This window comes from Diadema antillarum, unplaced genomic scaffold (genome assembly GCF_040938485.1).
Source record: "Diadema antillarum isolate AM-2024a unplaced genomic scaffold, OU_Dant_1.0 seq00001122_RagTag, whole genome shotgun sequence".
Lineage (NCBI taxonomy): Eukaryota > Metazoa > Echinodermata > Echinoidea > Diadematoida > Diadematidae > Diadema > Diadema antillarum.
The window spans coordinates 211,766-283,854 of record NW_027271936.1 but is presented as its reverse complement, the minus strand read 5'-3'; the positions used below and the strand labels follow the sequence as shown (position 1 = coordinate 283,854).

Here is a 72,089-nt window from a genome sequence, read left to right as displayed (position 1 = left end):
TCATAGGTTAGTTAAAAAGAAAACTTTACGCATGAGTGAGCACATTCGTTTTTGTTCTCCAAGGCACAAAATTAAAAATTGCAAAAATTGACATGTTCTCTTTCAAGTTATTGCAAATGCCCTTCACGATAACATTGACAACAAAAGACCACTTTAACACAATGAGAGACATGAATGAAATAAGAAAAATAAGTTTCTGTTCCCATTATCCCTTTATTACCTCTAAGAAAAACAAAATGGAAAACTAAAGGGGAAAAATAAGAAATTTCTGTCAAGTCGAACTTCAAATGACATAAGGACAAAAAAGCATAAAGATGGATAAATGAGCAGATTTCTTTATTTCTTTCTTTTAAAGGGATAGTACAGTATTGGTGGAAATGAGAATTGGGCTTTTAACTTTTTGCGAGATACCAAGAAAACACTTGCAATATAGTACAGAGCATGCCAATTTAAGAGGAATTCAAAGTTTATTTGATGAAAATCGGGTTTGGAATGACTGAAACATCCAAAAACAAAATAAAACAAAGCGATCGTAAGAAAATATGGGTCCCACACTTTACTAGAATCACTCTGTTTTGGATATCTCGGCCATTTCAAAACCAATTTTCATCAAATAAACGTTGAATTCCTCATGAAATTACATGCTCTTTCATATTTCATAAGAGGTTTCTCATTATCTCACCAAAAAATGTTAGAAACCTGTAGATCTCAATCAAAACTATACGATCCCTTTAAACTAGTGATTTAAACTCCATGTGACAATTTCAAGAACCAAACATTATTTACAATTTCCTTATTTGAAAAAAGAAGTTCAAATTTGTACCATTTTTGTTAATTATTACTTCTTCTCTTATTTCATTTCAATTTAGATTTGACATAACATGCTTTATTTTCCTCCATTATTTGTAGCTTTCATTGGTTTTTTAGGCTTTAAAGATATCAGAGAGATCAAAGGTTTGTTTTTTGCAACTTAATTCATGTTTCTTTTTGTGTGAAATGTGTTGTTTGTTCTTATTGTTCTATGGAAGAGCGCATAAGCATGAACGACAACTTGTTCAGTTTTGCAATTTTTACTTTTGTGCCCTGGAAGAGAAAAACAATGGTGTTCACTCATGCGTTAAATTTCCCCTTTTTGTTGATCTACCAGGTTGATAGCCAATTAAATTACCTTCAATATGGTATATAATACATTAACTTTTAGCCAAATATTCTATGAGAAATCCAAACTTGAAAAAGCGTTTACTTTCTTCTTTTTTTTGTTGAGTGTATATGACCCTGCACCACAAAACAAACAAAAAGTCGCCAGATATGGATTTTTAGTTAAGGGCAGATTCTGAAAAAACAGACTCTAAGCTTTCAAATGATGCATAATTCAATGCAAATGGATTCTCCCAACGTATATAATTACTGGAAAGAAAGCACACACTCTGGAAAGTATGTGAACTGAGAAAAGAGGCTCTGAATACAGTGCCTATTCAAGTGCTTAATCTTTACTATACGCCGTAGTCTATCACCACATACTGACCATGTATGTCACCTTTCAGGGCAGTAGCATCATCCTTTCAAACGTTTGAAAAGGATTTTCAAGAAATGAAAGGGGCCTCTAAGAAAAACCTGATCACAATACTCTACAAAAAAGGGGTTGTAGAAGAATTGCTGAAAACACACTTTCCCATTCAATTTATGATCCCAATCTCAAGAAAGAAGAATAGCTCTTTCAGAAAATATGGAAAACCCCAAATTGACTCTGTTCACCCGTTTTACCTTTCTTGAGTCCTCACGTAAAATCATAGGGTGCGACTTTTTGTTTGCTTTGTGATACACAGTCACACACACACACTCATATATATATATATATATATATATATATATATATATATATATATATTCACTCAACAAAAAAAAGTAAGTTCCCCCTAGCATTTTTGGATGTATCTCAAAAAGTATTTTATCGATTTTCATAATTCAAACGGGAATGGATAGGAAATTTTGTTACTCATTACATGAATGGCATATCATTGCCACCAGATATCATTATTGGTGTGAAAAAAATGCATTTTATGTCAAAATGTATGGAAAAAAGTTTCACTTTCGTGATTTGCATTGACTTTTACACATTTTATTAAGCAATCACTCACGATTCTGAACTTTTAAGCATGGTTGATTGCATATTTCTCTACCTCTTACTGTGATCAACCCAAACTAGAATTAAAAACCACCTGACTTCGACCGACATTTTCATATTGAAAAGGCCAATTGTTTAGAAATTATAATTATGCATAACATCTTATTAATAGGGAAGCACATTGTACCTGAAGACATTCCTGAGAATTACATAACAATTTAAAAAGGTCATTTGCTAACTTGCATAGGAAACGTCCACAATATGCTTCATATTACCTTAAAGGGATCGCATAGTTTTGGTTGAGACCTAATTTCAGGTTTCTAACATTTTTGGGTGAGATAATGAGAAACCTCTTATGAAATATGAAGGAGCATGTAATTCTAGGAGGAATTCAACATTTATTTGATGAAAATTGGTTTTGAAATGGCCGAGATATCCAAAAAAGAGGGATTCTAATAAAGTGTGGGACCCACACTTTATTACGATCGCTTTGTTTTACTTTGTTTTTGGATGTATCAGTCATTCCAGACCCGATTTTCATCATATAAACTTTGAATTCCTCTTAAAATGGTATGCTCTGTACTATATCATAAGTGTTTTCTTGGTATCTCGCAAAAAGTTAAAAGCCCAATTCTCATCTCCACCAATACTGTACCATCCCTTTAAGTGCAACTTTTTCCCACACATTTTGGCATAAAATGCATTTTTTCACACCAATAAGGATATCTGGTGGCAATAATATGCTATTCATGTTATGAGTAATAACATTTCCCATCCATTCCCGTTTGAATTATGAAAATCGGTAAAATACTTTTTGAGATATATCCAAAAAAGCTGGGGGGGGGGGGGCTTACTTTTTTGTTGAGTGTATAACGGCATGCAGATGTATAGTGTATATCACCGTTTGGTGGCGCTACTATTATTGACATCCTCAGTACAAGGAAAGCTGAGTTAGGCTTCCTGCATAAGAATGCACCCAGTTTATATAGGAAGATGGTACTCAGCAGACGAATCAAATTTTGATAGTTGTAACTATTGTGCTCGAGTAGGTTGCCTGCCATTCGAGACATATACTGTTGAAACTAATAGAGGAAAATAATGCGTTGTCCACGCAATATAAAATGGAAGCAGTGCTCACAAAGTAGAATTGACGCAGACAATTACTTTTGGAGACACTGAAATGAAAAAGTATCGCGTTAGTGCAGAGATCACAATCAAGGAAACAAATATAAACACATTTTCTTTTCTTTTTTGATGTTAGACTTTATATAAATCAAAAGATTATGTGTGTCATATCAAATGAAATTCAGTCGTCTGTAAACATGGCAGGTAAAGACAAAACGCGGCTTTATGCGCGAGTGAAGACATCCTTTCTCAGTTCCAACACGCAAAAGTAAAGGTTACACAATTGCGCAAAAATACAAGTAAAAAAAGAAAGCCAAGCAAATCAAAATCCAATGGTATTCCAAAGAAAAGTTAATACAGTGCACTATTCAAGTTTTCAAGTATACTTAGAAATAAAAGTATTTCTTCTTTTCGTTATCTGCCCTTAGTCATTTCTTCGCAACTAATTTTACTTTCTTTAAAGTTGATGTTTTGTTTGGCCACCATAACTAAATCATAATAACCAAATCTTCTTTTAAATTGTGTGAGAGAGAAAGATCTCTCTCTCTCTCTCTCTCTCTCTCTCTCTCTCTATATATATATATATATATATAGTGGGAAAATATAAAATAATAGAAAAGAAATAATTATAATAATAATAAAATAATAAAAATAATAATAATAATAATAATAATAATAATAATAATAATTGATTGTCCAATTTTCTCTCTCTCTCTCTCTCTCTCTCTCTATATATATATATATATATATGGAGAGAGAGAGAGAGAGAGCAAGTACTCAATCATTATTAAAGCTTAATAAGCTCTCTTTCAAAGATAGAGCCATTGTGTATTTATTTTGCTCTTTTTTTTCCCTCATCGTTGTGTGACCGATCTAGAAAGCAGCAATGGCAGATTGTCCAATTTTCCCATTTTTCCTTAATATGCACATTAACAGAAAATGTAGAAACAAATGCGTTTTATCGCGTATGACATATTGCGAAATTATAATATTGAGAGAAAGGAATTTGCCATGATTTGATACATAATTTATTGATTTTTATTACTGTCATGTATGAAAAATCTGGAAATGAAGAAGTATTTACTTTTTTTCTTGCTTAGTTTATGAAATTGAAATACTACATATTTCAATAATATAGTTATATATAAGCATATATGAAATTACATATCTCTTGGAGTGAGCTTTATCCAGAATGCAGGTAATGGCATGGTACTGCACTTGTTCCGTGTTCTAGTGAACCGTTCACCAGTGATCAAAACTAGTGCAAATGAAAACAACAAAACAACAACAAATGTATTCATCTCAATTTGGCATGTGCATGTGCGTTTTCTTTCTTCCAATACTTCTGTTATTCTTTCCTTTCTTTCTCGTTTTTTCTGTCACTGGATCAATCTCACACGTTCTCTGATTTCCTTCCTTTTCTTTTCTCTATCGTTTCCTTTTTATGATTTAAACCAAATTATACAGTACGTACCTGCTTTTAATATGGACTTTCAGTTGCATTCACTCCCCTACCTTTTATCTGTTCACGATGTAAAGTCTGCAGGTGGATGATTGCAACAATATCAAGATTTAAATGCAAATCTAAATACATGTATTTCGAGATCTCAACTTTCAGCTGAACCTCAAGGTATCGCGTGTCTATACGTATATAGGCCTATGAATACAATGTACACAGACATACAAATAGAAGTGTGACTGGGTAGAACAAGAAACACAATTATGATGATGATGTAACTCACGTAGGCAGATTTGTTTATGGATGTTTTTTTCCCCCATCCGTCTATTGTCAAGCTTTAGATCTGCTTTTGACGACGCCGATCAGACAAAAAGTGAGCAAAACAACCGTTTCCATTGCTCAATCCAGGAGGCTGCGTTGCCTTAACGCTCGCGTTGCAGATCTAAAGCTCGCTATCAATACCAAGACGCTTCAGTTTGGTAGAAATAGATGACGAACCCAAAACAACATCCCATTGTAGTCCTCTTGTATCTTATGCTGAAATACAAACTATGTTCCCTATAGCATGAACAGAACATGGGACATTGTACTCACTTAGAATTTCGAAGCTATAAGTTCATTCCACAGTATTGCATTTACTCCTTCCTTTTACTGAACGGACAACTATTTCCGAGGTCATACTGTACACAGACAAGTTTAATTTCTGAGGCCATTTTTCTCGTCAAGCGTTTGCTTATGATGATGGTGTCTTGCATTTCTGTTATATACGAGTTGATTAATTTGTTTGTTTGTTTGTTTTTGAAAGAAAGTGACATGTGATTCTAAGTTTGAATGTGGTGATGAGATACCATCTGCTTGTCCTCATTTTATATTATCATGAAAATGTTGTACATGCAATTTTGAGTAATCACTGGCGGGCTACAGATTCAAACGATATTGTCACTCAATACGAGTCACTCCGCTAATGTTCAACTGACTTAGTGTTGCATTTCGGAAAGAAAAAGTATTTGCACAAATACAATAGAATCAATCAATCAATCAATCTTGAAAATATCATCATGAAGCATAATATGTGTATATTCTAATAAACACCAAATAATAGTTTGTTTTGAAAAAAAAAGCAAACAAACAAATCCAGACTTCTCTTCTCTTTTGTCTTCATTGATTCAACGAGCACTTAATGAGCAATGGGTGACAGTGCACTCCGTAAAAACGAACATGGTTATCACAAAGTAAAAATTCAGGCCATACCATTATTTACTAAAGCTTGGTTTTTATTTCATCTGCAAATGGTAAATAATGCCTTTAATGAATCGACGTATTATTTCAGTGTCTTCATCTGGATATGGTGGTACTCCCTAGAGTCGTAAGACGGGTGGATGTCGATCCCATCGTTGACGCGGGCGGCAATTCTCGTAGCATACGGTAAACTCGTCGGTTGCACACGAAGAAAGCGAAGACAAACAAGCCCTGCGATGCGTTAAGGATGATGTAGATGTATCTGCAAGCTTGGCTCCTGGTCAAGTCAGCGATGAAGCCCCAGATCCACGTCAGCCCAATGAGAGACAGCACCTGTTGCAAGGCGTTGCATACAGAACGACCTGATCAAAAGATGCTACATGTAATTGATAATCACCGAGGCAATCGTATGAGAAGTGAAAATATCGGGGTTAGAAACCGAGTTTATTTGGGAGAGTTTTATGATCCCTTCCTGAACCCAAGAATAGGTCTGTTTACTTTTCTATAACTATAATTTCGTATGTTCATTTCATCTCGTCTTGTAATATCTTAATCAATGATAAAAATTTCTTATATTTTTTTTATATGGTATCTTTCTTTAACTTTTTAATCTGTGCACGGACATGCTAAGAAATATGAAGCCCTGGATGAAGCTTGTACCGTGCTGAAATAAGATGAATGAATTAATACGTAATGAAAACAACTGTTTAGCAATAGAAAAAGTGCTCACTTTATTAGAATTAATGAAATGTTTGACCATATTTTACTTTTTTTTCTAATCATCGCTACTACTGAAACACTCATTCGGTGTTTATTTACGTCCATGTAGCACAATTTGTCAATCAGTTGCAACCGCGTCCACTTTGTTGATTTATTGGTCAAACTTGTGGTTCTCGTTTTGTATGCAATGTAATAATGGACTCCCCTGTTTAGCAAACTAACTTCTTATCCTGTTATAGCTTTTCAACTAAAGATCACGTGACAGCCCATTACTCAGGGTCAAGTTATAAAGACCTAATATTTTGAAGAAGAAAAAAAATACAAGTAGAGGTGGATGACAATTTATATAAGGCGTAGCGAAACTTAATACCTTAACATATATTATGAACTCCTCCCAGGTCCGTTGTGTCGAAGTTTTATGGCTTTCCACTCGTTTTGCATCGCGCTTACTTCTTCTAACACCTATAACTGTCCTGATGAATACGGTGAGGTTGAAGAGCAGGAGTATGATGACCGGTGTCGCGAATGCCGCAAGGTTTGCGTACATTGGGCTGAGCCAACAAGAGACGACACTTCCGTATCTTAGCGGGACGTTGGGTGCGAAGTGAAGACCCAGACACACGATGGTAACAACGAGTGGGCAGCCCCAGCCGCACAGCATGTACTTCTGGAAGGTCCTCGCGGGATTACCTCGGGTAACCATTGTCTTCGTCCCAAACGTGCGCCCGAGGTCGTAGGCGATGACGCTCATCCACACAAACATGGCCAACCAGAGGTAATGGGAGAGGGCGGCCACAAAGGAACACGCTGCTGGTTTGCCGGTCTGGTAGCCCCCAGTGAGGATCGTCAGCTGAGATCCGAATAGTGCCGCCACGAAGTTCATTATCGTCTTGCCCGGAAGCGTCCGGAGCTGAGACAAGAAGCAGTACGTAAGGAAGGTTAGGAGTAGGGCAAAAAGGGACAGGGAAGTGAGAACAATGTTCAGATACGATTGTATCTTAGCATGATTGGTACCTTGGCACACCAACGCTCGATTATTGGACAGCAGAGTAAACTCTTCTTCTCTGTACACAAGTCCCCGTGACACAAGGACTGCACCGTTCGAAGCGTTGATGATTACATACTCATCAGATCTCAATTCAAGACTCTCTGCATTCTCGCAGGCAGAAACATTGCAAAAGGAATACTTCCTCTCTGGTGAAACTGAAACTGCTGAGTACGACAGTTCCGTGAAGGCCCCTTCCACTGAATAAAGTTTGTAAGCTTCAGATACTTTCACTTGAGCGATGATTTCCTGAGAGGCGTTCAACTTCATGAACACAACATCTGGGCTGATGACGGAAAATTTGTTATTTTCGCAATCGACGGTGGTGTCAGAGCAGTAAAATCTAGCGGATACTGTCTGTAGGTTTTTGCTATAGCTATAAAGAAAATCTCTCATGCCTTCCAGTCTCTGCTGAAGTATGGTAGTGGATACATTTAGACCATTCATGGTTGTTGATGCATGAAGTTCATATTCATATGTATCCGTGTGAAAGGAAGGCACATCTTCACTGTCAAGCTTAAACAAGTCCGCTGCCTTGACACGTAAGTAGGCGATCAGATTCGTGGACAAAGTTGTGCCGTTGCGAGTAAATACAACACTCAAACTTATGCTAGAAACTACATCTCGAGTTAGACATGTTGATGCAGTTTGGAGTGTCCCTAAGTTCTCGAATGTTGGCTCTTTTGATTTGGACAGCGCCAGTGCTTTCTCCCTCCATTCTCGAAACTGGAAGGGGATCATAAGAGGGGGGTCACTCACGATTGCATCAATAGTAGGATACGGACATGGGTCGGTGGCCTGCAAGCCGATGACACCGTGACACATTCCACAGTAGACATTTCTATACACCACTCCCTCGATGCTCACCACGGAAACGTAAGATCGGCAACGATCGGCAATCTCCGGCTCACTTCGCGTGAAACTCTCCGGACAGGTTTCGCGCTCAGGCTGGACGTAGAAACACATTCGGGTATCCGTTTCATTAGGAGACTTGAACATAAAAGACAAGCAGCTGGTGAGTGTTAATGGAGTTTCCCTAAAGTACTCCAAGCATTTCAATCCATAAGGCAGCATATTATCTTCTTGCACACCGTTACACACTGCGCAATAGACGTTCTTGAAATGCCGTCCGCTGATGACGTCTTTCACTGGCAGGATCTCGAGTATACTTTCATCCGACGGTGGAGCAGTGAAATCGATCATCACCTGCCTAACACACATGTCTTCAATGAACATATCTGCAACACTAATTACCGGTGATGTCCTCGGGCAAGAGCTGACCATGTAATATCCATATTTCACTTCGTCCTGCACACCAGCGTTCCATTCGTATATGTGAGGATGGACATGATAAAGAGAACAACTTTCATTATATTTGCATTCAAAATGTGATGTATATGAGATATATGATATAAACATAAACAAATATGTCACCGCCTAATTCAAAACCCACAAAAAGAAGGCCAGGATGCCTTCAACTTTTCTATATAGTTTAAGAGAGGAAGATCTAAGCTTTAAAATGATATATCATAGCATGCTGAAATTAAACTACCGTATGCCATTGAAAACATGATTGAAATAGTTGAGTCAGCAGGCGCAGGAAAGAGAAAAGAAAATTTAAAGATTATTGTGATATAGTCGCTCACGGGTGTGCAGAATTATCAGTGAAAACAATCTTTTTTATTCTATTTTCTAGCGAAGGCAGCAAAAGTCAAAAAGAAATATATATAAATATATATATATATATATATATAAATTATATATATATATATATATATAAATTATATATATATATATATATATATATATATATATACATATAAACATATATTTTAACTCACATCTCACTTTCGATTTTGATTTTAGCCTCCAAATTTTGACAAGAGGTAGACAAAAGATTAATCTTCCAGGCAAGACAACCGTCATTTAAGTCAATTGATAGATAAATGAAATAATTGAGTCGACCAACCCGCTTTGTGCCATGTAGGCCTACATGTCTTTTGTTTTCATATTATATAAGACATTCATGATTTATACAAGAACTGGCGCCAACTTTTAAATTTACATAAAGGCATACTATACGTATGCATGTGTGTACAATCTCAATAAATTGCAACAAAGAATTTCTATAAATTATTTGACTTTTTGATGAAAACTTTTCATTCTCTAATATTTCTTCCAAACAAAGCTGTCAGTGGCTCACCCATGGATCTATTTCCGTAGTACCGACAGGAGTACAATCCAGCGATGTCCGAGGACAGTCTGTATTGCTGTCCCCGCAGTCCAGCTCAACACCATAGCAACAGTCGCCATAGTAACTACATTGATCGTCGCATGCGCAGGTATCAGCAATGGCTCCGTCACGGCATTTGTTACATATTAATACTTCGACCGGACCCCGATTGTTATTACCAGGTAGAACATCATCTGGTTGATATACACAGATATAGAAAACACGCAGATAATAATACTGTTCATGCATACAGAATGTCAATAACGGGAAAAAAAAATCATTTCTTTTTAAATGAAAAAAAAAAACACTTATTACAGGGAAAACTGGAGCAAAGGAATAAGGATCGCAGGACTATTCACTTCATATGCAATTGTGCAGTTGCTCTGTGCAATTAATGGGACAAAAAAATGTAATGAAACACCACGGTACTACAATGAACAGATTGAAATTGTCCCCATTTATAGTGGTATAAAAAATAAATTCTAAATGCTATGAATACTAAGTTAAATGGCAGTTGCACCATCTTTTCACATGTAATTAAGAGTTACAAGTGAAGAGTGTGCATAGAGGGTTGTTAATGAAATCGGCCTTTAAACATGTGTACCTGTAATCACACAACTCTGCAATTATATTCTAGTAGAAAACTCTCGACTGCGTCAATCACCATTTCCCATGCACTCATTTTATGTTTAAAAACTTACGAGTTATGTAAAAGAGGAATTTCTCCGTCAGAATATACCATTAAAGATTAAATTGGTTGACCAATTTCACTTATTTTGATTCCTTTGATTTTGTGATGCACGGCAACCTTAAATCATGACAGTAATGATTTGATTTTCTCTATTTTTGTTTGTTTGTCAATTCCAAATTATTTTGAAATAATCATAACACAAAATTCATGAAGTTTAATGTGTCAATTTTATAGCTGTGATAAAAACCCCGAAATAAGTACTTTCGTTGTGACTGACTATCACATTAGTAGCTAACTACTTTACTCGTATTAATGGGTCAAAGAACTTAAATGATTTGAGTCAAATTCTAAACACAATTAACATTAAGGGTTCGTGAAGTGGTTTAAACGAAGAGGAGTTTTAAAGGAATTTGCGGAAATTCAAGGAGGAAAAGTTACTAAACAAGCCATTTTGATTACAGATACAGTAATAAGACAAATTTCGCGTTTTACTGAAGGAAATGTTAAGGAAAATACTCACCGAACATTATTGGATCGATGAGTGAAGCTGTTATGATGGTAGAAGGGAAACGGAATAGTTACATCGGTCATTATGGTGGGCAAACCTTGTCAATATTACAGTACACATATCAAATTTATTGGCACGGATGACATAAAGAAGAATGAGACCACAACGAGAAAGAATTAGAGCGGAAAGGACAAAGTTAACAAAGGGCCTCGTGCTTCATCATAAAACACGATAAATATGAAATCTGTTTTCCACTTCTACTTTTTAAGAGGGCGTGGAAAGAGTTCAAGTCATCACTCTTTCAAAAACACTAGACGTCATTTTGTATTAAAAATTTAACAATGTATTACAGAATATTTGCCATGTTGTGCTTTTTACTGAATCTAGGAATCTTTTGTGACGTGCATATTTCAGAAGACGGACGCGAAAGCAACTGAAACATGATTGCAATTGTAAATGCGAAAAAATCGCATTTGTAAAAAAAAAAATAATAATAATATGACAAGATATAACAAGCGCCAAAATGTGTCTCGCCCATTACCGTAGAAGAAATCAATGTTTTTCTAAATCCCGGAAGTTCATTGACCCCGCCCATGAGCTTTGAGCACGTGATGACCTTCAACTCCCCAAGGGACCTTCGCCAGCCAAGTTTGGTCACAAACGGACATAGGGATCAAAAGTTATGAGCCATAATCGAAACGTGCCATAAAAACTTATCATTGGGCCCTAAAAGTTCGTTGACTCCAGTCTGTGACCTTTGACCTTGTGACGAACTTCATCTCGCCAGGGGACATCTACCATCCAAGTTTGGTCACAAACGGACATAGGATCAAAAGTTACAAGCCATAATAAAAAATGCGCTGTAAAAACTTCACATTAGGGCCTCAAAGTTCGTTGACACCTGTCTGTGACCTTTGACCTTATGGTGACCTTGAACTCCCAAGAGACATCAACCATCCAAGTTTCTTCACAAACAGACATGTGTATCAAAAGATTTGAGCCATAATCAAAACGCACCGTTAAAACTCATCATTAGGCCCTAAAGGTTCGTTTACCCCTGTCTGTGACCTTTGACCTTGTGGTGACCTTCAACTCCCCAAGGGACATCTACCTTCCAAGTTTGGTCACGGACATTTGGGTCAAAAGTTTTGAGCCATAATCGAAACGCGCCGTACCTGCCTGTGACCTTTGACCTTGAGGTGACCTTCATGTTTGGTTAAATGTGTAACTTTTTATAACAACTCTTCCCTTCAAGTCTGATTGAAATTAAAGTGCTCAGTCCGAAGAAAGTTATTCAAGTTTTTGTAGCGTTACGGCCGAACGACGGACGGACAGGGGCTACGCCGCAGGCGATCCCTTACTTTCTATCGCAACCTTCGTGTAGACAAACGTGGAAAAAGCACTTTATCTGAACAATCCAATTCCAGTATTAAAGTAACTGTAACTGTACTGCAGTTCTTCGAGAAAAATATTACATGAACCGTATATGCATACACTGTAAAAATTAGGAGACAAATTAATTGCTATTGATATTTCGATTTCAAACAAAGATACTGTAGCATAATCAACACAAACGTACAAGGTATACTAATTTTGAAATATAAAAATATACATAATAATGATAATTATATACATATTCTTACTAATCCACAAAATAGGCCTGTGCATCATTTGTGTTATAAAATGGGCCCATGAATTCATTATTAAAATACAACCAGTTTCCCCATCATGCGTCTGGTACACCTACAACACTATACAAGTCTAGAGCCATGCATTCGGATTTTACCGGACGCATGGCCATGCGTTCGGATTTTACCGGATGCATGGTTCAGTGCGGATCACTGAATATCAATGCATGACAATTGACCAATCAGATTGCAGAGATTCCAAAGCCCATTTTATAAAATACATACAGGCTGCCTCTATGTCAAACTTACTCGTGTCACCGGAATATGGCTGCCTGGTGGATAGTGGGGTGCTAAAGGAGCTATTACTGAAAGATGCCCCGGACGATATTTCCGATAATATCAGTAAGATGTATAGGAACCAAATCCTCTGCTTGACTGCCATTCTATCCATGTTTGCCAGAAAAGGTCTGTTTGAAGAGATTTAAAGCACCATTTTAGTCCATGCTTACTTCAGCTTTAGATAACTATAAAGTTATGAACTCAGCATTCTGGTAGTGGAAGAAGTTTTATCACAATTGGTTGTAATGAGAAAGTCATGGTGTACACTTTAATTTTCAGGTGTTGATATTGATGACAACATAACAACACATTATAATGATTACGTCACCGTCTCACAATATTGTTCCCCAGTTGACCTCACAAAATCTTTCTTGGTCGTCTTGAAAATAGAAGAAATAGGCAAACATCACTCTCCCCTCTAATCTAATATTGTAGGGGTGCAATAGCCTCTAAATGCTTCCTTGTTGGCGATGTTTGTATTATTTATTAACCAACAACCCCCCTCCCCAATAATTTCCACGGAATGTATTTTGTTTGCAAACCCATGGAAGAGTTGAATACCTGAATGAACAAAAAACAGCCCATGTCCAAACCAACGCATTCATTATGCTATTGCAGATATGTCACAACTGATATTAATTCAAATTTTATATGATATAGGTAATGAAAGGTTGTGCGTTTCATTCGCTCGGTTTGTAAAGCCTATATATCCCATTAATTTTCTGGCATGGATTCTGTAGAAGTTGAATCACGTTTCGATCGACGCTATCTTAGTGAATAAGAGGCTAACAGAAAGTGATTAAGATAAAAGAGTGAAAATAGCTGTGTATATTTTAGTGGATTTCGCAACTCGTTGTACGCTGAATTAAAGCTTTCAACGAATGAGCGTACAACGTCTTACCAGCTCTGCTATTCAGTATGAATCGCACTTTTCCATTGCTATTAACCTTGATAGGGATTACATGTGTGTTTTCCTTTCTTCTATCCTGTAAAAAAAAAAATAAAGACAGAAAGAAAGAAAAAACATAATAATATATTTAACCAAAATTGAGTGCGTATCAACGAAAGCAATACCCCATCATCTAAATTTCATTTGCCATGTTTGTGGTATATACTCTTTAATATTTCAAAGCTATATTTTGTAAATACACGCAACGTTTGGAAAATTCCGTATAACCTCCTTTTGTGAATAAAGATACAAAATTAAATGATTTCACGTGGACTTACTGTTTCACTTCCGAGAAAGGTTTCACGTGCGATCCTGGACGCTTCGTCAGCTCGTCTGATTTGGTGGCGGGGAGGGCGTGGCGTCGTTGCTATAATCGGCGCAGACGCACTACCGACGTTTCTGTTCGGAGTCGAGGAATTAAAACAATAAGTCCAGATGAATAGATTTAATCTCTACCTTTATTGAACGTTACCTTGATAAATCAAAACCTGCACCAATTGAATCCTCTTATGCGGTTCGCTTTTGTGCAATTCTGTTCAATAACTTTACTTCATTCATTAGAGTCATTTTCATCGTAGTGTTTAAAACACTTTTTGATTTATGACATTAATTAACGGTCTCCGTTAGATCATATCAGATTTCATGCTCCCTAATTAAGAGACATAATTCATCCACTTTGCGACTCACTGTTGCAACAGGAGAAGTCGATGTACCGACGACGTCATCAGAATATTTCTTTGCAGTTGGTGTTCTGCTTGTACTTTGATAGCCCGTTCCAAGGGTATGTAGCTCATGATAGTTTTAACATTAATGTCATGATACATATTAGATTGTTTGTCGAATAGTGATAATTCAATCTAATCACAACGTGTCTCACCTATCATGATGGATTAGTTTTCGTTGTGTCGAGGACGTTAAAAGATTGAAGGCTAAAACTAGGTGCTATTACATAACCCCATTTCTCATCTTCACTTCAAGAGTGTGTCAAAGTTAACAGACAAGAGTGCGAATCAAAATGGATAAGATATGGGCTTCCATAAAACATCACAAGCTTCGGCACGCAGAACAATAACACCTGGCTTCAATTTCATGCATTATAATTCTGCGGGTCCTATAAAAGGTTATCGTGGAGGAATTATAAAAGGATATCGCTTTCCATCTCTAGGACTTGACTAGTACTCAACTTTGTTCAGTTCATATACTTCAATTCCATCAAACAAAATATGATACATTATACATAAGTATACTTTTTATCAATCTCTTCTTGATAAACGATAGAAGAGAAGTACGGGTCATGCAATATCATACGATGTATGCACATAATAGTTGTGTAAGTAGAAGACTATGCACACTTTGCAAGGGTGACAAAGAGTAAACTGTGACCGTGCATCACAAAACCAACAAAAAGTCAAACCCTTCGATTTGTACGTGAGGACAGATCAACAAAGGTGAAACGGGTCAACAAAGTCAATCTTGAGTTTTAATTATTTTCTGAAATGACTTTGTCTTCTATACATTATGCTCAAGTTCGCGATCATAAATGAATAAGAAAGTTCGTTTTCAGCATTTTTTTTCTACAACCCCTGTCTTTTATAGTGTGATCAATTTCTTGAAGATCCTTTGCATACTCTTCACTTTCAACTCTCATAAAGGACAATGCTACTACTTTGAAAGTTGACATTATTCATTGCTAAAATATGTAGACAGAGCATAATCTGATGATCCCTTTATTGTTGTTGCTGTGGTGGTAAGTCCTGCTTCTTTTTTTTTTTTGTCCCATTCATCGCGCAGCAAGCATGTCTCAGTAAAGATTAAGCACTTGAATAGACCCTGCACTTCAGAGGCTCTTTACTCAGTTCACACTTTTTCCGAGTGTGTACATTGTACTTTCTTTCAAGCATTTAGATAGGTTAGGAAAGTCCATTGAATTGAGTCGTCGATCATTTTAAAGCTTAGAGTCTGCTCTTCCAGAATCATGCCCTTAACCAGTTAACTAAAAATCCATATCTGGCGATTTTTGTTGGTTTTGTGATGCTTTGTTGCAAGTGGTCGTGCATCACAAAACCAACAAAAAGTCGCACACACTGATTTCGTGTCAGGACTCAAAATAACATTTGACGCGAGATATGGGTCAACGTATTCAATCTTGGGGTTTTACATTTTCTGAAAGAGCAGAACTTTTTCTACATTAATGGTAAAGTTTAGGATGATAATGCAAATGGAAAATTGTGTTTCAGCAGTTTTCCTAGAAAACCTTCTTTTTTTGTAGAATAGTGGGATTAGGTTTGTTGTAGAGTCCCCTTTTAATTTCTTCTAAACGCTTTATACACTTTTCACTTTCAACTCTACAAACTTTTGAAAGGATAATTCTACTGCTTTGGAAGTTGGAATCATTATGGATAGAATGTGTTAAAAGAGCATTTATCTTATAATTCTTTATTGTTTATGCTTCGGTGTTTCATATCTCGTTGTTTGTCCTTTTCATTGCACAGCTAGCACGTCTTGGTATAAGATAAAGCGTTTGAATAGACCCTATACTCTAGAGCCTCGAGATCTTTTCTCAGTAAACATTTTTACAGAGTATGTGTTTTCTTTTCAACAGTTAGATAGGTGACTAGAGGAGAGTCAATTACCTTATATTTTTGAGCAGTGGGTTTTTATACTTTAAGCTGTGTATGGATAAAACGCATCTTTGAGGAAGAAGAGTTTGTGGTAAACGCACCTGTATGACTCAGTGACTTGTTTTCAATGTCGAACTCATGGGCTGTATGAAGCTCCCGTTTTCCAACGAGCTCACATCCTTTTTTTTTAATGTTTCACCCGAAGGGTCCTGTAGTTTTGATAGATGTATACGTGAATAGTTAGAAGACAAACGAATGTAACGATTGAAATAGAATTTCAAGAAGCGAGAGAGAAACTCGGGTGTTTACAGAGATGCATTTGTCAGTCACCCTAGAGAATATAAACTTTACAAAAACTCACCTATAGTTGATATCAAAAAGCATGAAGACAGAACGCAACGTGCAACCAGTCTTGCCGAGACGATTTTTATGCAATGAATGCACATAATATATACAGACTGAAGCAGTAACTTACATATAGGTGGAAAATAAAGCACGAGGGCACTGTTTGAGAAATGCAGGTCAATTTGATATCGCCTTTCATCCTCCGCTCATATACTCCCCTCGTTATGAATTGTCTAGAGTCATATTCTGTTTGGGTTTATGTCGTCATTCCTTTAAAGGTCCTGTTAACCTTTAGGAGCAGCAATTTTAAAAATTTCAAGATATCACATTAAACTTTGATGCATATTGTGTAGGTCATGTGTATCACAAAATATCCTACCGTATAAAATGTTCAAACTAACTAAAGCCTTTATTTAAGGAGACATCACTATTTTTCTTAATAAACAATAACTGTATACGGTTTAATCCGGAAACAATTTTATGATTATTATTGCTCACATTTTGTGTATTTAACAATACTTAACATCAATTATATTGGTTCAAATTTTTACATTGGATGTTTCTAGCTCTAACTCACATTTTAAGACTATTTTGAAGCAGTAATCCTGGGTTTTTGTTTCATCTGCAAATGGTAAATTATGTCTTTAATAGATAACATAATGGAAAGTCCCAAATAAGAGTATTTTCTTACGATCTTGCTCTAATTTATGTCCATGATTTCCATTTCTAATAGATAACAATTTTCGTAATAGCAACAAAATAGAACAAAGTCGTACTGGAAAACGTTAAATTTGCGTTTCACAAGGTCCATTATGCTGCATTCCAAAGTATAAACGCAGTGTGACAGGCCTATTCTAAAGATTCTACCTCCAGTCATTAAGGAATACTTTCAGTCTTGATTTCTCAAGATTTTTGTATACATTGTGGACGATATTAAAAAAAAGACCAAGTAAAGAATTTGTATAAAGCATTGAGATATACAATCATGATGTGGAACACTATTAGAATATACTGCAAACAAAGAAATTTATGGGAGCAAAGGGTACAATAGTTTTGAGACGGGTATTCAAATTTTGAATACTTCCGAGATGATAAGGAACCACTGATCGATGTGAAGAAAAAATAAAGAGCATAAATACAAAGTTTATTTCATGAAAATTTGTTAGAAATGGCTGAGATATCCAAAAACAAAGAGGTCCTCGTAAAAAGGTGGGACCCAACCTTTTTTAGGATCGCTTTGTTCTACTTTGATTGAGGATATCCCATCTATTTCAAAATCGATTTTCATCAAATCTTTAATTCCTCTATAGACTTGTATGCTCTTCATATTATGAGAGGTTTCTAATTATAGGAAACAGTTGAAACCTGATCGAAATTCCGACTTTAATCGAAATTCAAAAGTAAAGGGTCCTACCGTCAGTTTAAGTTCAACATGTTGCATATTGTTGACTACAGTGATGAAGCCTACATACTCGGTAAATTTTATTCTGACGACTAGAGCGTCTCATACACGTTAGCTTTCCCATCATTTCGTAGGCTTTCCCGCGTTATACTTTCCAAACGTATACTCTTTCTTTTTCAACAAAATTTCTATATACATTTCATTTTGAAGTGAGTTTGAATGACCAACAATATCAAAAAATAGTATCTGTAGGCATTCGACTTCAATCAGTCAAGCGAATTCGTGATTTTGTTAATCTTGAGTGTAGATAGGAGAATTTAACCTCAAAACGACTGCAAATGTCATTCAAATTCACCCTAGATATCCGGATGAGAGTGCTTCCGCATTCAAAGATATTTAATAATGAAAATTAAATATAATCTGACAAGCGACATGTAGGGCCTATAATAATTATAGTGGCATGCTAAACCTTCTGTGTTTAGGTGAATCTATTATTTCGCTCCTCCATTATTTCCTCCAGCCTTCGGTATACGCCTTCTGCAATAAACAGCAGACTACCTTACTAGACATGTTAGAAGCCAGTTATATCTGATATATAATTAAAATGTAATACACTGTATTGAGTTGTACATGTTAAAAAGGTAACTGTAGTAGTAGCCGACAAAAAACATTATCCACGTTATCACCGACGTTATCATAGATACATCTGATCCAAATTTGATAATCCAGAATGCTAGGCAGCGAAAACCATGGTATATAGAAGAATAAAAGTATAATGGTTCACTCCAGTAGGCCTACTCACTATTTATCTGCTTTTACCTACCTGTTGAGCCGAAGGTTCCTGTGTAAGCTGAAAAGAGTGCTGGGGATATATTGGGAATGGCTCCCAATTTGTGCATCACCATCCAGTAGCAACCCTGCCAATCGACTGCCGATTTCGACAAGTTGTCCAACGGTCTTCAAACGTTTAGTCCATGGAATCTCTGACGTAGAGGTTTTTTTTTTCTTAACGTCTTGCTTAATTTTCTTTGGCCTTGGTATACGAGCGTCTTGAACACACAATGTCAGCACTCACACTCCCTTCCAATGCATGGTTATCATTGATGTTTATTGCTTTTTTATGAATTTACGTCTTTGACAGTCATTTCCAAACCAATTTCATGAACTCAACAAGGAATTTGATAGTTTTAACAACAGAAAAAACAACCACTCAGAAGAGAAGGTGAACATAATAATTACAAATAATGTAATGGTAAGAATCAATAACAAGTTTTAATTTCATATCTAAGTTGCAAAATGCTGGTACGTTCACATCGTGGAAAAAGAAAATCGTTTACGCGTGGCCGGTATCAAGAATGCCATTGCAGTTACGAGAGACGGCATAGTCGCAAGATACATGTAGGTACTTTCTAGCCCATGAAGTCTACACGAAAGGTATATGACAACGCCACCCGTTTTTAGGAGCAGAAGGTACAGTATATTTCCTTGAGTGTATTGTAGCATTATAAAGTTGGATGATGGTCATATATCTAAGCATTTCGTTGTTAAAAGCTACAGTCTATAGACCGATAGAGGTAACATCTTATCCTTCAGTAGCTTGCAAAGTGTACTGCAGACTGTCCTGAATGAACGATCGGTAAGGTCTGTTGTATGTGGCGATATTCCAGCATGAGCTTAGCTTCAAATCTGGTAACAAGGGATACTCCTGAAGCAAAACACATCGAAATGGTCGCCATAAGGGAGACGGGGACGGGGTGTAAGGGAGGCGGGAGGGGGATTGTAATTAAATGGAGACTCAGACGGCAAGGGGGCGTGTGACCCCTTCAGTTGTGAGGCACCTGATAAAATGGAGAACTGGATATGGGAGAGACAGGGAGAGAGAGAAGAATGTGAGGACCGCCGAGGAAGAGATGGGTGGATTGTAATTAAGGATAAATTGAAAAGTTGATCTGGGGAGGTGGGAAAGGAGAGGGGATGACAGGGGTGTTGACGAGAATACTTGACCCCTACCTCATTGGAAGGGATTCACGGGAAAGGGAAGGGGAAGAGGGTGTCGTTGGGGTACAGTGGATAAGGCTTGTCGTTCAATTGAAAGTCCCGAGTTCGAGTTCGAATCCCGTCAAGTGCCTTCGTCCTTGGACATTTTTTTTTCCGCATGATATGTTCCTCTCGGTTCACGCAGGAGTATGTAAATTGGTTCTTTCCAACGCCTAGGCGAATAATGATTGTAAGAGCTTCTATTAGGTCAGTGTCAAAACTGAAGAGGCTATCCTGGATCCACAAGGCAAAGATTTTATATACATTATTGAAGTTTGATGATGATTATAATAATTATGCTAATGTCTATATAAAGCGTTTCGTTGTTATCTGCATGCGCAACTACAATTTATGAAGAAAACATCTTGTCCTTCAGTGACTTGCAAAGTGTACGGGAGGCTGTCCTGAAAGTACGATCGCTGAGGTAATATGTAGCGATATTCCAACATGAGCCCAGACAACTACTGGTAGCAGTAAACGCCCGATACCATCTCGGTAGTGCCAAACTCCCCAATCCGTTGTACACATACAAGCACAAGGGCAACCAAATTGCCCAATAGCCGACCGCCATGAGAAGTATTGTTCGTATACCTTTCAAGCCGTTTCTCGCCAAATTCCCTTGAGGTCGATTCCTGTAGTCTATGGCAACAATATTGCGTATTGCTTGTATCTTTCTGGTTTGTTTGAACGATATAAGCAGAATATGTGACCAAATCACTGTTTGAAATGCAAACCCGATTAGTATGGGCATGATGTAAAAAGACCTCGCTGCATTCCTACTGATAGTGTAGGTAAGTGTTGTAACAACGACAGAAAGCAGTAATGAAATTAACATACTTAATACGAAAGGAGTTTCTTCCAGGATGCATATGCGGTGAACAGTAAAGGTTTCACGATCATCAAATATCGGGATATCTGCATTATTAGGAGAGTAGCGAGAAGTTGGTATGAGCACATCAGACTGACGACGACCCCCGTAGCCTCCAGGAACACATTGTCTGCAATAAAGGTGACCCCTACCAGGGACAGGAGACTACACAAACCTCCCAAGACTTCTTGGAGGGCGAGTATCACCTGAAGCATCGAATCAACCTCACTGAAAGCATTTCCGCTCTTAAACACAGCTGTCCTGAACGCCGTCACGATGATGGTGAAAACCAAAAGCACGGAAGAAATACAGATAAGAGTGCAGTTGTTTTCGACGTCGAAGGATTCACAATTCATGAGTCCATGGGTGGATGCGTTTGCCATGTTGAAGGCGCCAAAATAATTGTCAGTTTGACTTAACAGAATTTATTTTTGTCGTTGAAAGCAAGGTCATAAACGTACTCATCAACAATACCGTGAGCTTCTGGTTGTATGCATGCATCATCCATGTGGTGATACCGCGTGCTATAGCTAGACCATACGTCCTCCAACGGTACTTCCTATTGCTGGGATATGTATCACTGTATAGGCCTACGTCTTTCCCAACAATATAGGCCTACTGTGAGCCTCTGGTTATGATACTTCATCCATAAGGTGATACCATGTTTCTGGCATTATCATCACTGCGTGATAATTACTAGAATTGACGTCTGAAATAAGTGGTGTGGAGATTTATTGAGAAGTATTCTTCTTTTGTTGAGAATTGTTCGTTTATGTCGTGTTCATAGAGCTCCACCGAAACTGTGTCATGCTTACTACACAGATCTACGTCTGGCGCATGATCCTGTGGGTTACAGATCTATAGTGCCTACGTCTGGCGCATGATCCTGTATGTTACAGATATACGTCTGGCGCATGATCCTGTGTGTTACAGATCTACATCATGTGCATGATCCTGTGTGTTACAGATCTACGTCTTACGCATGATCCTCTGTGTTACAGATGTACGTCTGGCGCATGACCCGGTGTGATGCTTCAATAGCTACACTGAAAGCCGTGTCCTGTGTCTTGCACATTCACGTCCGGTGTTACTTGGATCCACACCAAGAAAACTTTTTTTTTTTTTTTTTTTTTTTTATCAATAGCGTTTGGGATGTACGTTCGGCGTGACATGAAGCTCCCCTGAAAAGTCTCTCATGCCTTTCGAGAAGTACGTCTGGTGCCGGGAGGAGCCCGCTGCACGTCTTGAAGTCTGCTATCGACGCGTTCTTCAGACGCCAATCCTGACGAAAGTAGGAAGCGCTTGAGAAGGACTGGTCCATATGCGGTTTAATTTCTGAGATACAAACTCTGATGCACATCGGACCTGCTCGTCTTTGATGAAGTGAACATTATGCCATCATTATATTTCACTTAATCGTGCCTTCAGCACTGAGTAGGATCTACAATATTCTAATCAGGAGGAAGGATTGTTAATCACGTTTCTTGTTCAAAATAGCGACTGATTGGCGACCAAAGGAAGTATCTGTCACGATTCCGTTTGACATTTGACGGAAAGGATATTAAATTTGTCACATGAAAAGACTCCTGTCATCTATGCGTGCGAGGTTTCGCAAATTATTATTGGGACTTGGGCAAAATTAATGTATTTGGGGAAAAAATACCCTCAAAATGTCCGAATTTTAGGTACTAACTAATTTGGCAAGTTGGGAGGCAATTCCGTCATCGACTCATCATTTTGCTTATTTATATTGCCTGGTCAATAACTGTTTAGCAAATATAATGAATTTCTAAAATTTCATAACTTCTCTACTTTAAACCTAAATTTGAAATGATTAAATTTTCACTGTTGTGCTTGGATTTTTTTTCTTTTTTTTAGACTACTTCAGACTTTTCTGAAATTCTACTGTAAGCTCAAATGTGGAGCAGTTGTTACATCGCAACGTAATTTTAATACTGTTGTCTTGTGAATTTGGAATTTATTCATTCATTTTTACATTATGCATTTATTTACTTGTCATTATAGAAAAACTGTAAGTGAAATATAACTTTTTGCACCTTTTCATTTCACTTATTGTTTCTGTATATGTACGAATCAATAAATCTCTTCAGACAACATACACATTAACTCATCAATTCTCATGGCTACAATGCACATGAGAACCACTGGCGTAGCCAGGGGGGGGGGGGGGGGGCGATGGGGGCGATCGCCCCCCCCCCCCCCTAAGATTTGGACCGGGGATTTGGGAGGCGGAAAAAAAATGCGTGTATACTGTATGCATGCACATGAAGCGGGTCTCCTTTGCAACCTTTCATCAAATAAGATATTTTTTTTTGAATATTTCACTCAAAGTGTGCACCAGATCGTTGAATTTCAATTCAAAATATGCAAAATCTCTCGTGCTTGGGAGGGGGATACCCCCTCCCAAACCCTCCCCCTCTGTGCCTCTTTCCCTAGCTTAGTACACTTTTTAGATTTACAAAAAATTATGAATAATTCTGAGTGCACAAGACTTATCACTTATATTCCGAAAACTCAAGGGGTATTTCCCCTTTTAATCGACCCTTTCCTCCCTCAGCCCCCCCATCAGTTTTGTGTGTGTGTGTGTGTGTGTGTGTGTGTGTGATTTCCCAAATGTTGATTCCATCAAATATGCGTAGACGAGATATCTCAATTTCAACCTTAAAAAGGCAAAAGCTCCAAGGGTGGGGAAGGGTGGGGATAACACTCGCCCACGCCTTCTCCCTGCCCGCCCGCCCCCCCCCCCCCCTTCCGCCATGCATAGAAGTAGACTGTGGCTATACCCAGATCGCTGTATTTCAATTCTAAAAACGCAAAAGCTCCGCGAGCGGGAGGAGGAATCCCCCTTCCCCTAAGCTCTACCTCACTAGACTTTATACATACACACAGATGGTGCACATTCGGAATAAGAGCTAAATTCCGTGATTTTATCACTTCGGTGAAAAAGTATTGCACCAAAAATTTGCAACAGATCGCTGAATTTCAGGTCTGAAAACGCAAAATCACCTTCGTGTGGGAGGGGATATGCCCCCATCTACACCCTCGTGTGATTGCTTTTTCTGTTTGACTGCTGAACGGACAGTGTTCATGATATTCAGTGTAAGAATTAATACAAGAAGATTATTTAAATGATACCATTTTATAGGCAAATTGTTCAATAATAATCTACACTAAAATATACTGCAACTTTAAACAAGTGGGACTGTTTCAACTCGTTAAACCACGCAAAAGCATGCATCAAATTGCACCATTTGGAACATCAAAATGCAAAAAGTTCTCACCGTGGGAGGGGAGACACCCCCTCCCACACCCACCCCTCCCCTCCCCTCGCTCTCTCCGCTCTCTCGGGTTCAGTCGCGTTCATGATATTTAGTGAAAAGAATACAAGAAGCGTATTTAAATTATAGCATTTTATAGGCAAATTGTTCAATGATAATCTACATCAAAATATACTGCTACCTTAAACAAGTGGGACTGTTTCACGTCGATAAAACGCGCAAAAACATCCATCAAATTGCACCATTTGCAACATCAAAATGCAAAAAGTTCTCACCGTGGGAGGGGGACACCCCCTCCCACACCCTCCCCTCCCCCCTCGCTCGCTCCGCTCGCTCGGGTTCAGTCGCGTTCAAGATATTCAGTGAAAAGAAGTAATACAAGAAGTGTATTTAAATTGTACCATATTATAGGCAAATTGTTCAATGATAATCTACATCAAAATATACTGCAACCTTAAACAAGTGGGACTGTTTCAACTCTTTAAAACACGCAAAAAAAACATGCATCAAATTGCACCATTTGCAACATCAAAATGCAAAAAGTTCTCACCGTGGGAGGGGGGCATCCCCCTCCCACATCCTCCCCTCCCCCTTCACTCGCTCCGCTCGCTCGGGTTCAGTCGCGTTCATGATATTCAGTGAAAAGAAGCAATACAAGAAGTGTATTTAAATTGTACCATATTATAGGCAAATTGTTCAGTGATAATCTACATCAAAATATACTGCAACCTTAAACAAGTGGGACTGTTTCACGTCGATAAAACGTGCAAAAACATGCATCAAATTGCACCATTTGCAACATCAAAATGCAAAAAGTTCTTACCGTGGGAGGGGGGACACCCCCTCCCACACCCTCCATTCCCCCTTCGCTCGCTCCGCTCTCTCGGGTTCAGTCGCGTTCATGATATTCAGTGAAAAGAATTAATACAAGAAGCATATTTTAATTGTAGCATTTTATAGGCAAATTGTTCAATGATAATCTACATCAAAATATACTGCTACCTTTAACAAGTGGGACTGTTTCACGTCGATAAAACGCGCAAAAACATGCATCAAATTGCACCATTTACAACATCAAAATGCAAAAAGTTCTCACCCTGGGAGGGGGGACACCCCCCTCCCACACCCTCCCCCCCCCCCCCCCCCCTCGCTCGCTCCGCTCGCTCGGGCTCGGTCGCTTCGCTCCCTCGCAGACTAACCGCCCCCCTAAGATGAAATCCTGGCTACGCCGTTGCTATAATGTATTGCGGGGTTTTTTCACATTTATTCCATTGACTGTATTTCTGCTAAGATGAATAGATAATATCCCAAATTTTAGTATAATATGACACAACCGAGATGAGCTTAGTGATAATTTGGCACAATTAAAGAAAAAAAAAAAGCGCGAGATTCTTCAAGAAAAGGATCATGAAGGAGACAATAAATCCGTTTGCAAGGTTTCGGGGGATAAGTGAAATTCATGCGGGAGGGAGGCACGATGGACCCCCATCCTTTTAGGGTGCACGTCACGAGACGGACATCCACGATTCATACAGCCCATGAATCACACAGCCCACGAGTCAAACAGGCCATGACTTCGACAATAAGCAAACAAGGCCCACCAGACCGACATATTACGTGTAGGACCTACGCCCCGTGTGGTATAAAGTTGAACTCGGCATGGGATGTGGTAGTGTCGCGCTCATGGGCCTTATTTGCCTAGTGTCGAACTCATGGACCTTTTATAATAATAATAATAAGGTCTTATTTAGCCAGGGTAGTCTCTTCAGTGTTGCCCCTGGTCTACCAGAGGGCCCTGCTATTATTATTACCCTAGCGTTGCCAGGTACCCATTTACACACCTGGGTCGAGAGGGACACAGTGGATAAAAACATCTTGTCCAAGGACGTAAGCACTGGGCGGGAATCGAACTCGGGGCCTCCGATCGGGAGTCGGGAGTCTTATCCACTATGCCACAGTGCTTTTCTTCGTTCAATGTCCAATTACATGTAGTGGTCGAGTTGTATTACATGTAGTGGTCGAGTTGTATGACTCGTGGATGTCGGCCTCATGGGATGACCCTTCTGTTTTCGTGGAGCCTCCTGCATAGTTGAGAAGACTGAGCAGCTCCTGGGCCCCGTTTTATCAAAAGATAAAATCGATTGTAAATTCCCTTACTACACAGGCTGCCATAGACTTATGATAGAATCAACTACAAATGATCAATTTTAACTCTTCATAAAACAGGGCCCTGGGCTGAGTTTGATAGTGGCTTTCATTTTGGCGCAAAAGTTAGCCATGTTAACAAACACTGCATAAATCATTTTGCTTGTTTCGTCAATACCAACCCACACACACTCTTCGATCCTAAAATTCTGGTCTCTTATGTATTCTACTTTCTAGGAAAACTTGGGGGGGGGGACGAGCTTTCGCTCACGATAGACCAACATTAAAAGCGCCTTGAGCACAAGATCACAATGAAAAATGATGCTATAGAAATTGCATATATGTTTACACGTACATGTATGTATGTATATGTATGCATGTATTATCATTATTGTTGTTATCATTATTATCATCATTATTTCTACAGAATCATGACTGCCAAGAAATACAAAACACGTCTTTACTCTTTACAGTGCAGTTTAATACTCATTGTATTTCAACACAATACAATGTATACGGGAAATATTTCAGATGATTTTCCTGTATTTACCATAGGAGACAATTTGTGCAATTACAATCTTGATATAAAAGCAAGCTCTTTAAAACATTGCAATGTGGATATTTCTTCTGAGCTTAAGCTGCGGATATTATGGAACTATCAGGACTGATATGCTTTGGATTTCATTGATTTTCTTTATTACAGGGTGGTCAAAATCAATGAGCTAAATATCAAAATGTACACAAGACATAACACGTGGATAATCTACCTACTTTGATCTGAAAAAGTAAGTTGACATTGGCAAAAATTAAGATTTCCATAGGAAGTTTCTAATTCCAGCGGGCAGCAGAAAAAAAGAACATAAAATTACAAAAACAATGATAATAATAACATACACTTCTAAAAACAAACAAAAGAACAGTACAAGATATGAAGCAAATAAAATATGGCACAACAGTATTATGCTAAGTATATTGCACTGCAACAATGTACAGGAGAAACTTGATATATCAGATTTTATGAGGAAATGCAGACGGTCGCAATTCCTATTTCATATAATTCATATGTTTCACATTTCTCTTACAACCCCCACAGTGGAGGAATCTCGCAACTTCTAAAAAGAGGGACAAATAATTAACTGAACCCTTATTCTTATAGTGAGAAAATAATATCACTGCTTCAATAACCATTGAATTCTTCAAAAGCCCACAGGCCCAGCTAGGACAGCATATGCCCCATCATACATTATACATGTATATGAAGCATATATTATGGTTGTGCCATGCGTTTTATGTGTTGTGATACAATAAGATATCGGCTTTTCATAACAGAAATTATGGCTGAAATTCAACCCGCATCAATAGAGTGTGTCTCCCCCTGCATCATCATACTGGTACCCTTTTACTATACCGTGGATTTCTTTGAGGTCAGACTTATGACAAACCATACAAAGCCATGTACCGTACCCTTTGAGCACAAGAACAACTTGGCTTCAGAAATTCAGGTAAGAGTTTCCATGGTCATAAATTAGTCAATCGTGAAACATTCTCAGGAACAGGACACAATAGGGAGCTTTAGATTTGCGACGTGGATGTTACAGCAAAGCAAAGCAAAGCAAAACAAAACAAAACAAAACAAAACAAAACCTGTTCTTTGCATGTGCAAGACCGCTTGTCATAATCTATCTTGCGTCGTCTGAGTTTTCATGCTGATTCTGGGCCGTTTTAATGTCCGCTCAAATTCACAATTGAGAGAGCTATACTTGATGCGATCATGAAGACCAACACATGGGGGCGGTATTTCATTTTGTATAGGCTGCGTTTTTGCGAAATCTAGAGCTACTTTGCAACATGACGCAGGGAGACAGGCGAACAGTCAACGCAACCGCCATCTTTACGTCTGCATCGCAAATCTAAAGCTCCCTATTGAACCGTCTTAAACAACGTTGGGATTATACAGGTGACTCCCGTTATAACAAAGTCCTACAAGAACCAGCAGTTTTCTTTCCTTGTATCGAAATAAAGTATATAATGATAAAATAAAGATAATGATTTTGGGACCTTAACTTTTTCTTTGCAACTAAATTTTGTTATAACCGCGTTATACTGTTATGGGAGTGCCCTGTTTCACTTTATCATAGTATATCATTCAACACAGCCACAGCTTAAAGTGTGATGGATGAATACAAAATATTATAGACTTTATCAGATCGTGACTAAAAGACGCTTCACACATTCCCAGTAAAATTATAACTGACACTCTTGTCTTAAAGTATTCATTCAATTGCTGAATCTGATTTCTGCAGTTATCTATGCATGTATAAAAATGTGGCCATAAAGTATTTTCATAATATTCACTTGTGATCTGATCTCCTAATCTGCTCTCTGCACACTGATCCAGGAATTCCGTAAAGGGGAGGCGCCTTTACAAAAGTAAAGGGGGGGGGGGGGGGGCATCCCCCCATTTTGTTTCTTTTTATTTCTTTTGTTTTAACAAAAAAAAAAAGAGGGTGTGCGCCAAAGCTGGTGTGCCCCCTTCTGGATGCGCCACTGCACTCATTTATATCATTAAGGCATCATAAGGTGTGATACACACAAATGTGCACACTTGGAGATTATTCAATTCAATTCAATTCAATTCAATTCAATTCAAATGATTATGATCCGTCAAGAGACAAACTGGGAAGTGGTGTGGATGGTTTTAAGAAGAGCAATTACGTAGGGATATAAAGGGTTGAAAAAGAGCAGACGGGGTACTGTAAAATGAGGAATTTTCGCGTGCATTTTAATTCCGCGAATTTCGCGAGCGCCAAAATTCGTGAAATTAAAATGCACGTGAAAGCTTTTGTCAACAGCTTTTGTCGGCTCCAATTCGTCAAAATTTCATGCCGCGAATACACGTATATCATGTTTTACAGTAACTAGCAACAACAACCAATAAAGTCATCTAAGATACCATGCAACATCTCGTAAGCACATAGGCCTAAATGAGGATGAGCAACACTTTTTGAAATATCAGCATTGTCAAATCATAACCAACACCAAGCTGCAAATAAATTCTTAACAGAATACGAGGAAAACTCAAGCAGAGCTGATGAAAAAAACACAATAATCGCTGATATCAGGATGTACATTTGTGTGTAAAAATGTACTTCTATGATCCAAACACATTAAGTTGGAAACACAACTCGTTCTGTAAGATTTCTCTGGGAGAACAATATGAAAAGAAATCCTTAGATATGGAAGAAATCTTTCACTAAACTTCTGTCTCGTTGGAATGACTAGTACATGTATAGCACCTTGCGAAGTTGGCAACTTAGATGTTTGTTGTGCAAGTCTACCTATTTCTTCTCTTAAAAAAAAACAACAAACAAACAAACATTTCGTCGGCGACCATCCGAACCGTCGTATATGTCAAAATTCGGTAAATTTTTCGAATTTCAGATTTTGCCCTGTTAAGAAAGCCCAGCACACACTCTTTCTACTCACAAAATTTTGAAACCGGATTTTGTGTTTTCAACAGAGAAATTTGATATACGTCATTTTGCCTGAACGCGAATTGGCTGAAGGCGTTCATCCGAACCGACGTATCGCTATACGTCGGTTCGGGTGGTCGCGAATCTTCGAGTCACGTTCAGAGAAGGTGTCGTATCGCCAGAACTGGCAGAAGCAGACGATGGAGCGTCAACCGGACCCTCCCCAGGACCGGTGAGTTTTACAATGAGTAGCTATGAAATCATGGAATTTCAAATAAAATGAACAGACCCAGGCAAGTTCTATCCGTAAGATTGTCACTTGTCAAGATAAATACGCAGATTGTCGTGGGTTTTCCAAAATATTTCGTTTTGTTGTTAGGTGTAGTCCTGTGTATAGATAAATATGTGGGTACAAAGGGATACTCTATACATAGTAATCAGTACAGTTTAGTAGGGTTTAAATCATAGACCCTTTTAGTCTAGAAAAACAACGTTCACAATGATCTCGTTGAGTTGGCTTTATGTGCTTATGGTCCATATGTGGACCTCATTATTATGTAGTGGGTGTGGGCAATGCCAAACTGTTAACACTTCAGGGTGAGTTGTTTGGGAATTACCACAAAAAGTACGAGATTACTAGTCGGACGAGTCTAACAAGTTACGTGGTCACAGCCAACAGAGCGGCTAATCGCTGGTTCATCATTGAGTGTAGGGCCCTAGAGTTCTGATGATAGGTTCTATACTTACTTATATATCTATGGCCGATTGAGCCCCAAGATTGCAAACACACACAAAGAAAAACACCCAAATCTGAGTGTAATGTATCTCATGTGAATTTGCCAATGTAAGCCAAGGAAGGAGCTAGTACTAGAAGCCGAAGGGCCTATAGCCTAGTAAATATGAATAATTTTACCAACGTCTGTGAATTTATCTGATAGGCCTACTAGGATTCCTGGGACTCTAGGAGTAGGATTAAATTATGCTGGCCCATAAATACATATGTGTTGTTCAGAGATCTAGCCAACTGCAAAAGCTTTGTACGGGTACCAGTACTGAGTATGTTTTTATTGCATGCATTTTATATGTCGCTGTGAGTGCCAAGTCTCCATAATATTGAAATCACTGCAATGAAGGCTTTATCAGGGCTGCCAACTCTCACGCATTGAGCGTGAGACTCGCTCATTTTGGTCCTTTCTCACTCTAAAACTTTATTTCATTTGCATGCATTTCTATTGATCTCACTCATTTTGACTCCTGAATTATAGCATTGGCCTATGGGAGTCTCACTCTCAACTAGTTTCCAGTGTTGGCAGCCCTGCTTTAGTGTGTTAACAGGCCAGAGGGCAGTACTTGAGTAAGCCCCTCCTGTGATATCTAATAGTAATACGCTGATGTTCCACTACAATTAAAATATATAAATTTAGGTCTAAATGCAATGTTCCAATTGTCAGATCTAGCCTAGCTATAGGCTATAGGTGCCCACACATTCTAGAGGGTAGTTTTGCAGTACCATAAGCACAGGGAATCTTCGCCCTCTATCCGTTTATAGTATGAGTTGAATTGTGCTTTTGCATTTTTACGATCAATGTAAAAATAGACCACTAGATAGGCTTGAGGTAAAACATTTCTGCTAAAATTATTTTTTTTTTTAATACACTTGAAGTGAATGTTTTTGTTTTTGTTTGTTACAGGTCTTTGTCCTCAGGGAAACCACCAGATGTTGAAGTCCTTTGGGACAAAGATGGGTACGAGGAATACCGTAGCTGTTGATCAGCTGAAATTCAGGAAGGGCAGCTTCCCACGACTTGGAGTTCGTGTGTCAATGCGATGGCACAGGAAACTGTGGAAAGGCACAGTTACTGCTGTGTATAGGGGAGAGAATTCTGAAAGCAGTAGCGATGATGGAAACACGAGCACCGTAGACAGCAGTGACGAAGATGATACTTCTGATTATGACGATGATGACAACATTTACCGGGCGAAATTAGGTAAGATTGAGTGCACACAAATGAATACATACTTGTAGTAAAAAGTATGGACAGTATACAGCGTGTGTGTTTATTCAATGCCTCTAATAACTTCATAACTGTGCTGCAATGTTAGAAGTAGCTTACTCCATACTGCATGAATGCATTTAAGTAGGGCCTGGTATATTACATTTTCATGGTGTCAACTCATATACAGCACAACCTGGTATACCATGTTTTCAAAATAAAGACATGAGCATGTACTTGTGTAGCCTTAATTCATGTTTATTTGGGTTATGCCTAAAAAAAAAAAAAAAAAAAAAAAAAAAAAAAAAAAAAAAAAAAAAACTTTAATGAACAGATACTAGACCTTCTATCAGTATCTTTTCTTTTTTTTGGTGTCACATCTGCTTGTATTTTGTGTTAGTTACTTTTTTCCAATTTCATAATGCCCTTGTTTTACTGCAAAACTGAAGATCTATGTGTGTAGCCAGCCAGGCCGAGTTTAAAATTTTTTGACTTGCTGACCCCATTCGGGTGCCCTATACGTAACAAAAGAGTTTGTAAGCCTATCAGCAAATGCTATTTTTGTGCCTCACTTCCAATGATGTTTTTGTGTTCTTCATAAGCACATGCAATTGACTGTGGAAAGAGGATGCATGTACCGCTTGACTGCTTTTGCATTTAATGCAGATCACCAGTCTGTCCGATCTCTGCTGATGGGCAAAAATAAAACTCTTGTTTGTGGACATTTACATAGGGCTATCTGACAAATGTGGTATTAAAAGGTTAATCTTAATATTAAAAAAATGAATTCAACTTTTAAAAAAATATGATGTTAACAGTGAAAAATATATGCACTGTGTATATTTTGTTTTCCTCATTTACAGTTGGCATCAAAAAGGACATCAGCTACATTGAAGGAGCACCGTTAGATCCATCCCAGCAGAATGTCAGCTCTGACCAACTTCTCAATGGTGAGTGTTTGTAAAGCCTTAATCTTGTTCAGAAACCCAAGCAGATATGGTTGAATCAATCTTGTTGGAATATCAATTAGTAATCCAGATTAAATTATGCTATTGCTGTCATATAATAGCAAATAAAAAGAATGACATCAACTATACACAAGCAAAGAATGTACCATCCTGGCTACCATGTACCAGTGTTTTTTGCAGTTTTCAGGGGTGGGTCAAGGAATTCTGTAAATTGGGGGGGGGGGGGGGACCACACGGACATCTCCAGTTTTTCTCTGTTTATTTTTTGTTTAAAAAAAGGGCATCTTAAACCCCATGTGTCCTTGCGCGGATCCACCATGGGTTGTAATCTGGATTACAAAGAAATGATAAAGTCAATCTTTCAATAAATGTGATTTTAAAAAGAATGTAGTATTTATGCACCATGTGTATTTTCTTTTTCTTTTTGTTTTCTTCATTTCCAGTTGCCATCACCAAGGACATGGACTGCATTCACGAGATACCAATACCAGAATTGAACAACGAAGCACCATCAGATCCATCCCAGCAAAATGTCAGGTCTGACCAACTTCTCATTGGTGAGTATTTGTAAAGCCTTAATCTTGTTGGGAAACCCAACCAGATATTGCTGCAGTAATCTTGTTGGAAAATCCATTAGTAATTGAGATTAAATTATGCTATTGCTGTCTTATAAACTTTAATAGCAATTAAAAAGGATGACATAAACTACACACAAGCAAAGAATGTATTATCCTAGCTACGATGTACCAGTGTTTTTTGCAGTTGTCAGGGGTGGGTCCAGGAATTCTGTGAAGTTGGGGGGGGGGGGGGGGAACCACATGCATGTCCTCCAGTTTTTCTGTTCATTTCTTTTGTTAAAAAAAATAAAAATAAAGGGTATCATACACCTGATGTGCCCCACATGAATCAACCACTGGTTGCAATCTGGATGACATGTTATCCTTCTTGTCATATTGTAGCAAATGGCTAACACACAACTGGAAAATGAAGCTTGTCTGCCAATTGTACATGGACCTTCCAAGCAGAGTGATAATCTATGAGCAATTTTCAAATGAGGATGCATGTACCGTTTGACTGTTTTTGCATTAATGCAGATCACCAGTCTGTCCGATCTCTGCTCATGGGCAAGTCTTGTTTATGGACATTTAAATAGGGCTTTCTGAAAATTGTGGTATTAAAAGGTTAATCTAAATAAAAAAAGAATTAAAAAAAGTTCAATCTTTAAAAAAAAAATCAGATAGAAACAATAAAATAAACATGGGCTATGTATATTTTGTTTTCCTCATTTACAGTTGGCATAAAAAAAGACATCAACTGCCTTCCTGAGATACCAATGCTAGTATTGAACAATGAAGGAGCACCGTCAGATTCATCCCAGCAGAATGTCAGCTCCAACCAACTTCTCACTGGTGAGTGTTAGTACAGCCTTAACCTTGTTGGGAAACCCAACCAGATATTGCTGAATCAATCCTGTTGGAATATCCATTAGTAATCTGGATTAAATGACGCTATTGTTGCCATATAATAGCGAATAAAAAGAATGACATTAACTATACACAAGCATAGAATGTAGCATTCTGGCTCCCATGTACCAGTATTTTTTGCAGTTTTCTGGGGTGGGTCCAGGAATTCTGCAAATTGTGGGGGGGGGGGGACCACACGCACGTCCTCCAGTTTTTCTCTGTTAATTCTTTTGTTAAAAAAAAGGGGCATCTTAAACCCTATGTGTCCCCGCATGGATCCACCATGGGTTGTAATCTGGATGACATTTTGTCCTTTGAAAGAAATGATAAAGTCAATCTTTCAATAAATATGATTTCTTTTTAAATGTAATATTTATGCATCATGTGTGTTTTCTTTTTCTTTTTGTTTTCTTCATTTCCAGTTGCCATCACCAAGGACATGGACCACATTCACGAGATACCAATACCAGAATTGAACAACGAAGCACCATCAGATCCATCCCAGCAAAATGGCAGCTCTAACCAACTTCTCACTGTGAGTATTTGTAAAGCCTTAATCTTGTTGGGAAACCCAACCAGATATTGCTGCATTAATCTTGTTGGAATATCCATTAGTAATTAAGATTAAATGATGCTCTTGCTGTCTTATACACTTTAATAGCAATTAAAAAGGATGACGTAAACTACACACAAGTAAAGAATGTAGCATCCTGGCTACCATGTACCAGTGTTTGTGTTGTCAGGGGTGGGTCCAGGAATTCTGTGAAAGTTGGGAGGGGGGGGGGGACCACACGCACGTCCTCCAGTTTTTCTGTTTATTTCTTTTGTTAAAAAAAGACAAAAATAAAGGGTATCTTACACCTGATGTGCCCCACATGAATTAACCACTGGTTGCAATCTGGATGACATGTTATCCTTCTTGTCATATTGTAGCAAATGGCTAACACACAACTGGAGAATGTAGCTTGTCTGCCAATTGTACCTGGACCTTCCAAGCAGAGTGATAATCTATGAGCAATTTTCAAATGAGGATGCATGAACCGTTTGACTGCTTTTGCATTGATGCAGATCACCAATCTGTCCGATCTCTGCTGGGCAAAAAAAAACCTCTTGTTTGTGGACATTTACAAAGGGCTACCTGAAAATTGTGCTATTAAAAGGTTAATCTTAGTAAAAGAAATTATAAAGTCAATCTTTCAATAAATATGATGGAAAAAATGAAATGTTTGTGCACCATGTGTATTTGTTTTTCTTTTTGTTTCTTCATTTCCAGTTGGCATCACCAAGGACATGGACTGCATTCAAGAGATACCAATGCTAGTATTGAACAATGAAGCACCGTCAGATCCATCCCGCAGAATGTCATCTCTGACCAACTTCTCACTAGTGAGTGTTTGTAAAGCACTTAATCTAATCGGGAAACCCAACCCAGATATTGCTGACTCAATCTTATTGGAATAACCATTAGTAATCCGGAATAAATGATGCTATTGCTGTCATATAATGACAAATATAAAGGATGATATCAACTATACACAAGCATAGAATGTAGCATCCTGGCTAATGTGTACCATTATTATTTTTTTTTTTTTTTGCAGTTGTCAGGGGTGGGTCCAGGAATTCTGTAAAGTGTGTGTGTGTGTGGGGGGGGGGGGGGGGGAACCAGACGCACGTCGTCCTCCAGTTTTTTCTGTTGATTTTTTGTTCAAAAAAACAAAACCGATAAGGACATCTTACACCCCATATGTCCACGCATGGATCCATCATGAGTTGTAAGCTGGATGACATCTTGTCCTTTCAAAGAAATGATAAATTCAGTCTTTAAATAAACATGATAAAACAAATGTAATATTTATGCACCATGTGTATCTTGTTTTCCTTTTTGTTTTCTTCATTTCCAGTTGGCATCACCAAGGACATGGACCGCATTCAAGAGATACCAATACACACTTTGTACCAGAATTGAACAATGAAGCACCATCAGATCCATCCCAGCAAAATGTCAGCTCTGACCAACTTCTCACTAGTTATTGCTTGCCTATGGTGCCTACAGTTGTTTGTGCATGCAAAAGCAATTTAGTCTATGTATTCAAATTTTTGATAATTTATCACTCCGCACTATCTCCCCACCACAATTCTCCATGTTATGATTTGTCTATTCTATAGCTATTAAATATTCGATGATATCATAATAAGCTTTGATACTTTCTTTAACAATAAGTGTCATATTTTTTCATGTGAAAGATGTACATGTAACAGCTTTATTCCTCCTTCCAAATGTGATTTGATTTCTGTAGGACCATTGCGTAGATATTACTGTTATATCGAAATGAACGTACAATCACAAACATGCACATAATAACAACTCAAATCATACTTTTTTTTTTAGCCCTAAGACCTGAGTTATTAGAGATTCACTAATATTAAGAGGAAGTTGGCCTTCTGCTTTAAGCCATTTCCATTTGATGAATGTTTCAGAATGTTTTTCAATATAAACTGTATTGTGTACAATTTTCTCATGTTAAAATCGGTTTAACAATTAATTTAGATCAATATCTATTTAACCAAAGACATTTTGATTTGTACATTTAAAAATGTTCGAGGAAATGTAACCATTGTATTAAAAGACATGTTCATTATCAATGAATTTAAATCAATATTTATTTTACCACAGACATCTTGATCATTCTGTAAATTCAAAAAATGTTAATGAAATTTTACCATTGTATTTAAGGACATGTTCATTCCTTTTCTTTTCTTTTTTGATGTGAGATATGAATTGATTTTGAAATGAATATTTCTGCATTTTAATGCAGCCTTGTCTCAAGACTCACTTTCTTTGTTTTGTTTTTTCTCTTCTATGTACTGTGATCTCATATCGTGAGGAAATCATAATATTATGCACACTAAAATGTCACCATATATAATTGGAAGTGAAATGATATTCATAGTACTACTTGAATATCATTTAAGTCTGTAGGGGTCTGTAGGACAATACACCTTTTATTATTTGTGTGAACAAGTGCAATCCATGTTTGTGTGTGTGGGTGTTTCTGCGTAGAAAATTAATTTGCATCTGTTTCAGAGTCCTGAACGTATATACAATGTATATATATATATAAACAATAATGTGAGACAGACGTGTGGCTAAGTAAATTCTTTGCTTGTTATTTCTGATGAGCAAGCTGATAATTGAGTTTTACCCAACTGAATGATCATGAATTATGTCTGCCATGCATGTGAGCTGTAAAAGAAAATCTTTATTCATGGGTTAAAATGTACAGTATCCATCATGGTAGCTGAGAAAGAATGAAAGTTAGGTCATTACAGTCATGATTGCGGCATGAATTACCACAAAAAATAGCAAGGCTTGGATGTGTGATTTTGGTTTTTGTTTACAGTATTGGAGAGTAGGAGAGAGGGTTAAAGCGTTGCAAGGGAAAGAGAAGAGGTGGAGGAGAGCAATGAGAAGATGAAATGAGAGGAAAAAGAAGAGGCAGGCTGCAATGAAAAAGCAATAATTTCATAGGCCCCACCTCTTTCACAATACATGTATAACCACTTTTTGCGTGATACAAATTAGATACAAACTGATCAAAGATAATGTGTTCTAAACATGGAGTGGGTTTTTTGATTGTTTGTTTGTTTGTTTGTTTGTTTTTTTACATCAAAGGAACTCTCGTCTGATGCCTGAAGCGTAATTCATGTCAAAAAACAAAACAAAACAAAACAAAACAAACAAACAAAAAATCTGCAGAGGAACCTCCCCCTCCCCTACCAGTGTTTCATCATGCATGCCAAAAGTAGACCTTGGACGTATTTGTACTACATCTTATGAAATTATGACACAGAATAGTTGCATTCACACCAAAATATGCACGAAATCACTCTTTTTACAGATAAATACCAAGTAACCATGCATATCGCATAGATGCGCGTGTTATAAGAATAGGATACGTCGGTTCAGAGATCGCACTTTCGGTACGCGCGTTCAGCAAACTGACGTATCACCCCGATACGTCAGTTCGGATGACCGCGCGTACTGAGAGTGCGATCTCCGAACCGTCGTATACCTGTTTTTCGACTCTTCCTGTGCGGAGGCCTTTCTTTTTGTGAATGTAGCATTAGTTTTATTCATACATGATTTTAAATACATATATTATACGAATCGTCTGGAATTTGCCTTTCTTTTCATATAAAAAGATCGGGAATAAAAGCAAGAAATTTCTTTACACTAGACTTCAAATGACCCCCAAACTTCAAACGCGTTTTTCTCGAAAACGTGTTCTCGCACACCGCTGACAGATACGACGGTTCGGATGGTCGTCAACGATTTGATTTTTCACTACATTGTGTGTACTACACGTAATGTAACCATATAAAGTGACCTGTTGATCTGATCTCAACCCAAAAAATCATATCAATGAACAAACACTTAAACAATACCAAATTCATTTAAAAAACAAAAAACAAAACAAAATAGAATGGAGAGCAATGTGCAACCTCAATGTGCTCAGTGTCCTCAGCTGACACAAGTTTTAAGAGAATAAAGTCAAATGATCACATATCATGTGAACTTGCATCACAAAACCAACAAAAAGTCGCTAGACATGGATTTTTGGTTAAGGGCAGATTCTGAAAGAGGAGACTTTAAGCTTCAAAATGACATATAATGCATGTAGAAGTATAAGGACTTTCTTGACCCATCAAAATAATGAAAACTTGTTCACTCCAAGAAAAAGTGTGTACTGAAAAAAGAGGCCTTCAAGTTTAGGGTCTATTATAAGCACTGTATTATCATTATCATTATTCAAGTGCTTAATCTCACCCAGTCATGCTGTCTGCAATGCACTGAACTAAGAACAGGACATAAAACTCCATAGCAACCACTATGATCAAATAATCAGACTATGCTGCAAATTTTCATACTCATTAAATATATTCTATCCATGTTTCATACCAGCCTTTGATGTACCAGCATGATCCTTTCAAAGTAGTTAGAACTGAATAAAGAAAAGGTAAAGGCTTTCTTGTACTCAGAATCCACGAATCTGAGATAGCCTATGTCAGATGAAAAAGTGTTCAAGAGAAACGGGTTGAAAAGACCATGTCACATTCCCTTTATGATCCCAAAATTCAAAAATTATAAACAAGAATCACTTTTTCTGAAAATGTTAAACAAAAAAAAATCGAAATTCACAAGATTGACCCACTCCAAGTGTTATACAACTCTTCACATAAGATTTGAGTTGTGCAACTTTTTGTTGTTGGTTTTTGTGATGCACGGTCACAATAGGTCTAATCGACAAAAAAAAAAAACAAAAAAAAACAGAGACATCCACATTCTTTCAAATATCTTGCCGTGGACCAGTGACCAGTCCTAATTTTGAGCTGGCACTGGGCACATTCTAATCAAGCCATAGATTAACATAATGATATCTAGAACGATATCCAGTTCCCATGGCACAGTGTGACAACAAATTTACAATAAAATTCATTCTTCCTTATGTCTTGAGTGGTTACTGCAGCAAATTGATAAAATGTAATAATGGTCCTTCACTGTTTCATTGTAAAAATAGAATTTATAAAGAACCTCTTAAGTACAATTACACGATGCATAAAATATTGAAAAAGGCATGATAATAATGATAGCAGTAATCACTGTGTAGTTGATGACATTACTATTAAAAGATGATACTAATGACTAGAATGATGATACTGAAGGCAATAATGATAATAATAATGATATCAAGTAATGTGATCTGTTCTCCCACCTCATCATCTTCAACATTATTACTTGTACCAGTACTACTACTACTATTACTACTATTATTACTACTACTACTACTACTACTACTACTAATAATAATAATAATACAGTACTACCTGTTTTATGATAATTGTCATCACCATCATCATAATTATCATTAATATGATATTATGAAGAGACAGTACCATACTACTACTACTACTACTACTACTACTAATAATAATAATAATACAGTACTACTTGTTTTATGATAATTGTCATCACCATTATGATAATTATCATAATACAATATCATGAAGAGACAGTACCATCCGTCCATATGCTATCTATGGCTTCGTAGAATGCCTACAGAATCTATTGTGTCTGTTGAGCATTATCATGTGCAGCATTTTCCACTTTACAACTGGTAAGGAAGATGCTTGAAGCTATGTAACAAAAGAAGAGTGCTATCCAATCATACATTTCACTCCTAGCTGTGTAAAGATATTTAAAAGTCAGCTGTCTTGGACACGCTGCACGGAGCAAATCAACATATACTTCCAATGACAGGCACAAGACAAGAAAAACAACAACAATGACAACAACAAACAAAAAACAACTCTGACAAGTTAAAACAACTCAAAAAGAAATGAATGAACATCTGGGTCACTGTCAATCCATTGCTGACAGGAAGTGGGTGTTTCAGAGTTTAACTCTATGAACCCTGATCAAATCACAGCAGGAAAGGGGTGAAGAAATGGATATTTTTAAAGGAGGCTCTCATCTCCAATTTCTAACTTTTATCCAAAAAAAAAAAACCACCCCAAAACAAACAAACAAACAAACAAACAAACAAACAAACAAAATCATTTGGACACACTTAAAGACCTCCTGAAGGTACCTTGCTCCAAAGTCTTGAATGGTGTACATCAAAGTAGCCTCTCTGCAAGGCTGATGATTTAAACTTATTGTTCCTCTTCCAGACTGTGGCAAGTAGAGGCTGGAACGCTGTTGGTGGGTTCCTCGTATACAATGGATTGAAGAAACATCCCAGTGGAGGGGGGCATCTCGTCTGTAAAGCAGTGTGGCAACGGTCCGCCTAGTAGATTCTGTATTACAACGAGTAGGCACAAACAGGATAGACGGGTAGTGAGAGATAACGCGTGTGAGTGAGAGGAAACCTAGCCTTTTGTCAAGGCCCTCCCACTGTAACGGGCGAAAGAAGCGAGCCAAACCGAGCACGACAGCGCGAGGTCCTTTTGAGATCTGCTTCCCAACTTATTATTCATGACACATGAACCCTACTGAATAGTCATATTAACAGATTCTGCTCGACCAATGGAATGGCGCGTTCCCCACATCCTCCATCTTGGCATTGTTCGGTCTGTTCTCATGCATCACTGACTACGAGTAGTCTAAGAGGTCTGCGGCATGCATTCGCTGTATGCAAGTCGGGCTCGGGCAGACAGACACTCAGATCGGTCGACCTTTGCTCCTGAAATCAGGGTGCAAAAGTCGGTCATTCAAAGGGCTAACAAAAGGATGCGAAGCAGATCTTAACAGGCCCTTGTGCATCCCCACTCGGTTGGGCTCTATTCATCAAACAGCGAGGGAGCCTTGACAAAAGGCTATAGGAAACCATAATATTGACAAAAAGAGAATATTGATGCAGATGGGGAAAGATGTGCTGTAAGAAATTGGTATCATTTGTTCCCCTCTGCATTTTTCAAGATCGCAACTGCTGATCTACAATGAATCTACAGTGGACTCCCATTATAATGAACACGGTTAAAACGAAATTCTGGTCAGAGCAAAGTAAAAATTCAGGCCGCAACATTTTCCACTCTACATGTGTGTTTTTTTATTGTTTACTTGTTTGGTTATAACAAAATTTTGATATAATGAAAGAAAATGCTGGTCCCACAGACTTCATTATAATGGGAATTCCATGTTAAACAAGCATGTTAGAAAAATGAAACCAGTAGAATTCAAACTTGACATCTACTACTTTTCGGGCAGCAACATTACCACCATGATATCTCTAGTTTAGATATGAGCAGTGACACAATGAGAATATGTGACCCTGCACCTCAAAACAAACAAAAAGTCGCCAGACATGAATTTTTAGTTAAAACCATATTCTGAAAGAGCATACTTTAAGCTTTAAAATGATGTATAACTCAAATCAAATGGACTCTCCTAACCTATCTAAATATTGGAAAAAAAAGCACAAACTCAGGAAAAGTGTGAACTGAGAAAAGAGGCTCTGAAGTACAGTGTCTATTCAAGCGCTTAATCTTTACCAAGCCACGCTAGCTGTGCCATGAATGCATGGGACAAAAAACAGGGTGTTAACCGCCGGAGCAATAACAATGATGGGATTATCAGATTAAGCTGAAATAAGGCGCGCTTTTGTCGATGATTGATGCCAACTTTAAAAGCAGTAGCATTATCCTTTCAAAAGTTATTAGAGTTGAAGGTGAAGAGTGTTTGCAGGCTTTTTAATAAATGAAAAGGGGACTCTATTAGGAACTGACATCTAAACACTGTGTTCTATAATGAAGTGTTTGAAAAAAACTGCCAAAAACACAGTTTTCTATTTGTTTTATGATCCCAAACTTTAACATACCAGGTAATGTAGAAAAAGACTTGATCTTTCAGAAAAAATGAAACACTCAAGGTTGGCAAGGTTGACCCATTTCACCTATTTTCAGTCCTCACACAAAATCTCTATGTGCGACTTTTTGTTCGTTTCATGACTTTTTCTTTTGAGTCTCCCGCATCTATTGACACAAAATTTGCGATGCCCGGGTGTGCGGTTCCGAAGTTATGCATAAATATGTACATGCATGTCAGACCTGTCCTAAATTTGCTCAAGATTTGGAGGGGGCCCTGGGAGCCCCCCTCCCCCCCCCCCCCCCCCCCCCCCCCCCCCCCCCCCCCTCCCCCGGCCTCTATCTATCATCTACTGAAATGCAATCTAACCCATTGAGGCAGGAATGATTATGTTACAACACACATTTTCCATAGACACCTGCCTGAGTGTACTCCGGACTCGTCCTCAACAGGTTAACCTTTCATCACGTTAATACTTCTTGTCATGATGTGTTTTTAATAGTGGGGCAGATATGTAACAAAAATTGGTCGAAATGCTCACATCCGGCGGAAAGTATGAAATTTTGCATATAGGGGTATTTTGGGGCGCTGATTTCAAAAATTGCCGGATCCAAGAGATCTGACCACTGGGTCGGCCGCCATTTTGAATTCCAATATGGCCGCCATGACGAAACGACAAAATCCCTATATCTTTGGTTCCACGTGACCTGTAGCACTGGTATTTGCTACACAGGGGTATTTCGACATTCTCAGTTCAATAATGGATTGATATTTGATGTCTAACAAACCACACGGCCGCCATTTTGAATTCCAAGATGGCCGCCAAGAAGAAACGTTGAAAAGCCCTAGTTTGAGTTCTAAATGACAAACGGAGCTTAAATTTGGTGCACCAAGGTATGTGAACATACAAAAGTAAATAAAAGACAAATTTGTCATGCCAGACAAGCTGCATGGCCGCCATTTTGAATTCCAATATGGCCGCCCAGACAAAGTGTTGAAAATCCCTATCTTGATCGAGTTGTAAATGAAGAGCCATTGGCATTTAGCACACAAAAGTATGTTAACATGTTGGATTGAATAATGGATAAATTGAAAATGTCCGGCAAGCTGCATGGCCGCCATCTTGAATTTCAATATGGCCGCCCAGACGAAAATCATGAAATCCCCTATCTTGAGTGCCAAATGGCATATAGAGGGAAATTTTGTTGCAGCATTGCTGCACACGTTTCTTATGCATTGTGTAGGCCATATAATCAACAGTTGTGCAGCCATACGTTTCAGTTTCGGCATCAGTTTCAGTTTATTTTATTTTAATTACGGCAATTTGCTTCAGCAAAGCTGTTCTTCTGCAAATCCGAGTATATCTGAGCAACATAAAAATAGCAGAAATAGATACAAACTACATAAATAGTAATAAAGAAAGTGACAAGTGTCAGGTAACAACAAAAACAACGAAACATTTTTAAAAAGTAGAGCAAAAGAAAAAAACGAAAACAGAACAAAAAGCTACAGTAACATAATATTTCGACAATATCAAATAGAGACAGAAAGAGAAAAAAAGAGAGAAAAAAATCCTGAGCAGTTGCTTTGACTACAGAAGGGATATGTCAAGAGCTTGTTTGAAGCTGGACAGAGAGAGCCTACATTTCAAATCATAAGTTAACCGATTCCAACACTGGCCTCCTCGAATAGAAAGAGTTCTTTTCCCAACCTTTGTTCTTGCCTTATATCATATAAATTCTTCACAAAGTTTCGAATGCCTTTATGAGGTCAATGGAGATCATTCCAACCATTTCATCCTTATCTAAGTTATGGAGCATTTATTCTTTGACACAATAAGGAAAGTTGCCATAGTGGAATGGACATGTCTGAAGCCTGATTGATTTGGGTTTATGATATAATTGCTATTCAAATAATCATATACAACTGGTTAAAGTTCAATTACCTTTGTAATAACAGATTAAATAGATATGGGTTCTTAATTACCCATCTCACTTTGACTGCCACTTTTATACACTGGCATAACTTTTGAGACCTCTCATTGTTCTCGAATGCAAGCACAAATGCATGAAAGATTACATATATTCCGAAGTGGTTTTGGAATTATACGCACATCAGGTTTTACCAATGTTATTGGTATAGTGTCCATTCCATATGAGTTTTTCATTGGCATACTTTTAACAGCTGTCACAATATCTTCTTCAGTCACATTTTCAAATGAGAACAAGGAACTCCTTTTCAATCTCATCTTCTACTGCTCATCTCGAAAGCATTGTCCTAAAAGAGAGAGAAAAAAAAAACATCCTGAGCAGTTGCTTAGGCTGCAGAAGAGATATTTCAAGAGCTCGTTTGAAACTGGACAGAGAGAGCCTACATTTCAAATCATAAGCTAACCGATTCCAACTCTGGCCTCCTTGAATAGAAAGAGTTCTTTTCCCAACTTCTGTTCTTGTCTTACATAATATGAATTCTTCACAAAATTTCGTATGCCTTTATGAGGTCAATGGAGACCATTCCAACCATTTCATCCTTATCTAAGTTATATGGAGCATTTCTTCTTTGACACAATAAGGAAAGTAGTCATAGTGGAATGGACATGTCTGAAGCCTGATTGATTTGGGTTTATGATATAATTTCTATTTGAATAATCATACAACTGCTTAAAGTTGAGTTTTTCAATTACCTTTGTAATAACAGATTAAATAGATATGGGTTCTTAATTACCCATCTCAATTTGACTGCCACTTTTATACACTGGCATAACTTTTGAGACCTCTCATTGTTCTCGAATGCAAGCACAAATGCATGAAAGATTACATATATTCCGAAGTGGTTTTGGAATTATACGCATATCAGGTTTTACCAATGCTATTGGTATAGTGTCCATTCCATATGAGTTTTTCATTGGCATACTTTTAACAGCTGTCACAATATCTTCTTCAGTCACATTTTCAAATGAGAACAAGGAACTCCTTTTCAATCTCATCTTCTACTGCTCATCTCGAAAGCATTGTCCTAAAAGAGAGAGAAAAAAAAAAACATCCTGAGCAGTTGCTTAGGCTGCAGAAGAGATATTTCAAGAGCTCGTTTGAAACTGGACAGACAGAGCCTACATTTCAAATCATAAGCTAACCGATTCCAACACTGGCCTCCTCGAATAGAAAGAGTTCTTTTCCCAACTTCTGTTCTTGTCTTACATAATATGAATTCTTCACAAAATTTCGTATGCCTTTATGAGGTCAATGGAGACCATTCCAACCATTTCATCCTTATATAAGTTATGGAGCATTTCTTCTTTGACACAATAAGGAAAGTAGTCATAGTGGAATGGACATGTCTGAAGCCTGATTGATTTGGATTTATGATATAATTTCTATTCAAATAGTCATACAACTGCTTAAAGTTGAGTTTTTCAATTACCTTTGTAATAACAGATTAAATAGATATGGGTTCTTAATTACCCATCTCACTTTGACTGCCACTTTTATACACTGGCATAACTTTTGAGACCTCTCATTGTTCTCGAATGCAATCACAAATGCATGAAAGATTACATATATTCCGAAGTGGTTTTGGAATTATACGCATATCAGGTTTTACCAATGTTATTGGTATAGTGTCCATTCCATATGAGTTTTTCATTGGCATACTTTTAACAGCTGTCACAATATCTTCTTCAGTCACATTTTCAAATGAGAACAAGGAACTCCCTTTCAATCTCATCTTCTACTGCTCATCTCGAAAGCATTGTCCTAAAAGAGAGAAAAAAAAATCCTGAGCAGTTGCTTAGGCTGCAGAAGAGATATTTCAAGAGCTCGTTTGAAACTGGACAGAGAGAGCCTACATTTCAAATCATAAGCTAACCGATTCCAACTCTGGCCTCCTTGAATAGAAAGAGTTCTTTTCCCAACTTCTGTTCTTGTCTTACATAATATGAATTCTTCACAAAATTTCGTATGTCTTTATGAGGTCAGTGGAGACCATTCCAACCATTTCATCCTTATCTAAGTTATGGAGCATTTCTTCTTTGACACAATAAGGAAAGTAGTCATAGTGGAATGGACATGTCTGAAGCCTGATTGATTTGGGTTTATGATATAATTTCTATTCAAATAATCACACAACTGCTTAAAGTTGAGTTTTTCAATTACCTTTGTAATAACAGATTAAATAGATATGGGTTCTTAATTACCCATCTCACTTTGACTGCCACTTTTATACACTGGCATAACTTTTGAGACCTCTCATTGTTCTCGAATGCAACCACAAATGCATGAAAGATTACATATATTCCGAAGTGGTTTTGGAATTATACGCATATCAGGTTTTACCAATGTTATTGGTATAGTGTCCATTCCATATGAGTAAGTTTTCATTGGCATACTTTTAACAGCTGTCACAATATCTTCTTCAGTCACATTTTCAAATGAGAACAAGGAACTCCTTCTCGATCTCATCTTCTACAGCTCATCACGAAAGCATTGTCCTGAGCAGACACATAGTTCTGTGCATGGTAGATTGGCTGCGGAACATCTGCAATTTCCAGCACACCGTTTTTTACACTTGCACTTGACCAGCTCTCGGCACCCTTTTGACGCTTCTGGCATTACTGTCCAGAATGGATGCCAGACATCATCGTCATTTTTCGCCCATCCCCAATCTGCAGGCGAAGGCAGCTCTGGGTTTGCAACTTGGGACTGTCCCCATACGTGACCAGCCTGGAAAACTGCCCTTTTCACATGTTGACGAAGAGCCTCCCTTGTAGGTGGAATATTCTCCAGTTTTCGGCTTCCCTGAGTAAACAGTTGTTTGCGAGCCTCGTTCACTTTCTTAAGAGGGGAGGTTCTACTGTACAGGACAACGAACAACCTCTCTATGTTGTCCATGTCATTGTTTGTCACTTCTGCTGGTGCATTTGAGAGACGACTGAAGACCTCCGTCAAGTTTGGCACGGAATTCCATGTGTCCCACACTTTCTTTTTGCCAATGCCAGAGAGAGCAGAAACAGTATCGCATCCGGAAACAGCGTGCAGGAAGAGAAGCCCCCATGAGCGTTCAGGACTAATGTGAGTCGAAATAGTGTGAGCAGCAATGTGCCTAAAGTTCTTACCATGACCAAATGCCAACCACATTGCACAACCTTCCATTTTGCTCGCCATTGCGATAGCCAACACAACCACATCCGTGTCAGTTGCTTGAATGGTGATACTTCGGTAGCCCTTCAGATATGCATGCCAAGCATGGAGCAGCATTCTCGAATCAGCTTCTTCGTGTGTACATGGTTGAATTTGACAAACATCAGAAGCGGGCTTTGATTTAACCTCGTCTTCATGTGTTGTAAGTAGTGTCTTTCCGTCTGGAACCATCATCATTTGCAGAGCAGCTGCAAGGAAACTGAACAATGACTTTTTGTTCGAATCTAGAAGAAGGAAGCTGCCCCAGTTTTGTGGCACGGATGTCTGTTCAGTTAGATGGAGAGGTGTGCCAGTTCTACGACGAAGCCTGGTACCACCTTTGAGACTGTCCGTTCTATAGGTGTCCCACACCACGTCGACACGCTTCACTGTTTTCTCGTTTAATTTTCGAGCAATGTATGGAAGGAACTGCTTCCTTGCGTAGTCACCAAATGTATTCACCACACTGTTGGCCTTCTTGGGATCTAACTGATGTACTAAGGCAGCCCCATCGACAATGAAAACTTCTGTCTTGGGTGTATCATGAGGTCGTGGTGCTAAGGCTTCCAGACATGGTACAAGATCAGCTTTTCTGGTTGCCGGGCGCATTGTGCTGATATTTTCAGCCAGTGCCGGGGGCCAACCATGACACTCGTGTTCAAAGAAAGCGTCAAGATCACCATCCCTAGCTTGGCATGAAATGTACATGCGAGAGAACAGCTCAACATTACTTTTCACGTTTGCGATGTTTGTCTGAGACTTTCTAGGTGATTTCTTTGTCTTTGATTTAAACAGTGCAAGATTGTTCTTTCTGATGTTCTCATAGAAATCGACAGATGGGTCTTGGATTCTCTTCTCAACAAATTCCGCAAATTGTGCTTTGTCAGTTTCCTCAACGGATCGCATTGCGGCAATCACCTCATCAGGCATGATGACCTTGTTGTCAAGCACATACAGGTCCTTACTCTCTTCTTTGAAAGGTTTTCCTAGTTTCTCGAACGAATCGATTGCATTGCTGAGGTCTGATGCAAACGATTTCTGGAAACTAGGCAATTGTTCGTGGTGGCGGACATCAGTTTCCTTCTGAGTCTGAAGCTGGTCCTCAAATTCACTGACTATTCTTGCTATTTCTGAGCCAGCCACCATCCACCGGCGAAGAGCTGCTTCATTTTCGGTGATCCCAATGATTCCACCATCACCTTTCACTATGGAGTTCTGTTGTTCGTGTATCTGATCGTGTGCCAGACAGGAGAACTTGTGTGATGACTTCTGAGTTACGAAATTCCCCTCGACGAATGCATGGTAGACGTCCTCGGCATTGTTGGGAAGTTCCTGAAGGTCCGTTACATGAACTGTTAACCATCTGGCGTAATGGAAGTGATCCATGGCAAACATCCATGGGATAATTGCCGTGAGGGTCTCCACATACAGCAAGTAGTTTGCTTCCCGTTGTGATCTAATGAATGCCAAAAGAAGACACTCCAACTGCAGGACTTTGTTCCAGTAACAAAACTGGGGATACTCTCTAGCCATCTTCTGGCTCCAAAGATCAAATGTTCGCAAATTCTCAGTTGCACATGTCGTTTGGTAGTCATTATATGCTTTTCGCTGCAAAGCGTACAGTGATGCCGCGGTGACTTGGTGTGCCCATTGTGGCCGCGATGTTTGCGAACCTTTCTGAAGACTCTCAGCTCTTCCTTCTGTTGATACACCTGCACTGGTCATTACACTAGTCCAACCACTCCCATCGAGGAAGTCGCCGATCACCTTTAGCAAAGCCATCTCCACATGATGTCCTCCAAGCATCACCACAAATTTGTCTTCACCATACATGCTTGGCCATGTCCACTGGATCTTCTAGCATAGATGGGTTGATCAACTGTCAGAACCGGAACTTGTCTTGGGTTAACTAATTCGGTTGCCTGCTTGATTAGGTTCATGCCATGTTTCACCATTGTTAGTGTGTGAGCACTCTCTCGAAAAAGAGGTAACAACCCAGTAATTGCAGGTGGCCGAGGAGCTTCATCCTGTAGATGTGCCATGTACGCTGACCAGGAGATATTCTCTTCACGCTCATGAGCTTTCATCTCCAGCAGACTTTGTACAAACGAAAGCCACTCTTTTTCTTTGTCCTGTAGTCCAATGGACACACTTGGAGTGGGCGGAGTCTTGGGTTTCCTTGGAATAGGAAGATGAGATGGAAATGCTGCAGGAGGGGCATCACAATAAGATTCAGGCAAGGCGGTTATGGCTTTGGGACGCGTTTTCTTCTCACTCTCAGCAACATTCTCATGATTTCGAATGGTACCTCGATTGTCCTGTGACACATGTTGCGTCAGTGATATCGCGGTTCCATGAAATGAACTTCGTGCTGATACTGATGATGGGTTGTGATCTATGTTGTCTAGGTTTCCTGTTGTGAACAACCCAGTTCGCAATGCAGTCGGACACACCACCCCGTCCTGTCGGTATATCTCGATAACTCTGTTGGCCTCATCTGTGGATACTTGCAGTATGCGTTCGTAGGAAACAGACAAACCACGTTGAAAAAGAACGTCAACGAGATCCCGTTTTCTTGTTTTGCTATGAATGAGGAGACCCAGGTAAAGGGGCAGTGATGTTTCACGCTCCAAGTTGTGACGTAAGCCTCCTGCGGCAGTCTCCGCCCTCCCTCTTTTTACGGTGTTGAACGTTACAAGTTGGGTCAAGGATTGTACAGGGACGCTCAAGCTTCTGTTCATCGCCGTCTGTTTCTGTATACTTGTTCCAGCAAGGATCATTTGCATCAACGCTGTCAATGATGGTGGGGCGTTGTTGTATGATTCCTCAACTAGGGATCCATTGAAATGATATTGCCTTTGCAAAATATCTTTGCGCACAATCTGCGCAGCTCTCATGAGAATGACTGCGTCGTCATCTGAGCGTTGTCTACAAGCATTCAGTAGAGCCTCACCAATATCCTCTTTGAATGTCAGCACCACTTCAAGATTGCTTTTATGTGCCTCAAGTTGTGGCAGCTGTCTGAGAAGCTTGTTCATAAGGTGAGTTGAATTGATCTTCTTTGAAATATTGCCTCCTAGTTGTATCAGACGTTCGTTGTAAAGCTTGGTAAGATCGGATAACTTGATCAGAGTGTAACTATCATCTTTACACTTCATTTCTTCCAAGTTGGATATCAGTTCGGCCAATGCTACTGATTCTGGTTGCATGGTTTCACTTGAACTGGCTCCCTCTTTTTTTCTTACAAACGATCTGTATCTGGTGTGGAGAGCAGTCAGGCACTTCTTGTGATATACATCAGCACCTGATGCCGTCATATCACGTACTGACAATTTAGCCAGGAGTTTTGCATCTCTCAGTTCTGTCGCCATCATTCGAACATTGGAATCTAGATTGAATGTTGCTGCATTGCAAACTGTTTGGTCATGACTGATAATTCTATCACAAAAGAAACATGTGCTAGCGTTACTCTGTTCAATGGATGGAGATGCGAAACTTGTTCTAAGTCTTTTCTTGACAGGCGAGTAAGTTTCATCAAGTTTGAGGTGTGCACTTCGCTTCTTTGCCCTTGATTTCGCCCTGCCCACACGTGAACTGCTACACCGCACATAACAGGTTTTGTGCCATTTAGTAGAGCGGTTAAGCCCTCAAAATCATGAGAATTGTGCAAAATTTGACTAAAGCATGAAACTTTCACCAGTGTTAGTACATACCATGAGATTCATCTTAAGATCGGGAGGTAAGTCTGATTTGACCTCTGATGACCTCCAGAGGTCAATGAACTTCAAATATCAGAATATTTATGTTTGAAGGCATTTGTGAAAGATAGGCCTAGACGTTGGTTACGCTGCACTAAATATGCATTTGTACTACAATTCTTCTGATTCCACAGGGCATTGACAGGTTTCTACCTTTGACCTCTGATGACCTTTAGAGGTCAATGACCTCAAAATACCATTATAGTGATCTGTGATGTTATTAGGTAATGATAAACATGATTAAGATGTGCAAAACAAGCTATCTGTTTTACAATGAAACTGTCTTCATATTCCAAAGAGCAAAGACAGGTTTCTACCTCTGACCTCTGGAGACCTTTAGAGGTCAATGACCTCAAAATATCATAATATTGATCTGTGGTGGCATTAATTAATGATAAACATGGTTAAGATGTACAAAACAAGCATATCTGTTTTACAAGAAATTGTCTTCATATTCCGAAGAGCACAGACAGGGCTCTACCTTTGACCTCTGGTGATCTTTAAAGAATGTACAAAACAAACACAATTGTAGCCCAGATGGCTACTAGCACATGTTTATAATAAAGGATAAAATAGAATAGAATAGAATAGAATAGGAATAGATAGAGAGTAAAAGAAAACAGATCACTGCAGTCGTTTTCCTAGACACCCTGTGACACCAATATGCTAAGTATTCTCCTCTTCTATAGTTTTTAAAACCGTTTACTAGTATCTTCCTTCCAGCTGTTCCCTTTTTTTCAAACCCCCCTCTTCCAAGAAAATTCTATGGTGAAAGGAATTTATGAGTTTGACATTGGCTACTTTCCCCGCTAGTGGTCAGCACTCTCCATCCCCAAAGCCCCGCGCCAAATTACGGGAAATAACGTGATGACGTGTTTTTGCCCTCTGATCCCCAAACATAAATGACCCTCTGAGCTGGAAGGTGGCCCTCCTACCAGAATGTATTCCTCTATTCTAGCATTTATTGTTTAGTGGAGTGGGTCAAACAGGAACTCCAAAGACAAATTCAGGGACAACGACCCAGAACAACGATGACGTTGGTTGTTATAAGGACACTAATATCCATTTGGTTTGTCATTTTGATATACAAGAAACAATAAAGTCTTTACCAGTGGTTACAGAGAAGAAGTGAATGAAGAAACTAACAGACAGTGGGCGAATTAATCAGAAATTGAGATGAATCATTACAAAATTGAATTCTCACAGAAACGAATAGGAGGAGCAAATTGAACATTTTGACCAATAAGAAATTAATTTCTAGTGAACACCACGCCCCAATATAAGATTGAGCCAATGACATGCTTTAGAGAAAGGAAGTTTGTTAGTAAATTAGTTATAAAAAAAATGTCTGAGCCGAGAAATCAGTTATAGTGGCAAGCACAATGGGAGTGGCTTCACACTATATAGTGAAGCAAAGGCTGCAGAGCATTTTGGAACTTTGAGGAACTTTGAGAATAGTTGGAGACCACAGAGATAAAGACAGGAGTTCCCCTTCCTTGGTACATCATGCCCTCTCCAAGTCAATCAACTAATCTTTATCGACGCTGTGAATGTGATGAGGATCTGACTGTCGTAACTGAATCCGCGAGCAGCAGCACATGAGGAGAAACTGTGCGTCACGATAAGACAAAACTTTGGTTTACGCCAATTTGGAGTGCAATTACAAACTCCAAATAGTCAACTGGTGTCATCGGAGATGTTAAAGCGCCCTGTCAGACTGATACAAAGTGGACAGTGATGGTGACGAAGAGTCTAATGAGAGCGCGACAACATACCACTCAACGGACGGCCCAGCCACACTGACGAGATCGACAATGACATGCAGACGAGGACCTCATTCGTCGACCGTACCGATGTCGAGATAAGTGACCACACCTACTAGCATCATTTCTCCCTACTAAATCCCTCCATTTCCCATAGAATAAGACGGTATATGAAATGGTCTCAAAAGCCGTAAAGACGTTCCTAAGTGATGAGTGGAATGCTGAACTAAGTTGAGAGGAAAGAAACTTGTTTGTGAAGAAGTTTTTTTTTGTTTCAGACCTACAGGAAGGCAGGTCGTTGGAATAAATATGCCGTTAGTAGCATTGGTGTTATCCATGTAAATTTTATCATTCTAACGCATTTTGCATTTGGTGTTGTGGAACAATATTTAGTTTCTTCTACTTTTGGAATTTTGGTGATGATTGGTGTCTATGTGAGTATTTAACCCCCGACCAGTACAGAGAGAAGGTGACAGACCAATCCAATATCTATCCGCCTCTGTACAATAATTGGTCGCCGGCTTGGAGAAAGTAGTAAGGAGTTTTAGGGAACTTACACAATAATGACGTTGTCTTCATATATTCCAAAGAGCACATGCAGTTCCACCTTTGACCTCTGATGACCTCGACAGTTAAATGACCTCAAATTATCAGAATATTGATGTTTGACATCATGATTAATGGTAAACATGATGATGTTCTATAGAGAGCATTGGATGGTCCTATTTATTAATCTGGTCTGGTGCATACTGAAAACGGAAAAAGCATAATTAAAAAATCGACCATTGACCCTTGCCAAAAACGCTGCCCCGGAGCCCTACCCCACCCCCACACTTAAAACACACACACATACACACACACACACACACACACAATTCCGCCGCCCCACTTAAGGTGTACTCTTTAGGAAAATTGAACATGAAATTGTAAAGTGCACATCACCATGTCCCCGGTGAAGAAATATTAATTGCACTGTATAATGCTCTCGCAGATCTGTCAAACCTGTACCGCCCCACCCTGGCAAAAGGCAGCAAGTGACAAATGCGATTTATTTCTTATAAATTAACAAAATAATATTGCGCTGGCGATTCCAATGACATATCTCACAGGATTGATTTCTAAGCCATATTTTTTTTTCCAGGAAAATATCACTAAATCGGATTTGAGCAATTTGTGGAACCCCCCCCCCCACTAAAGTAGGACAGTATGTGTATTATATGTATATATATATATATATATATATATATATATATAGATAGATAAGAGAGTAATCATTTAAGAGGAATTACTTTAATTTACGTTTGAAGACATTTCAAGAGATGTAGTCTGATTTGTTAAGGGGCAAATCATTCTAATGTTTGCAGTCTTGTAAACATACTTGTATCTTTAGCGAAAACTGTTCGAGTACGTGGACGGTGATAAGTAGGCCCCTATGAATCACTCCGTAGAGTAAATTATATATGAACCAAATGGTTTCTTTTGAACATGTGTTGTGTTGAAAAGTTCTTGGTAATTCTTTTCCAGGCAAAATGTGTAAATTACATGAAATTTCCGATTTAAAAGCATGTGATGGGAAATGTAAACAGTATGTGCGAATGCTTCTATGTTTCCTGCTAAACGTATACTTTGTTAGTGGGGAAAAGAAAACAAAAGAAAAGAGAAGTCTCGCTCTACCACGTCTACATACCACAACGCCTACGGATATCTTTGTTTCACATTGTTAGTGGGGAAAAGAAAAGAAAAGAGAAGTCTCGCTTCATGAGAGATGTTCAGATCCCCCTCTACACCACAACGCCTACGAATGTCTAGGCTGAAGGTGGGTTTGATTGTCTTATAGGGCCTATAGAGCACCAACAATAAGTGCAGATTAATTGGCACGCTATCTTTTGAATAGAAACAATACTTTGTTTCACACAAGATGATAGCAGAAAGACAACTGATAATCATCCGCTCATGTGAAATCAGGCAGAACTTTTTTCAAAACATTTCAAGAGGCATCTTGGTGAGTTGCAGTCTGTTACACATGCCAATATAATGTGAAAAACAAATTGAAGGCCACGTGCAATACAGCCTCGCATTTTCCGACATCACACAAACTTTGATCAACACGTTCCATATGTACCCGTGATGGAGAGGGAAAATAATAAACAACAGCATCGCAAGATTGGTGCATTTCTGCCAAGACAACAGACAGGAACTGATTCCACGTAAAATACATAAACATGTATTTTGATTTTCCATGCATTTTTCCCATATCATTACACACAATCATTATACACACATACTTGATATGGTGTTCAGCTCACTGTGTGCAGACTGAGCACGACCCGATAATTCAGAACCTCTACCTGAGAAAGGATTGTAGCCTATCCCGCGAATCAAAAAGAAGCTTTCTTATATCATCTCGTGCATCCTGTACTCTATGTGCAATGCACTCATCATAGAGACAAGGTTGCCTTCACCCAAACTGTTTAGATATTGCCACTGCAAGACTCTGATGACTGATCGCATTCAGTGGCTGTGCACCTATAAGAACGCTGGGCTGACCTCAGGATGTCTATCCAGTTAAGTCGTGGAGGAGATCCTGGTGTGCCGATCGCGTGCTTCACTGAAGACGCAGATGCTGCCCTGTCTTGAAAGAGATCAAGGGTATAGATCTAGACCAATTTCAGCAGGTTACACTGAATCATCACTTGCTGGCAGAGAGTCTTAACCGGATCATGCAGGTGATATTACCCGCTGTCAGCGTACCCTGATTCACACATTGGATGCAAACCGGATGGCGGCATATTGGAAACAACCAATATTTGGGCATGGGGGCACAACTCTTGGCCAGGCCCAAGTGTTAAGGAGTATCTAGCATAAAGAAGACAATTAGAGTAAATACTAGTTCCACTCCTATTTTGAATTGAGGGTACCTAAAGAGGTCATTAAAAAAATGCCCAAAATTGCCTGACGTAATGACCCAAACTCAATTGGATGACAATAGCAAGTTGCAAGACACAGGGTTGCTTCATGTGGAATGCATGTTATGCCTCACAGCATGTCGCTTTCCAAATGGTCCATGACGTCACTTATATGCTCCACGACCATGAGTTATTCATCGGAACCATGAAGCCCACGAGCTTGACACTGACCGACACAGGCCCGCCAGCTCGAAACTAGGTAGCATTGCCCATGAGCTTGACACTTATAGCAGGGCTCCACACTAACTTTTATTTTTGGTGGCCCAAAGGCAAACATCCGACATTTTTTGGTGGCCCGATCAGGCCACCAAAGTCTTCATTTCTGAAATTTTGGTGGCCCGATGTGCGTTTTTAGTGGCCCCGGGCCACCGGGCCACCGTTAGTGTCGAGCCCTGCTTATAGTATAGGCAAACCAGGCCCATAAGGGTCCAACACATGGGGGGAGGGGGAGGTCCACAAGACCTACACTGAATAGATTAAGCTTTCTGATGTAATACATATATTAATCTCGTGGGCCTTGTTTTCGTCGAGTGTCGAGTTCGCGGACCGCTCAGCTTTTGGGCCTATTATATTTGATGTCGAGCTCATTGACCTTGTTCATCTAGTGTTTAGGTCACGGGATGTATGACTCGTGGGCTGCGTAACTCATGTGCTGTACGACTCGGGTTGTTTGGCTTGTGACGTACACCTGATGAGGTGGGCCTGTTGTTTTCTAGTTAGCATCTGTCATCCTTTCATCCAGTTCAAGGGACTTAGTTTGCCATATGCCTTTTTACAAACCATTAAGCATCAACCCAAAATATGGTACTCCTCTCCCCACCTTCCATGTTTAAGCGTACAAATTTTGCCCAGTGCAAATTGGATAATGTTACACATAATTTCATGCAAGCTAGTCTGCATAACTAACCCTAACATAAATATTATATTTGAGGTCACTGCCATCACTGATGAAGACACGTAAGCTTCATTTCTGAAGTAATTGACCGCTCACATTCCTGAGACCTGTTACTATGAACCAATGCTTTGTGGAATATGCATACATATACTTTGATTATAACGTCAAGGCGTGATTTGTACATGATTAAACATTCAGGATTAAACCAATGAAGCCAAACATCAATATTTGCAGTCCTACACAAATTTTGATATTCTAAAAGTCTGACCTCACATTGTCCTTGGAGGTCAAAGTTGGATATACATAGGGTACCGTAATGGCCAATGTTCTGTGGGATGAGAAGACACTTCTTGTAGCATAAATGCTAATAGCATAATGCATAATAGCACACCAGGTATACAGTTAAGCATTGAACATACATCAAATATCAATATTTTGATATTTTGAGGTCATTGACCTGTCACAGTCCTCAGCGGTCAAAGGCAGAGACGTGTAAATAATTTCCCTTGATCTGAGGAATAGGAAAACGATTCAGTTGTAACACAAATGAATGTTTAGGACATCGTTATCATGTTTATCATCAACCAATTGCACCAAATATCAAAATTCTGATAATTTGAGGTGATTGACCTCTGGAGTCATTAGAGGTCAAAGCTAAAAACCTGTCAAGGATCTGCGGAACATTGAGGCAATTCCACTGTTAAAAAAAGGTTTTAGTACATCATTGCCGTGTTTATCATTAATCAATGACAAAATATTAATATTCTGATATTTTGAGGTCATTTAACTCTGCAGGTCATCAGAGGTCAAAAGTAAACCTGTCAGGGTTCTATGGAACATGAAGACAATTCCACTGTAAGAAAAATGAGTCTTTAGTACATCATTACCATATTTAACATTAATTAATGACGCAAAATATCAATGTTTATCAAATTTTGAGGTCATTGACCTTTGGAGGTAATCAGAGGTCAATTCAAACTTATCTCCCGATCTTAAAATGAATCTTATAACATGTACTAACACTGGTGAAAGTTTCATGCTTTAGTCAAATTTTGCACAATTTTTCGGCTTATCTGCTCTACTAATTTGGCAGCATGTGCAGCTAGGGTTTCTGCAATACCACAACTGTCATTTAGTCTGCAGATGTTTATCCCGCCAGGCAAGGCATCTAAATGATTCAATGTCTTGAGGTTTCGAGCTAGAGTCTCATAGACATCTCTACTTGACTGATTGCTCGCTCTACTTGCATCTCTTAGTGGTTCAGTCTCGGAACGTTCCTGACAAAGAGCGCAAATGTTCCAGTCTATAGGACTTGCCATTGTTGACGATGTCTTCTTCGAGTCCAGTAATTGATAATGAAGAGAAAGAATGTGAAATAAAGAAATTATTGGAATGACAACAGTAATGCTAGATTCTGTTTCTGTTACGGTCTTTATCTTCTCAGTGCCTTTTACAGAATAACAAGTCTTGCGGAATATTTCAACGTGCTTACTGGTACATCAAATATACCCTACGTCTAGAAGACGTACTGAAAATCATGTGTTTATATAAGTATAGATGGACAAGAACATACATGTAGAATATGTAACAGCGTCAAGAGGAATGAATGTCGCAAGACTATTTTGATGATAAGAAAATCAAAGCATTTCATAGTTATACATTTACAAACTTCATGAAGCAGCTAACAAATAAAAATACAAAATACAAATATAGCTAACATATTCTATCAAAAACTTCGAAATTTTGCAGCGTGCAAACTGCCAGTAACTGACCTTATGTCAACCTTTTAGAGACAAAGTTTGTCTTTATCATGATCATTCTCAATTCATTCTGATATCAAACAAATAATGCAGAAATGCAAATGTGTCAGTAGAGATGCATCACGTACATGGGTATTTTATATGGTGCAACATGCACAAGGCACAAACGACTGCATGTTCCAGGACATTTTTACCCCTATAAGAACAAGCTGCATCTGACTGAAAACGTCACGACCTTAAACCTAAGTATTATTTTCTTTATATAATACGGTTTAGTGAACAAATCTCATTTACCTTTATTTGGTAATATCAGTCAACTACATGACGTAGGCGAGTTCCCACGATGACCACGATGTCCGTAGGAATGTATTCCAAATACGGTACACAAGACTTGGACATTGTTTACAATGAATAAGTGATTGAGCGCGCATTTGTAAGTGATTAAGCGCGCATTTGTAATTTCATTGGGTGCGCACTGCTGGAGTATGTAGGCCTACATTATGACGTCAGTGAACGTGAATGACGGCTTTTTGCTGCACTTTTTTTTTTGCACCCCGTGCATGCGGGATCTAATTAAGTCCCGATGTTTGCTTGGGCGGCCATAATGGAATTCAAATGCCGGCCATGTAGGTGGTCAGACACATTTCGATTGACCAATTATTCAAATCGGCACGTTCTAAAGAAATCTGGGCAACAAAATTTACCTCTATTTGCCATTAAGAATTCAAGATAGGGAACTTCAACATTTTCGTCTGGGCGGCCATATTGATATTCAAGATGGCGGCCATGCAGCTTGCCGAACATTTTGAATTCATCCATTATTGAATCCAACATGTTAATACACTTTTGTGTGCTAATGCCAACGCCTCGTCAATTACAATTCAAGATAGGGATTATCAACTGTACTTTGTCTGGGCGGCCATATTGGAATTCAAATTGGCGGCCATGCAGCTTGTCTGGCATGACAAATTTATCTTTTATTTACTTTTATATGTTCACATACCTTGGAGCACCAAATTTGAGCTCCGTTTGTCATTTAGAACTCAAAATAGGGCTTTTTCAACGTTTCGTCTTGGCGGCCATCTTGGATTTCAAAATGGCGGCCATGAGGTTTGATAGACTTCTAATATCAATCCACTATTGAATTGAGAATGTAGAAATACCCTTCTGTAGCAAATTATCAGTGTACAGGTCACGTGGAACCAAAGATATAGGGATTTCGTCGTTTCGTCATGGCGGCCATATTGGAATTCAAAATGGCGGCCGACCCAGTAGTCAGATCTCTTGGATCCGGCAATTTTTGAAATCAGCGCCCCAAAATACCCCTCTATGCAAAATTTCACAATTTCCGCCGGATGTGAGCAAATTTTTCACATATCTGCCCCACTATAACTGTTTGTATTTTAATCATGTTCTTAGTTTTAGAGGAGTGTTTCTCATTCATTTTACTTCTTCCTACATGAGTTGGAATTGCGTACCTGACACTGCATCAAGCCCAGCACAGAACTAATTCTTCTTCTGAAACTGCAGCAAGGCATTCAGCTTTCTGGCTTTCAGGCAAGCCGCCTCGACGGCCTCGATCAGGCAGTGCCGAAAGCCGCCCTTCTCCAGTTCATGGATGGCATCGATCGCTGTTCCTCCCGGTGAGCAGACCTCATCCTTGAGCTGCGATGGGTGCTTGTTGCCTCCCAGTACCATTGTGGCTGATCCCTGCATTTCCATTGGAGAAAATCATCAACCATTTCTTTATCGTAACTCATTCAGCTCCTTTAGATTAATGGATTGCAGCCCACAGCATATACTGTATAACACAATATATTCGCTGTACGAAAATTTCGCGAATCGGAGCCAATGGCCTTTATTGTAGCATAAAACTTTTGCGAATTGCCACTGGCATTCAATGCATATAGTGTAGACAAGAACTTTTGTGTGCATTTCAATTTCGTGAATCTTGGCTCTCACAAAATTCACAAAAAGAAAATGCACGGAAACAATTTTAGAGTAGGTGATTACTGTTATAACAAATTCTTCAGGACCAACAGTTTTCTTTCGTTATATCAACATTTTGATAGCCAAACAGTACCGTACATAAAGATATACAGTAAGATAATTTTGGGAACTGAGGTTTTACTTCAGTTTACTTAAGTTTAAAAACAAAATTTCGCTATAACTGTGTTCATTATGGGAGTGAACTGTAATTATCTCACCAATTGGGAAAAAAAAAAATAATTTCAGAGATTCACACATTCAGACACAAGAGATATCATCTACACTTGAATTATTAGGGAACGTTTTAATCTTCAAACATGGCACACAGACATACACACTCACATATACTCCTTTGGCTTACAAGCAAAACTGAATGGTCACTTGGGTCAAACAAGGAGACCATTGGAGTTGTATGTGGCACTCAATGTAGTGTGACAAAGGGATGCTAAGTGAAACATAAGGTAAGACCTGACCATTTCAGTTTGTGCAACAACTTGTGTATTTCAAGTTAAAGGGACTTGATTATCCTTTAAAGGCATTATTTACCCTTTGCAGATGAAACAAAAACCCAGCATTAATGCTTCAAAATAGTTTTAAAATGTGAGTCAGGGCCCCAGCGGCAAAAACAACACTGTAAAGATTTGAATCAGTATAATCAATGTTAAGTGTTTAATCAATGTTAGGTGTTTGTGTTACAAAATGTGAACAATAGTTATGATAAAAATGTTTCTAGACTAAGTACAGTTAAAAGAGTTATGGTTTAGTAGGAAAATAGTGATATCTCCTTATATTTTAGGCTTCATTGAAAAAAATATACAGTAGGATGTTTTGTGATACAACTGACCTACATACGTACACTGTATGCATCAAATGTGATATCTCAAACATTTTTTTAATCACTGCTCCCAATGGTAAATGGTACCTTTAACTTCTCAAATATTTGACATGAAACATCAACTCAACCAAGCTCTTCTTTTTCATACATGATTGCATGGTGAAACTTTTTTATTGGTATGGAGGCAACATTGACTCACGCACAGATTACTTCGTTTGCAGTGATCACCAAAAGGAGCATGTGAAGGAATGAACAGTTCAGTCAACAGGCTAAAAATAATAGGGTTATAGACTCACCAGTAATGCTTGTGCACTCAGCTTGATTGCCACATCTCTTGGGAGACCCATCTTAACTCCTCCATCAGCAAGAGCATCTATCGCCACGTAAGCCTGTGAGAAAACACACGGAGGAAAGTGCAACTTTTATACCACCACTGCCCCGTCTTCACCTCTATGCCTACACTGCTTGCCTGGTGCCCTTTACTTCAATCAACTTCAATCCCAATCCCTAACTTCAATCCCAAGTGTACCTAACACGAAATACTGACATTACTCGCTTTTAAAACTCTTTATGTGCCACGTTCGCACACCCGACTCAGACGACGGCGTGCCAACTTTGCATATTTTATTCAAATGCACAAACCCGCCCGACCCGATTCATAAACCGCCAAATGCCATGCAGTATAACGAAAACGTTTCACACGATTTCGTTCCTCTCACACACAGCTTGCATTTTATGTGGTGATTGACTAGCAAGCAGTGTTGCCGACTGGATTTGCATGTACCAATGTAAATTCTAAGTTTCTGTCACTGTTTTGTGTGCAAAAGTCATGCTTTTCAATAATGCAAAGGTAGTGGTCATTTGAAAGGAAAACAATCCTAGAATAATTGTCTTTAACAATTTACATCAAAGCAAAGCTTGGCATTTTCTTTACAACTTTGCTCACTACACGTAAAAAAAACCCAGCATTAGTGCTTTAAAATAGTTCTAAAATATGAGTTAGGGATAGAAACAACCACTGTAAAAATATGAATCTGTAAAATCGATGTTAAGTATTGTCAAGCATACAAAATGTGAACAATAGATATTTAATGTATCCAGACTAAACCGTCTGCAGTTACGGTTTATTGAGAAAAATACAGATACCTCCTTGTATTTTAGGCTTGATTGCAAAAATTTTATATGGTGGCATGTTTTGTGGTACAACAGACCTACACACATGCATTAAATGTCATATCTTGATATTTTTTTAAAATCACTGTTCCCAAAGGTAAATAGGACCTTTAAGAACCAGCATCCACGGCATTGAGCATGAATGGCTATTGTGATGTCACACTTACGTAGGTTGTCTATTGGGATTGCATTCTTTGGCTCTGCCTCTTTTGTTACATTTTCTTGGCTGTCAGCTTCCCTATGATTTCAAACACTGTTAGTCCTAGTTAATTTCTAAGAATTACCACTGAAGCATGAAGAAAGCACACCACCAATTGTTATCATTATCATGAAATATTTTTTATTTTTAGCTTTCAAGTCTAAAGGCATTGATGCATGCAGTTGAATAGGGCTTAAACGCTGTGGATTGATTCACATTGCTAATTGAACCAACCTCATACAGACAGCATTACAAAACAACCTTAAACATGGAAATTTCAACAGGAAGTAAGAAAGATATCAAACTTTTGACTTTGACACAAATATTAAAAGTCATTACTCATCATGGGCCCATCACATTTGATTGTTTGTTTGCAGGTTTCATGTCTTTGACTTTGTCAAGGTATTATATTGATGGAACAAAAATGTAAGATTTCATACATACAGTACGACCTCTGTTTAATATCCAGCCATGTTGAGACCGGTGCCCATCCTGATAAGCTACATCGTATTTGGCCAGATATATGGGAGAATCAATGCTTATGTACATACATGATAGTGTATTTGTCGACCCAGTGGTAGCTATGTAGGTAGTGTAGGATAAAGAGAGGTTGGACTGCAATGTCGTATCTTCTTTGAGGCGGTACTAATATATGCTTCAATTATGCACTATGATCTACAGAATGAACAATCATTCCTGTCCTTCCAGGAATGCCCGCCTTATTTTGTTAACCATGCCAGTTACAGTCGCATCAGTGAGCTACGATTCTACGTTCCACGTAGTACTCACATAGGCTGGACCACACCCACTGAGTGCCATGGCAGCGTCAATCACCGTTTCATCCCCCTCAATGCACAGGCCCAGCTGTGAGAGGAGAGATTGAAGTATCTTTCCGTCACCCTCCTTGGTGTTCTTCCCGCAGGCAAAGATGGTGGCGCCCTGCTGGATGATAAGCGGAGTGTTCGGCATGGCCCGGATGACCCTACTTTTCGTGGGGAGACTCTGCGAATAGAAATAAAAACACATCGATTTTCATTAAAAGCTTATTGGGAGATTAACCACTTTTACGAAAATACTCAGCACTATGATAGTTATCTTGTTTTTAGGAAACACTAGCAAATCACATTCATGAGCAGACCAGACTTTGCATGTATTCAATTTTGACCCGTTGAGGACGAGTCCCAAAGATACTCGGGCAGGTGTCTATGGGAAACGCGTGTTGTAGCAAAATCAGTCTGTCCTCATATCAATGGGTTAAACTCCATGGTTCTTCAATTAATGTAGCATGCTAAAATAATCACATACGCCCCTTTAGGCAGGCAGTCCAGATCTGTGAAATAAAATGTCATTTTCTTGGTATGTATTGTTTATAGCTTTCATGGGTGACCTTAATATGTTCCTTTCAATTTCAATGAAAAATGAGACACACAAATTATTTTCCTTTTCTTGTACATTTGTTTAAATAGCAACCTTGCCCTTCTGAAGTACAGCAATTAGCACAGAGCAGCCAACTTATAGGTCAATCTAAATATAGCCATGAGTGCATATTTAATAACAAACCAAAACAAAGTACTACTACCGACAACAAAACAATACAATGTAGGGCATTAAACATTTAAAGGGATGGTATAGTAGTATTGGTTGTGGTGAGGATTCAGCTTTAAATATTTTGTGAGCTATTTAGATACCTCTTTATGCAATGTTAAAGAGCATACAATTCTAAGGGAAATTGTACATTTATTATGATAAAACTCAGTTTTTAAATGACTGAGATATCCAAAAACAAGGTAAAACAAAGAGACCCCATTAAAAGTCATGGACTGTCACACTTTATTAGGATCGTTTCTTTGGATATTTCAGCCATTTCAAGACAATTATTTTCATCAAATGAACTGTGAATTTCTCTAAGAATTACATAGGTTCCTTCATATTTCATAAGAGGTTTCTCATTATCTCACAAACACACATACACAGTTTGAAACCTGCTTCCATCAAAACCTAAACTGTCCCGCGGTTCATCCCTTACCACCGTTCATCCCTTTAATAATTATTGTCTCACTCAATCTCTCCCCACTGATCAATCTTCGGTGTTCAGGAGTGTTGTCATGGGTTGACCTTTCAGAGAGTAAATTCCTGTATACTCTGATTCACTTGCCCTGTTTATTCTTTAAAGGTTAAAGGTCCAGTTTTAAACTGGACCTTTAACCATAATTCTTGTCTTACATTATGATACCAATAATGAAATGTAGCAAACAATACTTAAACATAGAAAGATATCTCCAAATTTTTGCACGATAAAACCTACTTCGAAAAAAAAAAATGCAATTGTACATTCAATTCTGATCAACATGATCAAGGAAAAAGTAATGAATTAATAACAATCAAGACAAGAGGGAAAAGTTCTGAAAAGTGTCTTTGATTACGTCGATATTTCTTACAATCATTTGCAGTTTTACGTGACACCCCCCCCCAAAAAAAAAAAACAACAACAACAAACAAACGAACAACCCAAAACAAAACAAAACAAAACAAAACAAAACAAACAATATCAAAAGGGAACAAACAGGAAAAAACAAACACAACTAAACGAACAAAAAATAAAATAACAAAAACAGGTGCACACATACATCTTCAAGGATATCGATGGTGATACCAGCAGCCAAGGAGACAACTAGGTGATCCCTGGTGATGTGAGGGGCAACCTCCTCCAAAACCCTGCCAGCAACGGTCGGCTTGACAGCCAGAAAGATTGTGTCTGCATTTTTCACCAGTTCTGTGTTACCATCTGCTGCTTTCACACCCAAGTCCTGGTTTAGTTGGTAAACATAAAAAGAAATGAAAGCAATTATACTAAAGAGAAAGCGGCATGAACTTTGGGTTCAGCAAAAAGGGCCAGTCCCCCTCTTTTGTGAAACAAATGAAGATGATCGTATTATTATTATCATCATTAATAGTAATAATAATAATAATAACAATAATAATAATAATAATAATAATAATAATAATAATAACTAGATAAGCACTCTGACTGCGCAGACCTCCGTCAAGCATGCAGCTCATTTTCCACCACTAATCTTGTTCTTCCATTAGAGATATCAGCGATTTCCACCCATACGTACATTGTGTGCTGAAAGTAGCCCAATTTCCCAATATAGTAGAAGCCTTTGTTACGTCATAAACCCTCAGCTGCACGGCATGCCTCACTCTAGCAGAAACTAGAGCACGCAATTTAGTGCGCGCATGCAAACCTCAAATACGCGCAGCCTGAACTCCCAAGTTCATTGACCCTACCTGCCAAAATATAAAAAATCCTTCATAAATTCTCCAAAAATTTTCGGATCACTACCAAAAGTTAATCGTTTGTTACTTGTGTCATTCTCAACCTTTCCTGCAAGTTTCATTCCAATCCGTTGACTACTTTTTGAGTTATTTTGCACACAGACAAACTAACTAACTAACGAACAAACAAACAAACCAACGGTAATGAAAACATAACCTCCTCCCTTGGCGGAGGTAATGATAATGTTTCCTTTATCCAGGGCAGCTTCTTTAGTGTATACCCTGCTCTACCAGAGGGTCCTGCCATTATTATTATCCTAGCATTACCAGGTGCCCATTTACACAAATGGGTCAAGAGGGACATAGAAGGTAAAAATATCTTGTCCAAGGACAAAGGCACTGGACCAGATTTGAACTTGGGTCCTCCATTGAAAGTCAAGAGTCTTATCCTCTAGACCATGTGCAGTGCCCCCTTTTAAATAATAAAAGGGAGGGGAATGTTCAGTGCTCATCTAGGAATCACAATTCTTGAGTTATAATTTGCTACTGCATCCTGCAGATATAGACAAGTTCACAGCTAGGTCACAGAGGCTGATGGTTCCTGATTGTTCGGATTTGTCAATTCCATTTCCATTTTCTATGTGATACTAAATACAGAGGGCAGATTTTGCCTCGCTGCACTCTCCTGTGACAGAATTTTCATACTCCAAGCTCTGACTTCATGTTGGCAGCCCTGTGAAAAGATGATCTTTGCTTTACCTGCAAAACTTGAAGATTTTTTCTCGCTGGATCACTAGCAGCTATCCTGTCTGGTGCAACAGCATCTGTCGAGGATGAACATAGTAGTACAGACAATCAATGAAAATGTTGCATCACCACCATACTCCAAAAAAGATAAATAATAAATTTGAGGCCAGAGATTCATACGTACCCCTGCTAAAATTTGAAGGAAAAAAAGAAGAAAATAATCATGTTTAGTCATAAAACACCTTTATATCTACATGTCTATTATATGTGACCCGCTACAACAAAAAGGTCCTAAAGTCGCGCACGGTCGAAGCCGTGAAAATCGAGTTTGAAGTCAGAGCATTAAAATTGGTCAAAACTTACGATTTTCTGATTTTGATATATTGTTGGAGTCTAACATATCTTCTATCATCTGTCGAAATTTTGAAGCAAAATAATCAAAGGAAAGATAAAAAATAGCGTTTTTCTGAGCCATGTTTTTTGGGCATTTCAACAAAGCAGAAACTGGTTCGAAAATTTGGATTGAGCGCCACAGATAGGTTCCGCCCCTAACAACGACCAGAGTAATCTCATTGGTCAGTTTGCTGCTTGCTGCTAACCGAAGCGTGAAGCTCGCACACTGCCCAGTCGACTGGTGCGTGCGGGCGGGGTGCGCTATGCTCAGCCGCTTCTCACATCCTGGTCACTGATTGGTTGGTGAGGAGACCGCCGACGCTGATGTGCTTGAATGAAATCTTCGGGGGTTGCTAGGGCTTACCTTCTATTGTCCAGAGGTGAAAACTGACTTGCGTGTCCCTTGATCGCGATTGCGTCGAAAGGAAGACTTTTAGGGCGCTTTTCTTGAAACAGTGATTTTCCAGACGTCTCGACATGCTCTCTTTTAAACAATGATATCTCCGCAGCCGATTATTTTTATAAAATGTGTTATATATCAATTTAAAGCAGAAAGATTAGGGGATTATATCATGCAATTTTCAAATAATCGACCTCGCCCGACTTTAGGATCATTTTGTTGTAGTGGGTCACATATGCAGAATTAGAAATTTATAGATCTAGTGGCTGAAATTAAAGGGAACTAATTTTCAACCCAAAGAGAAATGTGAATTGAGTGAAAGCAGCAACATTAGTAGAGCACATCAGTAACAATTTGAGGAAAACTTTAATAAAAACCTATAAAAATGTAAAAAGTCTTAATTTATGCCGACGGTAAATTTTAATCAAGGACAAGGTTAATGAAAACATCCCAGTTTTATCAATTCTTTGACAGCAGCATTAAAGCCCTTTGGGAGCAATTTAAAAAATGATGAGTTTGTCTCACTGCCTAACGTAATAATCATCTGATAATACAATAGACCTAGGTCTTTTTGTATGTTAGATTTAACGACAACGTTAGTCCATAAGATTGGAGGCAGTAGTATTAAAGTAGGAGAGAGAAGGGTAGTGTAGTGACATTGAGTTCCATTTCAAGATTTAGTATTTTATTACTAAAACTCGGATTGACAATAACATTGTACTACGTAGTTTACGCTACTTAGTATAATAGTATGGTTGGGGCACCACCTATCGACAGGGCACCTTCCCATCGACACCCTGCGTATCATGGCTGTTTGCGTATAGAACAAAAAAGTACGCGCGGGATTAAGTGTCATTAGCTATAAAAACAATAAAAACGAAGAAACGAAAATCAAACTCAAACAAACCAAGCTAAAAATTACACATCCGATCAGTAACGACGCATGGCTGTGAAATTCACGTGTATTACCTATGGCCTGTGAAATTCACGTGTATACCTATGCTGTGAAATTCACGTGTATACCTATGGAGGAGAGGGGGTGTCGATCGCAAGGTTCCCTTTTTAGCTGCGCGAAGAAAACGGAACGCACGCACTAAAATTGCGCTATTTTAAAACGGAGATTCATAATCAACGAGACGGTCACGACATTCAAAACTGCAGTATTTATGGCATATTTGAGGTAAGAATTAGGCGGATTTGTATTATATTTTTAGAATAAACAAGCTACAGATCCTTAGGGTGTCGATACGTGGTACCCCCAACGTACTTACTTGCAGCTAGAAGACCCTTGGCGATGGTTTGAGCTATTTTTCCAGCTCCGAGAAACCCGACTGTGCCGTAAGACATGTTTATTGAATATTGATGACCGAGATCTGCAATTCCTGCTAGAATAAACGGCGAGTATCTGAACGAATGAATGTCAATGCCAGGCAGTGCAATGGTACGAATGCTCACGAGTGGTGGCGAGAACAAATTACCCTGATCGTTTGTTTTTGATTGCTGCTTGATCAAATGTCATTAACCTGGCCATCTCACAAACCTCATATGAATACAATGATAGTTTGATGTAGATAATTTCGAATCGATACCAGCCGCAGATGTGCAGTATAAGTAGGCCCAGGGTTTAAAATCATCAGACGACATCGTTCGGGTTGCTGTGAAGGACATACACAACTTCCAGACGTCGAAAGCTGTACCGGATACAGGGTCGAGTACACTGTCTGTGAACGTGGATTTCGCAACCTTCGCTCGTCTTTTACCACGTGTCATTTCTGTCAGCATGCCGACAACGCGTGAAGGCCCTACTGAAGGTCTAGTCTAGATTCTAGTCTCCTTTCTCTCGACATTAGCACAATACATGTAGTAGGGCAGATAAAATTATGTAACAAAATTTGGTCGAGATGCTCACATCCGGCGGAAAGTATGAAATTTTGCATATAGGGGTATTTTGGGGCGCTGATTTCAAATATTGCCGGATACAAGAGATCTGACCACGGGGTCGGCCACCATTTTGAATTCCAATATGGCCGCCATCACAAAACAAATTTAAAGATCCCTATCTTCAGTTCTGAATGACCTGTGGCACCAAAATGTGGTACACATGGGCGTTTTGACATATTGAATTTGATGACAGATTGATTTTAAGTGTCTGACAAACATCGAATGGCCGCCATTTTGAATTCCAATATGGCCGCCTCGACGAAATATTCTAAATCCCGTAAAATCCCTATCTCTATTTCTAAGTGGTGAGTGCAGGCCCCTGGGAACAACTTTTTTCACAGGGGTGCTGAACCCCTGACCCACCCGTTCCGTTGCCGGACCATGTTAGCAGCATTTCAGCATTGGGGGGGGGGGGGGGGGGGGGGGGGGATGCATAGGCCATACAAGCACTGTCGACATTTTTTTGGGGGGGGGGGGGGACTGTGGGAGGTGAAAGGAGGGATAGAGACATTGAAGCGAGGGCGAAAAAGCCCTCTGCCACACAAGCAAACTTTTGCATTTTTAGTGAAATTCAACAATCTTGTAAACACTTTATGTGGTAAATTTTGAAATTCTCCAGTCAAAACAGAAAGAAAACTATGTTCATGGATGACTAAATGTTCTTGATTATAGTATCTGTTATCTCTTGATCCGTGTGCCGGTGAGTCTTCACTTTGTATAAGTCCATAGAAGGGGACCTAAAGGGGGAGATTTTGAATTTTCAGACCTGAAATTCAGCGTTCTGGTGCACACTTTTGGTGAAATTTTTAAAGAAGTATGAAAAATAAATTTTCACAAAAATCAGAATGACCATTAAATCGGGGTATATAATCAGGTATTGTTCCGCGTGTGGGTCATCACTGTTTGATAATTGTATTGAAGTTGATGAGGTGGGGATCGGATGGGTAGCCCCCTCTAACACGATGGAGCTTTTGCATTTTTAGAATTGAAATACGATATACAACGATCTGATGCACACTCTTGGTGGAATATCCCAAATTTTTTATCAGAGAAGTGTGTGTGGGTCTTTTCACTTTGTATAAGTCCATAGAAGGGGACCTAAAGGGGGAGGGAGATTTTGAATTTTCAGACCTGAGATTCATCGTCCTGGTGTACACTTTTGGTTAAATTCTTAAAGACGTATGAAAAATAAATAATCACAGAAATGTGAATGACCATTAAATCGGGGTATAGTCAGCTCTTGATCCGCGTGTGCGTCATCACGATGTGTAATAAATATATGCAGTGTTAGTTGATGAGGCATGGATGGGAGGGGTAGCCCCCTCCCACAAAACGGAGCTTTTGTATTAATTTTTAGAATTGAAATACAATGTACACGCACTTGTAACGATCTGATGCACACTCTTGGTGGAATATCCTGAAATTTGTATCAGACGATAGTAAGTCATCTACGGAGGGAGACCAAGCGAGGGAAGGAATTGATGGGAGGATGTATCCCCCTCCTACATGAGAGAGCTTTTGCATCTTTATGATTGAAATTCAAAGATCTGGAATTTCTGGCGCACACTTCTGGTGGAATATGTAAATATCTAACATCACCATAATCAATGCATGGGGTCGAGGCTAATATACAGTAGCATAATATGGGGGAGGGTTTTGGAAGGGGGTGTCCCTTGCCCCTCCCATTCGAGAGAGCCTTCGTATTTTGAGGATTGAAATGAAAATATATTGTTTATACTCAATTATAGTAATTTATGATGGAATATTTGAAAAAAA

The 72,089-nt window shown here is 38.7% G+C and overlaps 2 protein-coding genes across 2 annotated transcripts; one reads left to right on the top strand and one right to left on the bottom strand.

Annotated features, from left to right (window-relative positions):
• Positions 1 to 22,529: 22,529 nt before the first annotated feature.
• Positions 22,530 to 39,659, top strand: LOC139743932 (uncharacterized). The gene is made up of 6 exons (XM_071654399.1): positions 22,530 to 22,625; positions 30,345 to 30,483; positions 31,943 to 32,239; positions 33,109 to 33,195; positions 34,506 to 34,622; positions 39,640 to 39,659. The coding sequence occupies exons 1-6, from the start codon at positions 22,530 to 22,532 to the stop codon at positions 39,657 to 39,659; spliced, it is 756 nt and encodes a 251-aa protein (XP_071510500.1).
• A 1,757-nt stretch (positions 39,660 to 41,416) lies between these two features.
• LOC139743925 (pyrroline-5-carboxylate reductase 1, mitochondrial-like) lies at positions 41,417 to 70,024 on the bottom strand. Its single transcript, XM_071654393.1, has 7 exons — positions 69,644 to 70,024; positions 67,592 to 67,656; positions 66,181 to 66,360; positions 64,343 to 64,555; positions 62,478 to 62,570; positions 60,836 to 61,067; positions 41,417 to 41,534 (listed from the first exon to the last, which is right to left on the bottom strand). Exons 1-6 carry the CDS (start codon positions 69,717 to 69,719, stop codon positions 60,864 to 60,866), a joined length of 831 nt encoding a protein of 276 aa, XP_071510494.1. The 5' UTR covers positions 69,720 to 70,024; the 3' UTR covers positions 41,417 to 41,534; positions 60,836 to 60,863.
• Positions 70,025 to 72,089: the final 2,065 nt, after the last annotated feature.

What these genes read in the sequence shown, in the direction of transcription:
- LOC139743925 (XM_071654393.1), bottom strand. Translation starts at nt 69,719, where the DNA reads ATGTCTTACGGCACAGTCGGGTTTCTCGGAGCTGGAAAAATAGCTCAA. An exon ending in CAAGGGTCTTCTAGCTGCAA is followed by an intron (nt 67,657 to 69,643) that starts GTAAGTACGTTG and finishes CATCCTCGACAG; the next exon opens with ATGCTGTTGCACCAGACAGG. An exon ending in AAAATCTTCAAGTTTTGCAG is followed by an intron (nt 66,361 to 67,591) that starts GTAAAGCAAAGA and finishes CAACTAAACCAG; the next exon opens with GACTTGGGTGTGAAAGCAGC.
- LOC139743932 (XM_071654399.1), top strand. Translation starts at nt 22,530, where the DNA reads ATGCCTTTCGAGAAGTACGTCTGGTGCCGGGAGGAGCCCGCTGCACGT. An exon ending in CCGGACCCTCCCCAGGACCG is followed by an intron (nt 30,484 to 31,942) that starts GTGAGTTTTACA and finishes TGTTTGTTACAG; the next exon opens with GTCTTTGTCCTCAGGGAAAC. An exon ending in CTCTGACCAACTTCTCAATG is followed by an intron (nt 33,196 to 34,505) that starts GTGAGTGTTTGT and finishes CCTCATTTACAG; the next exon opens with TTGGCATAAAAAAAGACATC.